The 72,089-nt window shown below is 34.6% G+C and overlaps 2 protein-coding genes and 1 long non-coding RNA gene across 3 annotated transcripts; 2 read left to right on the forward strand and 1 right to left on the reverse strand.

Annotated features, from left to right (window-relative positions):
- Nucleotides 1–3,265: 3,265 nt before the first annotated feature.
- On the reverse strand, nt 3,266–4,385 carry LOC141487310 (uncharacterized). The gene is made up of 2 exons (XR_012468323.1): nt 3,842–4,385; nt 3,266–3,779 (listed from the first exon to the last, which is right to left on the reverse strand). It is a non-coding gene; the product is annotated as an uncharacterized lncRNA (long non-coding RNA).
- A 41,328-nt stretch (nt 4,386–45,713) lies between these two features.
- Nucleotides 45,714–50,597, forward strand: LOC141487313 (uncharacterized). Its single transcript, XM_074186245.1, has 2 exons — nt 45,714–47,264; nt 47,323–50,597. The coding sequence occupies exons 1-2, from the start codon at nt 46,703–46,705 to the stop codon at nt 50,595–50,597; spliced, it is 3,837 nt and encodes a 1,278-aa protein (XP_074042346.1). The 5' UTR covers nt 45,714–46,702.
- Nucleotides 50,598–51,819: 1,222 nt separating this feature from the next.
- LOC141487314 (uncharacterized) lies at nt 51,820–52,743 on the forward strand. Its single transcript, XM_074186249.1, has 2 exons — nt 51,820–51,974; nt 52,038–52,743. Exons 1-2 carry the CDS (start codon nt 51,820–51,822, stop codon nt 52,741–52,743), a joined length of 861 nt encoding a protein of 286 aa, XP_074042350.1.
- Nucleotides 52,744–72,089: the final 19,346 nt, after the last annotated feature.

A 72,089-nucleotide genomic window follows, 5' to 3' on the forward strand; every position in this document is an offset into this window, starting at 1 on the left:
TTTAAGTGTAGTGATTTCGATAGCAATGGTGAACAATGTGCGGAAGAGATACTGGTGAATTAGATTCGGATGCATTTAAATATTGAAACACAGAGAGTATGTTTCAATGTATATAAGAATCTACATCTCAAGTTTGATTTCGAGGAAAACGCAAGGCGCGATGTGATACGGAATTACCAAAACCTTAAGATGTTGGGAAAGAAAGTTTTAGGCTTTCTACTACTCCATCTGATACAAAAAAAGGGATAAGAGAATCTTCCAAAGAAAGGAAGAAAGTAATCAATTTGAAAATAAGTAACTCTATACATGGATGTGTAGATCATGCAAAGAAGTAACTTTCAGACACAAACTGAAAGAAAGTCCTACTGAAACAGCTACTTTCATATAAACATTGAATTACACGAAAGAAAAAATTCTTTCGAAACAAATACTTCCATATGAACACTGAATTATACAGAAGAAACTTTTCTCTACTCAGTTTGTATTTCAAACATTCGTTGTGGAATAAAAATCATATATCATTCACACTTTGAATGAATAGTAATAAATTGCACTCACATGGAACACTGTCACCCTCACTGGTATACACCGATGTTTTGCCTTAAGACACTTGCCCTAAGGCTCTTCAGTACCAAATTGGATAACATTATAGAAAATACACATACTTCATTCATGAATTACGATTTTTCAATGTCACGGAATAAGCTTGATCTGCTTATGTCATCGATGACGTCGTAATGACATTCATTCACCTATTTGATTTAATCCCAGCCAAGAGGAATCTTATTTGAATTGGAGGGGTTATATTTTTAGGAGTGATTAATTTTTGGGAAAGAAAGAATCATTGAAAAAAACAATATAGGACTGTTACCTGTTACAAAAGCAATGAGATTTCTACAACTGAAATCATAAGGAAGAAATTGAATACTTCCGGCCATAATGTGAGCTGCTGTGATAAAACTCTTCAGAATTGGATAAAGAAACTAGGATTCAGATTTGAAATAATATACAAACGTCAAGCAGTTATGACATGCAGTTAAATAGTGGAATTGCGTAATAAATAATTAGAACAAAGTTTTTTAGTTGAAAAAGACTATATGGAGATTGGACACTTCCATATTATTGTGAGTAAGTAGTATAGTAGTAAGTAGTAGGCCAAAATTTATTCTTTAATAAAAATTCTAACACTTTCTCTCTTGTAATCGGTATTTTTTATAGTATCGGTTATGCTCGTTTGCCCGTGTTCAATAACTTTTAAACAATTGTTAAGTTGGGCCTCCTCATCATATTCACTTAGAATGTGCTTTTTCTTAAATTGATTTGCTACGGATCCTGTTTCTCTGGATTTCGACATTATCCTTGACACAGTAATATGTTGAACATTTTTTCCTGGATGCCGTTCATTAAAAATGTTAGCTACCTGCCGGTATGGTGTATTCTCACCACATATTAAAACTATTAATGTTAAAAATTTGACAAGTAAATCAACTACTTGACACTACCATAGCATGCATTTTGTTTGTCAAGACCTACTAAAAAATTTTATTCAATGTGATTAAGCATCCTTACCGCCCTAGTTAGTGTTTATAAATAATCTATAGATACTGAATATTGAAATTTTAATGTAATTTCAACTCTAGTAATTTTAATAATACTTATTGCAGTTTTTGAGTTGTGTCTGCTTTTTCAAAATTGAAGGTACTGACGTTTGTTTAAGAAAATAGCCAAGTGATTGAAACTTTGCACCAGTCATGTTAAAATTTTTATAGCACATTTTTAATTTATCTCTAAAAATGTCCGTATGAGTAAAAATTTATCATAAAAGTTAAACTTCACGATGAGTTTGTTATGTATACATGAATTGATGACAATTAATCGAACTTGTTTTTTAAAATAAAGGCGATATCTGTCAAAAATAAGCAAAACGTAAACTTCATCCTAGTTGCATAAAATTTGGCATATGGATATAAAATTGCCGTAGACACAACTTTTTCAAGTAACATTTTATTAAATTCGAACTAGAAATGCACTTTTCCAATTAAAAAAAAAGTTGGATTTGACAAACACTGAAGGTCAGTGGGTCGCAGTTGGCCGCATCATTATAAGTTAAATTTAAAGCACAAACAAGTGCCAAAGTTAAACTTCATTGAAACTTTTCGAAAAAATAGTTTCACATATGGTGCGCACTTTAATGGTGACACTGTGTATAGAAAGCTGAGGATAGTCTTGACTGACTAGTTGTGGAGAAATACGGAATATTGTTGGGGATGCAGTCAAAGTACTGGGCTGTTGTTCAAAGAATACTTCGAGAATAAAGCTACCACAAAGCTACCACGCCAGCTTTGGTTGCTCCCACGCCACTAGTAAGTGCCAAGCATGGCCAGTAAAATAATTTTAAAATTTAAAAATATTTTAAAATGTTCAAATTGAATGAGTTTATTGTACTTTTCCTCGGAAACTCTAAAAAATTTTAATGTGTGACACTTTTCCACATGGTGAAAAGTATTAACTTTGTTTTTCTCATTGCAACGTCTGACTTTTTACTATAACCTCAAGTTAATGTCTTGATAAAGGGAATAAACATTCTCGAAAGCTCGAGTTATTGTGATTCTTATAGAATCAGAAATGATTATTGAATAATGAAATTAGTTAGCTCCCTAACTATATTATCAAAGGGGAACTGTTGGAAGGTAGGATGCACTATATCGTTTACTTGAACTATACATCCCGGACACTCGAGCTTAAAAACTAATTGAAAATAAAATTAGATAACCTGGATGCAACATCCACATTGTTTTTTTTTTCAAACCCGCCATTGCCTCTGTTCTTTCACCAAAAGAGTTGAACATTTTTCATTTCTAATTGTTTGATCTGGGGTATATTGATTGCCACGTGCCAACAAAACAAAACGAAAATAACAAAAAAAAAAAAAGAACTTATGGTTCTTAGTTATTTCTTAACAGGTTAGCTAATTTCTGAAGGGCTCGGTAACAGACGCTCAAGAGGCACGCGCAAAAGATTGCACGGCAGCTCAGTCGGGTATAGGGTGGGTTGAACTCAAACACTCTCTATACCGGAAAGAGAAAAAAATTAAATATATATATAGGGCGCCACCAACTTCAAAAGAAAATGAGCGAGTCTAAGTTGGGAGACTTCCACTAGCTAGTTATGGTTCTGTTTCCCAGAGCCAACATAAGTTAAATAACTGCAAAGATCTCTTCTTATTATTTGTATCTCTAAATTTTACGAAATGAATATAGACCAATTTCGTGGAACAAACTGAACAAGATTATATTACTGGTCCCCAAACACTTTTCTTCAGAATCTTGTTTAGACAGAAATAACTCAAATTTTACCAACTGTTGTTACCTCTACGTGATCACGTTGAGTGTACACTTTTGATATTTTGAATATATACTAAATATTTGCTTTCCAACGGAAAGAGAAATCTAATAAAATCATGCAGCTTATCTGAATAATTTGATGTCGAGGATGGTTCCACTGTCCAACGGCACACGGAATAGCAGGCACAGCCCTCCAACTCGAAATCGTCGTTACGGAACTCGAACGTTCAAATAATTCGCACGTGGGTTGCAATTTCTCCAGGCGGTCTCAGATATGGAACGGCCGGTTATGGAATATTGAAGAAATAATCGTTTGGGAGCCCAATTGAAACCCAATAATCGGATGGTCACGGAATGGTCACGGTAAAACCTAGGGTCATGGATACTAGGACCAGGACCAGGACGAAGACTAAGACTAAGAATAGAACTAAAACCCTAAAAAAATATTCCCCGTTATAATTATCTTTAGCCTTACCGGCTTTCTAATTTTCCCTTACCTCTTTGGTTGGTTGAGGGTAGTATCGATTGATGACGTTGTTATCGGCTTACGTAAATCCTTCGTAACGAAGAGCAAACTATTCGCTGAGGTCACAATAAAGTGACGAAACGATAGGCAATTAGTTGCTTGAAAGCAGAAGTGCAGTAATCCACAATTTTGTGAGAATTTTCAATTTGAAACACGACAGAAAAATTCCTACACATCAGCACTGCTACTTCGCAAAATCCGACCTGTTTTAATTTTATCTCTTGTAGAAAAAAGAAAGCTTTTTTTTTTCTTCTCCATACCGAGAACTGATAAATAAATTGTACTGCGGCAACCCGTGATTCTTTATGAATATGGATCTGTCCACCAAGAATATGCAACCCATTTAACATCCGAGCTAAATGAACTGTGGCTACGATTCCAATGAATACCTAAAATAAAGTAAAACTGAAACCGAATAAAAAAATAATTAAATGTATTTTGAACCGTTACAAATTCTCCCCCCACTTTAAAAGATTTTCCCAAAATCTTTTGGGATCCTAAGAATTCGGAGGACTGTCCACTCGGTGACGACCGACTCATCTTTCAATTCGTAAGTCCAAGGGGACACCACTTTAGAGACTATAAATGGACCTACAAATTCTGGAGCTAACTTCGCAGCAAAATATTTACCTTTATCGGAAAGTACATGATTTCGACGCCAGACAGGTTGGTTAACAATAAATTGAATGTCTCGTCTACGTAAATCATACATCGATTTATTATGTTCGTAGGCCTTCAACATGCGTTTTTGAACATCGTCGAAAACTTTTGCAAAAGCCTGTTGTCGTTCAAGATTGATAGAGGAACGATCAAAATGGATCTCTTCAGTAGGTTTGATTTTTGCACCTTTTGTTTGAAGTTCCCTACCATAAACGATAAAGTTTGGCGAATACCCTGTAACTTCATGTCGAGATGCTCGGATAGCACACCCTACCTGAGGTAAATGCTTATCCCAGTCTCTATGATTATCTCCTACATAAGATCGAATCATAGTTTTGATGACCCTATTTATCCGTTCGCAGGGGTTGGCTTGCGGATGATACAAGGCAGTATACTTAATATTAACGCTATAGTTAGTCATGAGTTTCGTAAATTCTTTCGAACGAAATTGCACCCCATTATCGACAATAATTGAGTTGGGGCAACCGAAAACCATAAAGATTTGATTTCCCATAATTTTTGTAACTTCAGATGCAGTGGCTTTACGCAACGGAAAAAGAAGAGGAAATTTACTGAAGCAACAAGCAACTACAAAAATATATTGAAAACCTGATTTGGAACGTGGTAACGGACCAATTAAATCGGCACTGATTAGTTCAAAGGGACACGAAATACCTAACTGAGAGCTTAACATCAAACCAGCAGGCGCTTTTTGCTTTGGCTTGACTGCATAACAAGTGCGACAACGTCGTACATCGGCGCGCATTTTTGGCCAATAATAATTTTTTGATAACTTATTAAAAGTTTTGTAAACACCTACATGACAAAGTTCTTCATGAACTTTCGCTATTAAAGGACGACGTTGAGGTTTAGGTACGACCTCCCTCCAATAATCTTCTTCCTGAGCTAACGCGGGATGTAAGGGAGTAACGTGCTTATACAGATGGTTTTGCGTAACACGCCATGAAGGAAATTTGTGGGGTGACTTGATAACTTTACTTATGAGATTTTTATACCATTGATCCACGGTATCCGAAGACATTTCAGAATTCGAATTCACATTCGGGGCAGGGTCAGTGGAGAGAATATCCAGCACAGGAACAGCACGAGATAACGTATCTGGTACTATATTTTCCTTACCTTTTCTATGAATTATTTCATAGTCATATTGTTGCAACTTTATGGCCCATCGAGCAAGTCTACCTGAAGGAGTTTGAAGCTTGTTTAACCAAACCAAGCTACTGTGGTCCGTAATGACAGTGAATCTAGAACCTTCCACATATGGCCTTAACTTTTCGATGGCCCAAAGAACTGCCAAACATTCTCGTTCTGTGGTGGTATATGTTCTTTCAAGACGAGTTAATGATCGCGACAGGTAACAAATAGCCTTCTCACCATCCGGATGCATCTGACTTAAAACGGCTCCAAGACCAAATCCGGATGCATCTGTTTGAATAATGAATGGTAAACTGAAATCTGGGCATGATAGAATTGGAGCACTGATCAAATGTTCTTTGAGTTTTTGAAATGCACAATCGCATTCATCAGACCACACAAAAGATTTGTTCTTTTTCAATAAAGATGAGATAGGGGCGACTAAGGTAGAAAAATTGGGCACAAAACGCCTATACCAGGAGGCTAATCCCAGAACACGGCGGACTTCTGAAACACTTTTTGGGACTGGCAGATTAATGATAGCTTTAACTTTCTCGGCTTCTACCCGTAAACCCTTTGAATCGATAACGTAACCAAGATATAAAAGTTCAGGTCTACAGAAGTGACATTTTTCTTTAGCTACAGTCAAATTTGCTTTTTTCAAACGAACAAATACTTCTCTTAGAATTTCCATGTGTTTTTCGAAGGTTTGAGTAATAATGATAATATCGTCTAGATATACAAAACAATGTGGTTCGAGATCTGGACCTAAAACTCGGTCTATCAACCTTTGAAAAGTAGCGGGAGAATTGGCTAACCCCATGGGAAGTCTGCGGAATTGATACAAACCACGATTCGGAACAGTGAAAGCAGTCAATGGCTTAGAGGCTTCAGTAAGAGGAACTTGAAAATAGGCAGATTTGATATCTAATGAAGATAGATATCGAGCATCTCTTAATTTGTCCAAGGTAGCGGAAATGTACGGTAGTGGATATGCATCTTTTTCGGTAACTTGATTTAATTTTCGATAGTCCACACAAAAACGATAGCTGTTATCCTTCTTTTTGACGAGAAGGATCGGAGAAGCCCACGGACTAACAGATAGTTCGACAATATTTTCATCTAATAATTTTTTCAATTCCCGATCAATATGTGCTTGCATGTAAGGCGAAACGGGATAATATCGCTGTTTCAACGGAGAGGCATTAGTACGAATTTCATGTTGAATTAAACTAGTACACCCGAGCTTGTCACCCATTTCCAAGAACACTTTCTCGATGAATTCATTTAAAACTTTCGACTGCCTACTGGATAAATCACTGCGAGAATTTAGAGCAACCGAATTTACCTCAACCTCCATTTTATCGCTAAAAACCCACTCATCTCGACGTAAATTTGGAATTAACCCTATTTGTTTCCAAAAATCGACACCTAAAATCAATTTGTGAGGCAATGACGGTATAACTAAAGCTTTAATCAATTCAATTTTATTTTCTACCCTAATTGGTAAATATACGGTTCCTAAACTAAAACATTCATTACCATTCGCGACAGTACATGACACCACATTATTTACATCTAAAGACAAACTGAGTCTACTCAATATGTCCCATCCAGGACCCCCTATTATAGTATGGGATGCACCTGAATCTAAAAGACCTAATATGTCAACACCTAAGATAGACACATTGAGATATGGCCGCTCATCATTTCGAACGTGTGATAAAATATAATCTAAGATTGCGCGTTTTTCAAATTCTAAAGGAGTACTGTGAGATCTGGTGACCGTCTGTAAAGAGGAGATCGACTTACGGTCATTTACCGACCCCCTTGGCCGTTTCCCGAGATTTTACTACATTTAGGACAAGTACGAACAGTATGGTTAGGAGTACCACATCGAAAACAGTATTTACTTTTTTCAACCGATTCACAATCCCTAGCTCTATGTCCTGACAATTTACAATTCCAACAAACAAAGACAGCATGAACGGTACACTCGTCCCGAGAAGTAGACGGTATTTCCGAATTAGCATAAACGTAAGCAAGATCCGGTTCCATTAAATTTTTCCGATTGCTAGGTGGAGGCGCGAACGATTCAATAGATTCTTTACGCGCTTCTAATTGTCTACCAATTTCCAGTAATTGATTAACAGAGTCGACTCTCACAAGACCTAGTTGACTTTGATAAAAAGGCGAAATATTTTGTAGCAAAATCTTTAATCGAACGGACTCGCTAACTGTTACTGTGAGTCTATTAAACATATTCGTCATTACCGCAATGTACATCCCAATATTTTCTCGAGATCCTTGAGTTCTTTGTTTGATTTCTTCCAACAATTTCTCATTGAAATTTGCTGGCTGAAATTGCGATCTAAGTTCGGAAACTAAGTCTGACCACGACGAAACTCGATTACGAATTGATCTATGCCAAATCTGGGCTTTTCCAGTGAATAAGTCACTAGCTGAATTAAATAATTGAACTTTCGACACGTTTCGTGAAATATACATTTCTTCTATATTTTCTAAAAAAGCACTAAGGGATATTTTAGAATTATCCCCATCAAACTTTTAGAAACCGGTACAGAAGCTGAGGAGGCCACAACTGGCGGAATCTGTACAGTAGAATTCAGAGCTGGTAACCGAATTGGATTTTCATCATCACTGGATGTTTCGCTTTCCGAACTACCACTGGCAGACGACAACACGAGAGCGCTCAAACCTATTGGTGACCCACCCTGTTGAGAAATTTTTTTAAACTTACGAGCGCGAGCTTTCAGTTTAGATTGTAAAGTCACTAATTCTACTAAGAATTTTGATTTGTGGACCTTTTCTTCATTAGAGCTGACCGTCATACGTTCAGCCCGATTGAATGTATGCAAAAGTGTAGTATTAAGTTTCAAAAAAGAACTACTTGTTTGAAAATCTGCAAAATCATTCACCGTAGTATTAAATTCTATGAGTTTACGAGAAATATAGTCCGAATCCTCAACAAATGAATAGGGATATTCCGGTAAAACAAGATTTGGATTTGTTTTCTCTAGTTTAAGATACCCTCGTAAGCACTTTCTCATGGAATCTACCGTAGTTTTATCTGTAACACCTCTAATAGCAAGTTCGTAGAGTAATTCATCCTTATCAAGTCGATTAATTTCAACTTTTCCTTCCATTTTGAAGTCGAGATGGAAGAGAAAAAAAAATTGTTAAATCTTACTTAGTGATCAAGTCCGGTTTCAAAATATAGCAAACGGAGGGGAAAAACGCCGATGGAAATCGTGCGAAAATTCCCAAAATCAAAGTTGAAATTTGTTAACCTATCTAAAGTATATTATATCTAACAAAAAAAAATTATTGCAAAGCGCACCTCAATTATAGACCTCAGGGGACCGTTGGCAATCCAACTAAAAATAAAAAATGTGACCGTAACAGTTTTGAACCACTCATCAACATACAAAAAAAATTAAAAGGCGTTTATCGCTGGGCACATAAATGACTACTAAAAAAAACGTTGGGCGCCAAATTTGCCACGTGCCAACAAAACAAAACGAAAATAACAAAAAAAAAAAAAAAGAACTTATGGTTCTTAGTTATTTCTTAACAGGTTAGCTAATTTCTGAAGGGCTCGGTAACAGACGCTCAAGAGGCACGCGCAAAAGATTGCACGGCAGCTCAGTCGGGTATAGGGTGGGTTGAACTCAAACACTCTCTATACCGGATAGAGAAAAAAATTAAATATATATATAGGGCGCCACCAACTTCAAAAGAAAATGAGCGAGTCTAAGTTGGGAGACTTCCACTAGCTAGTTATGGTTCTGTTTCCCAGAGCCAACATAAGTTAAATAACTGCAAAGATCTCTTCTTATTATTTGTATCTCTAAATTTTACGAAATGAATATAGACCAATTTCGTGGAACAAACTGAACAAGATTATATTACTGGTCCCCAAACACTTTTCTTCAGAATCTTGTTTAGACAGAAATAACTCAAATTTTACCAACTGTTGTTACCTCTACGTGATCACGTTGAGTGTACACTTTTGATATTTTGAATATATACTAAATATTTGCTTTCCAACGGAAAGCAAATATTTAGTATATATTCAACCAAAAATTATTAAAGCCTGATCCAATAATCCTAATTGAGCTATGCCGCAAAACAATAATAGTGTTAATATCTGAAAAATATATATTTGAATAATTTAAATTGATATAATGAAACTCCACAAGTCCACAAATTTTATATAGTCATTTAGACTCTGTTCTGTGGACTCGGAGAATCACCTGCGGGTCTCACCCTTACTCTCTGAAGTGGCATACAGGCCCGCATCCAGAAGCGACCGCTGGTTCACCCTACACCTTCTGAAAGTATCATTAGAAACCAATGCAAGCAATATATTGAACTTTACCTGAAATTTCTGAACTGTTATATATTTAATGTTTGAAAAATTAGTAGTCGATTTGATTACTGATCATTTTTATACCTATGGGTTCAAATGTATTCACAGAGAATAATTTTTCATTATTAGATCAATGAGATAGATGAATACTTTTTCATAATGAAATTTATTGAGAAAATTTACCATTAATCTCCTCAGAGCCAGTCTTGGCAAACCCTGTTGAGATCCCATAAGAGAGCCTCTCATCTAAAATTCTCAATAACGCATGGAGATTACCAAAAACAATTATTTTTCTCTGGATTTCAATTTATATTTGTGAATATTTTCGAATAATATGTAATGAATATTTTTTTTTTAATTTTTTGGGGTAGAGTGGCCATATTTTTGAACAATTCGAAATGTCTGAAAATATTATTTTTATATTCAATAATATATCTACCTACTATGCATTTATTCCAGTTTTATATCAACGAGTTTTTTTTCTTGTTTGTTATTTATAATTCATTGTTCAAAATTCTTTACACTCTGAAATATCTGCTCTTCATTCGATATAGCTTTGGATTATTGGGAACTGGTCTGTATCCATTTTGTGAATTCGAATTCACCTATTGTTTCTCATTTCCAACTGAATTATGAGTTTTTAAAGTACAGAGTTTGAAGTACAGATAAAAATATTGATTCATAGTGATGTAAAATATATTTCTCATACTTATGTCATTCTGACAATAATTGAAAGTGATGTGAAATGACAATTTCAAATCTATACCGTATGATTTCAGATGATTACATATTAGTTTCTGCAATTCTTTTTACATTATCGTTCATGAACATAACCTTTCATGTAACCTCAATGAAAAAAATAAATGAAAATGATCTGTTTTTATATGTATTTATAAAAATCACATGAAAGCACATATTTTTGTTCAGTTTGAAGTTACTTCTTATAGCAAGACTGGAAGATTGGTTTTCAAAAATCGTAAGGACTATTCCCGTCTAATACTACAGCACATGAATTAAAACTAAACTGGGGCTGAGAGCTATTGTTCCTTTCTGTTCGTTGGTTTTCTAATATTCAATAGCGTGAATTATGTCACGCCTTGAGTTTGATTCTTCCATTCCTGAAAGTGAATTGAAAAATTCCGATCAGCTCTCATTCTTCTGAGCATTTCTTTACAAAATATTTCTTTTTTGTTTATAGTCTTGTTGCTGAAAAGCTTTTACACGCTGGATATGATGATGTTTGAATAGGACTCGTGGTTCTTGCCCTGAACTTTGTATTGGCCAAACGGGGAAGAGATTTTCCCAAAGAATACAAGAACAGAGTAATAGTGTTTTGAATGTGAAGACTACTTCCACATTCTCAATCTGTTTTCAAATGTGTTCATTTAAATTTTCAATTACATTTTACTCAAACTCAGGTCATCTAGTAGTCATATGACTCAAATTGTTATTATATTGAACATGTTCATTCGATGAGTTGGAATAATTATTTTATTTGATGTTTCAAAATTACAAATATTTTTCATTTCGAACTCGGGTGAAGTTATCAGTCATTACCTGGGTATAAAGTCAAATGAATCAAATTGTTAATTGTATGGAAACGCTTGATAAACCTATTGATAACGAAAACCTGCTGCGCTTGCGTACACTGTCTAGTGGAAATCTTACATTGAAGTGTTACTTGAATAAGTTACAAATTTACATCAGGTATTGGCCAACCCCATCATATCTCAGAAACTTAATTTATTAGACACCCTTCATAATAGAAAAACTCATATATGATTTACAAAAATTTTATTATGGCAGTGTCCTTGTATTATCCTTGTCGCGATAATGAGTGGCAGCGCCGTAGCAACCTCTTTCCTCCAGATACTCGTGGAACCCTGTGGACCAATTTGTATGAAAAAATCCGAACCCGAGTCTACGGAGGAGATGGAAATCGATTAAATGACCCCAGCTATCCTGTTTCGAAGGATGAAGTAACAAAGCTTTTCGGTTCTCCAGGTTTTCAGCTGAATTCATAGAGGAGGTGAAGGTACACCAAACAACCCCAACTGTCTTTTATGTAATATTGGATCAAGAGTAGGAGCTTCTCAGTTTTCTGAAACTGCATAGAGGTATGTTCACTATCCCCATATTATGGAGGTGTTTCCTTAGTTGACAGTGGCCAGTCAGAAATCCTACTGTTAAGCGTAGATTTCGACCTTCAACCAAATTCTTGAGTAGCAGAAATGGAAACTGCATTAGAAGAAGAAACTATCCCTTCTTGGGTAGGTCCTGCATATGCAAATTCTCAAACGATGATTCAACAAAATTAGATGCGAAAAAGCCCTGCATGAATCTGATGTATCGTTAGAAATAGCTGACATAGAGATTACTCTCAAATGAAAAGTTTGTTGTGAATATTAAAGTGAGAAACTTGCACTTCGAACACAAGACAAATAAAGTACGATTCTGGACTGCACCACACAGGAGAGCTTCACTTGGGTGGTGTAGTCGCATCATGACTGCCGATCACGTCCTCACTAGGTCCGTCAACCTTGTAGAGGATTATTTTCGACAAGAAGATTCAGGCCCTGGTAGGAGAGTACAATCTGTATACCTATCCAAGCAGAGTAACACTTCTGTCAGCTGATCTGACAAATCGTTCACCAAATAAAGTAATCGAATAAATTATATTTATTGGTCGAGTTGAATGGGTGAATAATAAATCCTTCTTATGTTGCAGTGGAACGTCGAATAGAAACCACTCACTTCAGATCCCCCAACTTAACATATGAATAATGTATCAGAAAAGCAAATCATTATTATAGTTATTATTATAGAATGTTTGAAATACGAACTGAGTAGAGAAAAGTATCTTCTGTATAATTCAATGTTCATATAGAAGTATTTGTTTCGAAATAATTTTTTCTTTCGTATAATTCAAAGTTTATATGAAAGTAGCTGTTTCAGGAGGACTTTCTTTCAGTTTGTCTGAAAGTTACTTCTTTGCATGGTCTACACATCCATGTATAGAGTTACTTCCTTCCTTTTTTTGGAAGACTCCCTCATCCTTCTTTTTTGTATCAAGATGGAGTAGTAGAAAACCAAAAACTTTCTTTCCCATTATTATAGTATTATTATATCATACTTTTGTTGATCACATTATTAGAATTCTTTCAGGAATCCCGCAAAAATCAACAAATAATTTCAGAAATGAGAATTATGAATATGGAATATAAAAACTCATCAAACCTTCGATTTTGACGATTCTACCATGATGAATTGTCACTGGTAAACAAAAAAGTCAAACATTGACATCTGTTACTGCCAAAACAACAGACAGTTCTGATTTGAGCATGAGCTTATGAAAATAAACCATATAAATTCAAATACATCAGAAAAATATGTTTGTTATGGAAATATGAATGAGATTCATTCTTCTCATACCATAACAGAAGGTATTAAATCAAATTATACTGTTAACAACTAACCACTACTTGGTATGCATACGAGTATTTGAATGGATGCATGTTTCGCACTAATGTTACCGGAAATTAGATTCCATGACTAGTAGCAATTATAACAATGATCGAAACATGAGTTAACTATGATAAGTATATGTGAAATATGATTTTGGTATTTTGTGTGACATTCAATAAATAAATGTTGAATACTGAATTCAAATTATTGGATAATTTTCATAGCATTTCCTGAGGATTTTTGTTCCACCAAAACAACATGAAAAAATTATGTAATATCAAACACGTTGAGATGAATGTTAATTCAATAGTGGTTGAGAGTACATGGCTTTAAGAGAAAAAAAATTGTTGAAAGAGCTTCTCACATCTAACGAGATATATATCAGTGAGAATGATTTTCATTTTCGAATTATCTTTCACGTCCGAAGTTTTGAAGGGGTGGTTTATATATATTCATTCATACAGAGATTTAATCAACTTTCATTATTCATTATTTCATTATTTATTATTTGCTATATTTGAAGGATACTCAGCTATATCCGTAATATTTTTTTTGTATATTTCGTTACTCAACGTAACAAGCTTATGGAAAAAAATTTAGGTACTGCCATTTTGTTTGCAGGCAATCTTGTGAGATATCAGGAGTATATCATAAATATTGATTTTCTTTATATAGCTATCATATTAGAACCTGGTTACTTCTAATGATCAAAACGTCCATGTATATTTTTTTAATTCTTTTCCATTTCATTTGTGAACTTAATATTCCAGGATCTGTTTTCATCTGAAACTGCCTCATTTTTTTTAATATGTTTGTAATCGCACATTGCAATAGATGTTCCATCTTTTGGCTTCTCTGGATACTTCATGGGGTCTTCTTCCGTTGTTTTACTTTTCGATCGAATAAGATTTTAGATTGGAGATTTTTTTAAGAAAATCAATGCACCCTAATAATTGTCTTTACATATCCAATAGTTTTTAACGTACAAACCGTGAATAAAATAAAATCTCTACCTATCTTCCAGTTGTGAAATTATGCGTGTATCCTCATTATGCATTCCCACATAGGAATACACTGCGAATCTTCATCAGTGAACCATATAAAGACGCGAAATATTGTTTTCAAGAAACCACATTTGGTGAACCTAAGTATGCATATATTGGTTGAACTCATTGCGGCTCTCAATTTGGTAAGTGTCGTTTAACACGTTCCTATTATGGAATTCTGTTGCAGCCATATGGTTAAATCACGGACGATATCAGTACTGAATTGAATAGGGTGTTGTATTTTCGAGTTGAAACTTAAACCAGAAAAGCGAAAAAATACCCACGACGTAAAATACTCTAGAAAATTAATTCATGATGGGTAGGTTTTCTACTTGATGTTACTGCAAAACGATTACATTAGAAAATATGCTGAAAAAGACTGATTCTGCAGGAAAAAACAATCGCAGCATTTTGTCATGTAATGATTTAGTATGATATATCCCCCTCAAGAAAAAAATTTTGAAGTAATTATTGAATATGGTTTATAATTTTTCGTGGACAGGATCAACTCGAAGCTGAACAATAATGAATCTTTGTAGTACTATATCCAGTATTATGAATATCCCGCAGTCATAATCATTATTTCAATGGTTATATTTCACATAATTCTTTACAAAATTTCCACTGTGCATTGGCTCATTCATCTTTTACTTCATTCAACTTCTGTGCATTCCTAACCTCCAGAGTACACTTTTCATTTCATAAGTCACTTCCATCGTCATTATATCTCTTCTTTTATTTTAATTGACGATCTCGATCTCCACGAAACTGTTAATTGCGATATTCCAGACTATACATAGCATATCAGTAGATGATTTGCATTCGTTAGAATCAAATGAAGTGAATTCATCTGATAATAATCTTATAATAATAATAATAAATGTTCTTTATTTTACGTGGCGTAGTTTAGCAAAGCGCTATTCTTCAACTAAACCACGTTTAAAAAAAAAGAAACATTACAAAAAATGAATGGCAATTTCAGGACAATAGTAAAATGAAACACAAATGTTTATGTTGGGATCACTGTTGACTGAGCAATTCAGTTTTGAGTTTACTTTTGAGTAGCAATAGTGATGAATTTTTCAAAGATTCACTGAATGAATTATACATTGTTACAGCATTATACATGAAGGATCGTTTATAGATAGTGCTGTTATGATTTGGAATGTCAAAATTATTCTTGAGTGTTTCTGATGTCTGGGAAGGAGTTTATTTACCAAATAAGTGGGTTGTTGTGTTTTTATCAGTTTGTGAATGAAACAGGCGAAATGCAATTCTTTTCTGTTTTGCATTTTCAACCAATTCAATTGATTGATTGAAGGGGTTACACGATCTCTGTAATCCAATCTGAATATTAGTCCTGCTTTAGTTGACAACGAAACTTGACATCACATTGGTACGCTCATGAGGGTCTAATACTTTTTGAAAACTATCTGAGATACATGTTTCGCTATATGATGGCTTTCTGAAGCAGAACTGGATAGATTTTGTTAGACGAATATGAAAATACTAGAATTCAATTGCAAAAATACTTGAAGGCGATGGCGACAATACAAGAATGTTCGAAAGCCAGGAAAGCGACTAGTAAACAGTGTAATTGTAGTGTTCACAGGGAATTCATGTTATGTAATGAGGTTTTCGAATTTGAATGAATTTATCACCCATTCATCAATTAGAGACACACGCGTAGACGTAGGTAACATTGCTAATAGCAATAGATGTTAAAAGATTCATGTAATTTAGTAGTTTTGAAAAAAGTCCAGATGATTTGTGCATTGCTGGCAAATTTTTCTGATATTACGTGAGAACAAACTTCCTAACATTTCGAAAGTATAAAGAAGCTCTTAAAATTTTTGACTTTTACAAAAATGAACTCAATTTTCTATCTTCTGATAATTATTGCTGTGTTAGTTGTGTAAGTACCATATTTGTGACTCATCATAAACTAATAAAGTGTTAATCATCGTACTGGAACTCAAACTCTAATATGTTGCATATACTGATTTACAGGCTGATTCAAATTAGGTGCACACAATTTGAAGCTTTGTTATTTTTGTAGATTCGATATCATTTTGATTTTGAACGAGTAACACTCTGTATGGTAATTAAGATGCAGACAAGAAAATACATTGAATAACGAATTTTCCATATTTTTGAAAAAGGATAAAGTTTTCAAGTTTAGGGTTGCAAATAGGAAGATAGCGAGATTTATGAATCAAAACAGTGCGTTTATAATGAACAAATAAATCACAAGTGAAACTGTTATAGAAAAACAATGATTTTATTCAGTTTCCAGTTGCTCTGAGCATAGTAGGGCTTAGATGAAATTCGACCAAAAGTATTTTCGTGCATTAGTAATTGTTAACAAAAAACAGTTCTTTAACGCAGAAAAATGTCATATGCTGGAGGTTAATCTTATAAATAGATAATGTTCGTCAATGGCGATAGAATATGTCAATTCATGTGGAATAAACAAGAACACAAGGTCACAAACATTGACTAACATAATAAATCTATATGACATCTTGCCAACCCAATGAACATTTTTCTAAATAAAGAAAATTAATATTCATTTTCGAAATCATAGAAAGCATGATAATGACTTCGTCCACAGAACTTTTTTTGAAGTGATGAGTCCAAATTTTTGTAGTTGTAGAAATATACCATTTTTGCGGTAAAACATACTGAGGGGAAAAATAGACACAACATTTCTTCAGATTCGTGATCTGGATGACCAACTTACTACAAATACACATTTTTTTTTGAAAAAATGTCAGTCCTGAAAAATCAGAATTTGTCTCACTCCTTATGGAAACACCTCCGTATCTTCCGTAATAATTGAGGTAGAATGATGAAACTCTCAGGACTGATGAAAATGCCCAAAATGTACCTACCACTTGAATGGGGTTGACCAAAATGATATGACATTACCCGCCACTCGCGATGGAACAAACCATTTTTACGGCAAAATATACTGGCGGCAAAGTAGGCTCAAAACTCCTACAGATTCGTGATCAGGATCAGCAACTCACTACAAATACGCTTTTCCCCTGAGAAAAAGTCAGTCATGAAAAATCCGAATTTGTCTCACTTATTATGGAAACACCTCCGTATCTTCCGTAATAATTGAGGTAGAGTGATGGAACTCTCAGGGCTCCCTGAAAAAATGTCAGTTCCGATAAATTCGAATTTGTCTCATTTCTCTTGAAAATACCTCCGTATCTTCCGTAGAATGATGAAACTCTTGGCGAGACACAATGTATATGAGCGTAAAATTGATAACTCAAACAACTGCATTTCTTCAATAATAATACAATTACCAATGGTAACGTACTTAATTTGTATCTCATCAAATTTTCATTCTTTGTTAAGTATCGCAAAAAAATGTTCAATTACTTTATGATTATTATTCATTGCAAGTCATGTCATGTATTTCCCTTCGTACTAATACGAAACTGGTTTAAAAACAAATGAAGAACAACAAATTAGCTCCTTTAAAGGATATTCAAATTCAAGTTACACCGCCTGCTGAAAATTGAAGCATTATTCCTCTGAAATATGTAACATCATAAAACGTCTGTATATTGACTATAATCCGGCTAATTTGAATTTATACACAGCAAATTATTTCTCCTTGTGTAGTCAGTCCTTTTTGGGCGGTTTGATTGAAAATGAAACAAAGTGAATTTTCCTTTTGTCGGTTCATTCATCAACCTCATCAAGGAGTGTAAATCTGAACTCGTACATGTTGATTACCCATACATAGGTATTCCGAAACACAAATTGCACGTTTAATTGAAATTGAAATATGCATTCATTTCTCAACACTTTTTTTCTGAAATAATGTTTTCGGAGAGAAACTGTTGTGCGATAATTTGAAATTGAAATTTCATTTTCAAAAAATATTCATGATTGGTAATTGATATTGGTGACTGGTATTTGACAACTGATAGTGAAATTGATCTCTATAAAAAACAATAAGCATGTCTTAGAGATAACTTGCCTTCATTATTTGCCAGTCCATCGAAAACAATTTATTCAAGATATTGTTCACGCTAATAGTGCATGGGTTTTTGAAAGTGTGAATGAGTGGAACAAGATATTGTATTCTTGATTACAGGTAACTCGTGTATTGGATTTTTATGTAATTATCTGGGATGATCCTCATCTTATTATATGTACGATATTTTCTTGGTAACTGAGTGGAGGCATTTTTATATCTTATGTATCTTGAAACCGATGTCTTTTTCTCTAAGGTTAGAACACACAGTCTAATAGCTTCAGTCGTTGTTTAGTAATTTTTCTAGTCGATCCATACTTTACTCAACGGACTTGCTATATGAGTATTGTGTATGCTTTCATTGAATGGCAAACCAAATGATATGCCTGAGAATAGTTTTATTTTCGTTTTACTTTATCGACGGAAAAAATCTGTCGTTTCGTGGACTGCGTTTTTATACACCAGCAGGAATATTGGTACCAGCTTGATACCTCAAATCTCGGTACTACTCAATTTCCAATATTTGCATCCATTTCTCTAACAGTACAGATTCAATTCCATCTTTCATCGTAATGTAGTCTTGAACACACTTCGTATCTAGTAACCAAAGATGACGCAAAAATATCTCTTTCTCACTCGTGTGAAGGTTTTTTAATGCCGCGATGTCCTTCTGCTCGATTGCTATGGAGTTGTTTCAAGACATTTTTGTTTCGAGCTCTCAGTTATTTCATTAGTTCGGACTTCCATTGTCTTATATAATATAAATTGATTCGAGATCCCTGAAACAACAATTAAAAAGATTAACCGAACACGATTGTGGATAGGGGAGAGTGGGTTACAGTCCATTTTTCCTAAACAGTTTGAGATTTTTGAGGTTTGACAACACCGTCAGTTAATAATTATATACCCAGTCACTTCGTTTTACTCCTGTTAGTTCATGTTCAGTCGGTATTGTGAGGTGATCAACTGGTATTTTTTTTTTTCATTGAAGATTACGTACTAGTTGACTAAGAAGACCTTCTGATGTGTCAGAAAATCTTTCCGAAAATTTATTGAGTAAGTACCTTTAAAGCTGATGTTTCAAACCAAAAGTATTTATAGTTCAAAGGTGTTTATAACGTGTTCAAATATTTGGTAGCCATTTTAGTTTTTATCTGCAAATGTACACACTGAGACACTACAAGGAAGTACACAGTGAGACATGTCTCATTGTGTACCATAGGGCGATAGAACGCCTCAGACGTTTTAATTTTTTTTTTAGTTTCCTTTGAAAATGGGAAGGCCAAAAGATACGCAACGAAAAATTGGGAAAACGTCATCAGAGCAAATGGCTGCAGCTATTAATTTAGTTATTGAACAAAAAATGTCTTTTCGAGAGGCAGCAAAAAAAAACAAATATTGCATTTCAAACGCTGCATAGGTACGTTAAGAAGTCAAAAATAGATCCAGAGGGTAATATAAGAACCACCCCACATTATTATGTTCGGAAAATATTTACTACACAACAAGAACAAGACCTTGCTGGGTATCTTGAAGAATGTAGTAAAATGGCTTATGGTTTGTCAACAAAAGAGTTGAGAACGTTGGCCTACGAAATAGCACTAATGAATAAGTTAAAAACACCTGATGGTTGGAAAAAGTATGAGAGTGCGGGTAAAGACTGACTAAGGGGATTTTTACATCGTAACAACAACTTGAGCATTAGAACACCTGAAGCTTGTAGTCTATCGAGAATAGTCTCATTTAATAAACACAATATTCACATGTTTTTTGATAATTTGAAAAAAGTCTACGAAAGGCTACCACAGATATCAGATGGTTCTCGAATATACAATTTTGACGAAACAGGACTGACAACGGTGCAGAAACCTAAAAAAGTTGTTGCCAAGAAAGGAGTTAAACAATTAAATAAATGTACTAGTGCTGAACGAGGGCAACTTATAACTGCTGTTGTATTTATTTCAGGAGTAGGTATGTTTATTCCTCCTGTGCTCGTATTCCCAAAAAAAAAATTTAACAACACATGCTCACAGGAGCTCCAGCAGGTCTTGGACTTGCTAGTCCATCTGGATGGATGACAACAGAGTTGTTTCCTGGAGTTTTAAATCACTTTATAAAATATACCAACAGCACCAAAAAAAATCCAACCTTGGTTATATGCGATAACCACGAATCGCACACGAAAGCACTCCACTAATGTTCCTACCACATCTACAGAAACAGTTGCAAATATGCCTTAGGAAGAAAATATTTTCATTTCTCCTAAAGCATTCAGAGGGTATCCTAAGGCATTACCGAGAAAACAAACAGCTCAAGGTCGTAAACGAGGAAAAAGTGCGATTATGACAGATACACCTGAAAAAATGCTTATTGCTGAATTGTCGTTACAAAGAGAATTAAAAAACAAAATGAAATTGAACGAAAAAAAAAAGAAAACTAGGGACTTGTTTTCAAAGAACAACAAGCAACTAAGAAGAAATGCTAAAAGTAAGGAGAGCTCTGATTCGTCAAACGAAGAATCAGATTCTGAGGTAAGATATATAAAGTTATTTAAAATTTTTTGATGTTTCTTCTTTAAAATATTTGTTTGTAGGGGCTTTTAAATGATTCAAATGACTTGGAATCGTTTTCAGAAATTGAGGAATTAGGTAGAGAACCTGCTGTAAATGATTATGTTGTTGTTCGGTTTTCCAATCAAATGCATTATGTAGCTCAAATATCTACAAACAAAGATTCAACTGGAGATTATAAAGTCTCTTTTCTACGAAAACGAGAAAAAACAAATGGGTTTAGTTTTCCAGATGTTGCAATGGTGAACTTGTCTGACATTATGATGCTGTTGCCCGCACCAATTACAATGTCGACAAAACGGTTAAGCCGATATCTCTGTTTCTCTGTTAATTTCAATAACATTAATATACGTTAACTATTATCATTTTCAAATATTACTTTATTAGTTACCATTCGATGTTTTACCATTATATTAAGTGTGTCTCACTGTACCCAACACAGTGGTACACAGTGAGACGAATTACAATAATTTTTTCATGATAATAATGAAATTTTCATGTTTATTTAATAAAATTACTAGATGATTTCTGATAGATAATTCATTACTTTATACACATCATCCTTATTTACATTTATTATTTACACATTACTTGTTCATTTTGCGTTAAGCAAAAAACGTCTCACTGTCTAACAAACGTCTCCCCTAATAACAATCGAAACGTCGTGACGTAACTTGTTTTGTAGTCCTTTGATTTTTATTTTTCATTGTTTGTTGAAAATATTTTTAATTTTCAGCTTTTAATGATATTTGTAGCTTGTATGTTATTTCTTTGTAATTCCAGTTTTTTGTTCAATAAAATAGTTATTTTCGGTTAATCTTTTTAATTTTTTTTTGTAGGTATTTCAAATCAATTTATATTTTATCAGACAATGGAAGTCCGAACTGATGAAATACACCACGAAACATTGTCAACCACCTTCAAACTCTCAGTTATGTTATGATTCTTCTATAACATTTTTCAATTGAGGAATACATACTTTATAGCACATTATAGTTAGTTACCGATGCAAGTGGCAAACAATTTTTTTTTAATTCAAATGATAAAATCATTTTGTCGAAACCGATAAACAATTATCTGAGCTATATGTTGCGGAAATTGTTAACAAGTTCTACTTGATCTTGTGTAATCATCAAAAAATGTTTGAGTGAGGCTATCTTATTCAAATTAACCGAAGAAATATACCTACAGTGTGTTGATTTAGGTGTGCAACATATGGGAATTTTTTTAATTATCTGCACAACTGAAATACAAATATTGCCAAAAGTTGGTTATATTAGGTTCACAATTGCTAGTCAACTAGCATACAAGGTAGGTCAAAATATATAAAAATTTTACGAGAGTAAAGCACTGTACTTATTTCAGAAAATTCAGCAAAATGTTATTGAGGCAAGTTGTTTACTATTGTAAGTTATGCCTACATACCAAAACATGGACGCCCAAATTATTTTTTCATTGTTTTCATTAATGATTTCCCAATTTGTATTTTTTTTATAATCATCCTCAGCACTTCAATAAAGTAATCACAACCAAATCAGTTGAGCATAGTTTTATTCAAATTCAAGAATATTTATGAAATCAACCCAGATTTTCAATTTTTTAGTGAATCACTAACTTCATGTTTGTTGCAACGATATTCAGGTGCTCTTTAAAATTTCGCAAACCATTTTTTTGACAATGTAAAACATCGTTAATGATAATATGCATATTTGAAAACTTTCCATTGATGTGAACATTTTGTATTTGAAATGTTAATGAAATAAATGTTAATGAATAAATCGACAAACCTGAAATCCTTTTAAAACTATTGCGGATAACCATGGCACAAAACAAACGAGGGTTGAAAGAAAACATGACAGTTTGGTGAAATTAATTTCTCATTCTTGAATTATTATTGTTCGATTAACAAGTTTATTTGATTTCGAATACCTCCAAGACAGTTAACGTTAGCCGAGAATTCAGAATTAATTTCAATATGTGAAGATCAACACAATAAATTTCTAGTTATACGGGTGTAAAACAAAGCTCTGTTGGAAAGATTTTTAAAGAAGAATAAATAGCATGCCTATAATTCTATGTTCATTTGTGAGTTTCAAGAACGAGACTATCACTTACGGTATGACTTCTGCATGTGAGTTCAAGGACAAATAGAAGATCAACATGATTTCCATAAACATATGTCGTCCATAAACATACATAGGTCGGTTGGTAGTCAGGCGGTTCGACGTGGGTGCTTTGTTCACTCACTCGAATTGACTGCCGTGTTGGTCGGTGGTTCAAGTCCTAGTCTGAACGATCGATTTTCAGTTGCTATCGCCCAAACCGTGTTAGAAATCGCGTTGTCGTTCGTAGAGGTGCGACAGCTGGTTAACGGAAAAACAGATTTTAAACAGATTTTTTTTAATATTCTTTTTTGAGACGAAGTCACGTTCACAACAAATGGCGTTGTCTCTTCCCAAAATTGTAGGCGGTGGTCGGACGAAAATCCAAATTTTTTCATTGAAAATAAAAACCAATATTATCAAAAAACAATAGTTTGGTGTGGTATTGTTAACAACACCCATTTTGTTTCGCCACAACCTAACTGGTGATATCTATTTACAGTTTTTGGAATACGAACTAACGAAATTATTGGATAATATGAGCTTTCAAGAACTACATAAATTATGGTTTGTACATGATGGATGTCCTGCTCATTCTACTGGAATTGTTTCTGAATGGTTGAATAGAAAATTTGGTGATAAAAGGTTGGGACAAAATACTGATCCACGGTGGCCTTCTCGTTCATCAGATCTCATCCCAGTAGATTTTTCATGGAAATATTCAAAGCAAAAGGTTTACAAAAATCGACCATTTTATAATGACGAGAAGTTTGAAAATTCGATTCGATTTCATTGCAGAAATATTCCAACAAGTGTGTTGCGATCTACTCTTTGTGAATTTTATGATCAGGCAATTAGATGTAGTGAACGGGAAAGTAGTCTGGTTCACATGTACTCGATTTAGCTCTTTTTGGTGACATTTTTTAACCTTGTCCAAAAATTACGACCAAGGTGTCATTCGAACGCACCGATAAAAATTACAAAAGTTATAAACAATCAAGTGAAAAAAAAATGGGGCTTTAGTTTTTTCTTAATATCCCGGAAAATTTTCAAAATTTTGAAAATTTGAAAAAAAGATTTGAAAAGATCAATGAATTTGCGTAGAAAAAGTCCCAACTCTCGAAACTGTATCTCGATTATTCATAATTTTTACAGAGCCCTGAAAAAAGAGCCAAAAGCGGGTAGTCTGGCTTCCGCGCGCCTTTCGTCACTCATAAAAACAAAAAAAATTATTTAAACATATTAAATGTAAATATTCAGGAATGAAAAAATTCATGTGATGTTAGGATACATCAATAAACAATAATCCGCAGTAAAAAAATTTTTATTCCAATTCTAACGTTAATTATAAATTTATTATTAATAATTTTTCTAAATTGAAAGTTAATATAAAATCCCTATAATAATTAAACTAAAACCCTGGCATTTTCTTCCTTTGGTGAAGTTATCCTTAATAGGCAAATAGATTACCGTTGCCAAAATGAAAAATTTGTTATTTTCTATTTTTTTAGTACCAATTGAAAATTACAATTTTTTTTTAATTTCTCATTGTTTCAATATCTCATGGCTAAAATACAATTGATAATTTTTTTTTAAATTTTTTACAGCTATTGTTAATAAATTTATTATAAACAAATACATTGTTTATAAGCCATTCGAAAATTTTTCTTTGCATTATGTTAATTGAAAAAAATCATGATTTTTAGGAAAAAATGGTTTCTTAAAAAAATTTCTTTGTTGCTAAAAAATGCGTTTGTTAATTAACAATCGTTTTTTGCAACTAAATATTAAAATTAAGGAACCGTTTCATTTTAAAAAATCATAAATTTTATTGTTCTTTAAGGTTTTGGAAAAATCTTTTTTTTATTCTTTTTTTAATTGTTTATTTAAAAAAAAATTGTTATGAACAAATAATTTTTCTTCATTTTTTTTTCAATACTTTGTTCTATAATAAAAGTAACTATGTGCATCAAGGTATCACAATATTAAAACTTTTATAAAAAATAGAATAAATTAAAAAAAAAACACATAGTTACTTCACTTAATTGTTTATAACTTTTGTAATTTCTAATGTTACAAAAAAAAGTACATGTGAACTAGACTAAGGTGGACAGACACAGACACGTCGATAACTTTTCCTTCACATATTTGATAATCGTTAAGTTATAATGAAAATAAGCCAATAAAAATTGTCAAAACTATCGGCACCGCTCTGAAATACAATTGAAAACATTGTATTATTTCTTTTTGATCATTTTGCTAATATTTATTGATAATAATAATAATATTCATGTAATGGGTATCCGCGATTATTTTAAAAGGATTTCATATCTGTCGATTAATTTGATTATCTTTTTCATAAACATTTCGAATACGAAATTTTCACTTCGAATGAGACTTTTCAATATACTCGTACATATTACCATTACTAATGATTCACATTGTTGAAACAATGGTTTGCGAAATTTCAAAGTTGTGTTGAATATTGTTGCAACAAACATGAAGTTTGTGATTCCCTAAAAAAAAATAAAATTCAAGTAAGTTGCACACGTATGCATGAATTTGAACAAAGTTTTGCTTAACCAATTTCTTCATGATTAACTTATGAGAGTGTTCAAGATAATTATATACAAAAAAATGGAGCAAAATCAACGGAAACAATTGTAAACCAAAAAAATTCTGTATGTGGCTATGTATGTTTCGAAATTTAGGCATAGCTTTCAACTGTTAACAACTTTCCTCAATAACATTTGGCTGAATTTTCTGAAATACGCATTCTTGAGTCTTGAACAATTTTTATAATTTTTGACCTAACCTGTATGTTGTTTGACTTGCAACCATTCTAAGGGCACCTAAAATGATTATCAAACATGCACCAATTTTCGGCACCATCTGTATTTTAGTTATGCTATTAAAAAAAATTTGCACATTCAAATGACCAAACTATATAATATATACTGAAATGTTCGCACTTTTTGGAGATGGACGCATTTCATCTCCAAAATCCAGTTCATATATTTACACAGTTCTGTTGAGCCTACTGAACAAAACGTTCCCAAATCGAAATTTGTTAGAATCAACCCATGAATATTACTGGAGGTTTTTCCCAACACCAAATCGTTATTTTCAAGACCTCAACACGTGTTTCGATCACCAAATGATCATCTTCAAGATGAAGATGATCACTTGAAGATGATTACTTGGTGATCGAAACACGTGTCGAGGAGTTAAAAATAACGATTTGGTGTTGGGAAAAAACTCCAGTAATATTCATTACTACACCAAAGGTTCCAAACAGTACATGATAAGAATCAACCCAATCGAGAATTCAAAAACGTCACACATTTGCAAAAATAGATGCTATCACAACTCTTAAAAAATGTGCAAATTCCAAGATTTATTTATTTATTTATTTGTATCCAAACAGACCAAAGGTCTAATTACATGGATGATGAATATAAAATAATCTTCACATTTCAATTATTTATAAATCATGAGAGTCAGTTGTGTACCTACTCAAAAACTTTGAGGTTGAATAGCAATGAACTATATATACTTTGTTATTGAATATAGTTGTGCAATAAAATCGATAATGGTAATATATGTGAATTAGCTTATCAATAGAAAATCATATTCGTGCACAAATGAAAATACGAAATATTAAAAATTTGTATGCGTATCAAACAGATGTAGTCAAGAAAAATCTAATATTGCTCTACGAAATACTCCCTGAGGTAGAGTCCAATCTAAATCTACTAGCACACTACATGTATTGGCCAGTCGTAGCATGGTCACGAGAGAGGATCTGTACGTTGTAACTACCAACGGAATATTGAATGGATAAGTTCTCCGAGTTCTGCGGGAAGGGACATTGAATCTCAGGATTCCTGGTGCATTTATCCTGTTGTTTATCACATTATACAAAAAATACATCATGGTGAGGGATCTCCTAGTTTCTAAAGAGAGAACTTTGAAGTCGTGTCTAAGTTGATTGGATCTGATAATTTCATAGTCAGCTCTAATACGGTACTGTTTATAATATAGATACCTGAGCAATTTATTTTGTATTTTCTCCTCTGCATTGATTGTTGACTGATATTCACCTGACCATATTATACCTGCAAATTCCAATTTAGGTCTTACAAGTGAGTAGTATAATAATTTTATAGTATTGTTATTCGTAAAGTCCCGAGTTTGTCTAATAATGAATCCTAACATTCGATTTGACGATTTAACAATATTTTGAATATGTTTGGCAAACGATAAAGTACTGTTGTAAGTTACCCCAATATTTCTAAACCTCAGAACATCTGTGGAGGACTTCCTCATCCATCATATAATCAAAATTAACACGATCCTTCAAACGAGTTATTGTGAGGATGCTACATTTGTTAATATTAAATTTCATTTTATTTGTGATGCTCCACTCATAAATACTGTCGATGTCCCTTTGCCGATTAACACAATCCCTAACTGTTTGAATCTGTTTATATATTATCAGATCATCGGCAAAAAGCAAACATTCAGAAAATTTTAAAATGGAAGGGATATTATTTATGAATAGAACAAACAATAGTGGTCCAAGGTTAGACCCTTGAGGAACACCAGAGCTAGCATGAAATTTACCTGATGTGTTACCGTTGTGTACACAGAAGTATCTATTTTGTAAATAACTTTTTAATAATTTCAATAAATTCTCAGAAAATCCGATTTTATTTAGTTTATTTAACAAAACATCGTGGTCTACTTTATCAAAAGCTTTTCTGAAATCCGTGATTATAGTATCGAGTTGACTCTTTAATTCTAGTGTATTATATGCATAATTAGTAAAAATAAATAGATTGGTATTGATTGATTTATTGTTAACAAACCCGTGCTGTTCTTCCGTGATATATATTTTTGCGTAGTTGAATATTCGTGTATAAATAATTTGCTCAAATAACTTGGTTGGAGCACACATTATGGAGATTGGCCGATAATTTTCAATGTCACATTTTTTACCACTCTTATAAATAGGTGTTGTTATAGCAGTTTTCCACAAATCTGGAAAAACATTCGACTTGATGATGAGGTTGAATATGTGCAGAAGTGGTATTTTTACCCAATCGCCACATGCTTTCAGAATGTATGGGGGAATTTCATCAACACCAGCCGCTTTCTTTGCGTTCAATTTCTTCATTGCATTTTCAAAATCTGACTCTCCTATTTCTCTAATGTCGCAAAAATTGTTAACTATATCAGCATCATTTATGAAATTGAGATTATATCCGGATTTACTTGTCTCATAAACAGATGAAAAGAAATTTGCAAATATCTCAGCTGTATCATTGTCATCTATTTGATTATTTTTGTAACAAAAGTTTCCTAAAGTCGACGACTTTTTACTATTATTAACATAATTCCAAAATTGATTCACATCGGTTTTTAATCCATCTTCTACTTTTGAAACGTATTCTTTAGATTTCAATCTAATCAAGTTCTTAAGTTTTTTTTCTCAATTCTTCATACCTTTCTCCATAATAGTCCGATACTAGTCGTAACTTTCTAAAGATATTCGGATATATTGAAATAATATTTCATGGTTGATTCAGGCAAATTGTAACTAGACAATTACAGATTGAAAAACTGAAACACTGAAGTCCTTGAATGGCCTACTCGAAGTCTTAATCTCACATCTTCCACCTGAACTTCTGAAGATAGGCTTTGATCCTACTCTGAAAAGTACCATAAGAGATAACTCAGTTCCCATTAACGATCAAAAGGAATATACTATTGATGAAGTTCATCTCAGAATAAAGTGACTGATTTTGTAAATTCACGATACAAGCTCCCACTAACATAGGTACGTCATCGAGGAAATAATTGAAATTTTTTTTTTGCAAATACATGTATATGTATCGAACAGAAGTGAATTCACAGATTACAAAAACATAATTTTGTAACACTTTCACTAATGTGCCTCAATATGAATGCAAAAAAAGTGATTTGTTCTGAGGATGAATTGATTTATACTTATAAAACAAAGCATCAAATATTACTATGGACCTAATTTTAAAGACCTCAAATTCATAGAGGTATCATAAAGTTTATTATGTCGAAAACATTTCTGAGAAACTCATTTCAGTGTTACAAAATGAAAAATTGGATTGTCATTAACTACAACTTACGATTTGATCTCCACAAAAACTTTATTTAACAAGTATCACATGTTTCGCTAACACAGTAGCTTTTTTGTAGTGTTAGCGTTAGTTAGTGATATATTTGTCAAATATAGTTTGTGGAGATCAAATCTCAAGTTGTAGTTTATTAAATCACAATGAATCTTCATCAAGTAACGGCCGAATCAATCGAAAAAAAAAAGATTATTGCCTGTCATTTGAGCCAAATATTACATTATCTCAAAATTAGAGTGATACAAAAATTAAGAGTGATACAAAAACCATATTATAACAACTTCCACTGATTTTATAGAATACTTGAGACGTGATCTGAGTGTGAAATCTCACTTTTCTAATTGAACGTCCAAATATCATTTCTCAATTTTTGTATAAGGCAAACGAAAGTGGAAGAGGGCAATGAATATTTGTTGACTAAACTACAAATTCATACATTCGATCGTATTAACCAATATTAGAATCTATTATGGGAGAATATAATTGATTCACATAGAACTGAAAACGAATCCAATATAATTCAAAACGTAGTCAGAAAATGAAAAAATTTCATTCGAGCCGGTTTATTCTCGTAAAACCAAATTGAATTATTTGTCTCTTTATGAACAATCGTACAGATTTATTTGTTTTCATCACATTTTCGGAACTTTATTGTATTCAACCCAGTCATTCGTAATATATTATACTAGCGAACCACCCAGCTCCGCATGGGTACAATGCTGATACTAAAAATAAATCTACCTATCGGAAATTTAAGAGCGTGGAAAAACAGTAATGAAAAGATAATTTTGTTTTATGGACGCGCCGTTTTCCTCGCGGCTAGCGCCCCGGTTGGAATATTTAAAAGTCCTTTCTTATGGTACATTCACAATATAAAAGAAAACAAACCTATAAACCAAATTTCAGCCTCCGAAAATATACCGGTTTGGAAAAACAGTGATGAAAAGGTAACTTTATTTTATAAACGTCCCTCTTTTCCCCGCGGCTGGCGCACCAGTTGGAAAATTGGAAATCCTTTTTTATTGCACATTTACAACATGAAAAAAACCTACATACAGAATTTCAGCCCCCGAAAATATAGCGGTACGGAGAAAAAGTTATGGAAAGGTAGTTTTCATATGTAAACGCATTACTTTAATCCCCAGTGAAGGGGCCTCAGTTGGAATATTCGAAAGTCTTTTTTTATTGCATATCTACAATACAAAGCAAACCTACTTACAAAATATCAGCCCCCGTTACTGAGCGGTACCGAAAAGACCATAAAAAGATTTTTATATGTAAAGGCACCCTTTTACCCACACGGGGGTGTCCGAGTTGGAATATTCATTTCTTAGTGCGCATCTAAGACCTGAGAAGCACCTATATACCAAGTACGGAGAAACAGATAAATAGATATGAATATTCAAACGGTTTGACAAATTTTGGAATTCTATTAGATCCTTACTATGAATCGTACTTTAATTTTTATACAAAAGTACGATATTCTCACAGTGTGAAATGCAGATGTTTATTGGCCTAGTGATTTTTGGTAAATGAGCATTTTATGCAATTTATAACAATTCGATTGTTTGATACATAAATGAGCAACGCCCAGCCATATGGAGGTAAATTGCATTCAAAGCAAAAAGTGTTTCAACCATGTGATTAGATTCATTGCTTCATTTAAAGTTTGAATTTATATCCTATCTGCCCTTCATACTCATCATCACAAAATTGGGAGCTCAATATATTTGTGAAAACTTCTTTCCAGTTTCCTTCACAAGATTAATATAATTCAATAGACCATTACCATAATTGTTAATTTTATTTTTCCGTCTTCTCCTGAATAAACATATAATGAGCAGGAATACTCAAATTTCGATGGCAACTTCTTCATATATTAAATTGCGTTCTTTAAAGGAAATTCTTGTATTTTTAAATGCCCGGCGTGAAATGATCATTCAATTCAGGTAGCCCAAAACCCTCGCCCACTTAGATCATTACAAGATAATAACGGCCCATCTGGTTGGATTTCTTATATCCACTCAAATTTATATGCTAAATACTTAAGCTATCAAGATCGCATCATTAATTAAAGACATATAACCAGTCTCGGCTGTTTGATTTGTTATCATGTGATCATCCACTTTTGCAAAAAATTTACGATCAATCGGTGAGATGGTGAGTAATTTTATCACCACTCTTTATCATGACGACTCGATATATTGTTATGGTTATGAAGGGGAGGAGCGGAACAACGTGATGAATGATTTTTTCAAAATGCTACTCGAGCCAGACATATCAAAAAATAAAATATTTGGATTAACACCATTCTCATAAAATAGTTTTAGACTAATATTTTCATATATAGCTTCAGATCATCTAATTGACTAGCGATTATAGTTTTTTGAATATGAAATTTCATTGATTTTGTATCTTGTAGCTTCTTTTATATAAAAAATGTTCACGTGCCTAAACCTATTTTGTAACTCAAAGGTGGGACAGAAAAATGAAAAACAAAAATGAAAAATATTGGAGAAGACAATATTCTGCTATTGAATTGAATATTACAAAATCTCATTATTGAAATGAAAGTCCCCGAATAATGGATCAAACATAAATCAATGGGAAAAATAACTTTCCCAAAGTAAATGAATCCTGCTGAAATTTAGAACTGAATTCAGAATCCAAAATGGCAATAGAAATGGCATTCAGACAATTTTTTGTTATATTTTTCACCCATTAACGTAGTTTGATCTGTTGTATAAAGACAAAGAGATTAATGATAAAATATTTTCTATAACATGCTTTCATTGAGGCGTACTACAAAGCAAAAAATAAGTTTTTCTCGGAACAGAAAATCCATTCCAATTGAAATGAATGATACTTGTCTACGTACAAAATATTATACTCAATGTATAATTCAATAGTGGAATTGTATTTAATTTATAACACTGCAAGAAACATGTGTAGATTAGTGTGCTTCTATATCAGTTTTCAGTTTGATATGAGTATCTCTCATTTGATACTCATATCAATGACGAATTGCAATTTTGTAACATTCACCATATTGGATTTGAATTATGAATACCATTTGATTGTGCACAAGAACCAAACATGTGTAAGAAATTTCACCCCGACTGGTTAGAAATAACTGGTTCAAAATTCAGTTTCAGGATTTGTCCCACACATACTAACCGGTCGAGTTGAATAAAAGTTGCAGAATCATACAATTGCCTCAAGAAAAATATTTTTTTTCAATGCATTAGCCACAGTAAAATATCACTTGTATAATCGACAACAAGTTTCGAAAATAATATCATGAAATCATCGAGGTGAAGTCATTATTTTCTTCATTTCCAGATGGTAATGTGTGTAAATGAATAAAAGCTGTTGTGATATTTTTAATTTGTAGTGTAGAAAACCACAAATGTTCGAAAAATCAAAGACCGCATGAAAATCATCCGTTAATATCTTTATCAGATTTTTATCTCCGCCAACTTATTTTGATGCCCGCGGGCAATGAAAACAAAACGAGATAAAATATAAAATAACCATCATCTTATATGCATATCATAAGTTAAGACACCCGCATAAACCTTACATGATGGTCTGTACGCCTTGTGTTGGCCGCGATTGAAAGAAATAATTATTGTTCTGCTTCGGACTGATCGCGTGATAGAAGACTTATTGGTCTCGGGATCTATCAACATAAACTACGTCCGATGTAACGAAGGAACCTAGTAACGAGTCTCAAGTTTCGACTTACATCACATAATTTCAACTGGTAATTAACAACGAAGATTATGATGAGGATAGATATCGCAAGCAGTTTTCATCATACACCACCAAGCAGGGGCGCACAAAATAAGATTTCCTTGAAGGATTATGAAAATCAAATATGTTTCAATACACTCCAACCAAAATAACGAACCATATCAAGCCGACAAGAATTGAAGTGATGATGGAGAAAAATTAAGAAACAATAATTTTGTTATATGTCGCCTCTAGTACTTGTGTTTCATTTTGGCTAAAATTGGCTACATTGCAAAAAGCAAATTTTATGGTTATCAACGCAAAACGCAGTGGCTATTCACCAAACTTGCCCAAACATCAGTCCGACTGCAGAAAAGGGAGGACTTCAAAAACTGCCGTGTCGATGTTACATATACAATATTGCATGTCAATCGATTTTAAGGAACTCTTTGGATTACAAGATTATTTGTTGACTTGTATGATAGTGATCGTGCAACACATCAACCGGTAATCTTTCCTATATAGAAGTAGATCAAGAAGTACTGGGATATTTCACAGTAAGTCTCTGTTGCATGTTCATTTATTCTTGCACAAGAACGCAATGGACAAATCAAATTTTTTATGTATTCCATTTCAATTTTCACTTCGATATATTGGCTATTTTCCAGTTGGAAACGCGCAACTTTAAAGAATTTTCAAATTAATATGTATTTGTGAGTTTTCTGTATTTTTCATATTACCTTATATTTCTTTATTATCAAATTACCATCGTGGAGATAATCTTCAATAAAGCACACAAACACGCTTTCCCACGCTTTCAGCAAAAAATTTTTTGGGAGGCCCATCATGATCAACCTCCTAGGGAGTCTCTGGACATTTGAGCCCGACGAAAGCAATTCGGTGAACGTAATATGTTTGAATTCCTTCAAAATATTCTATGAGGTTCCGAAATATCTACTTCACAAACTTGAGCCTCTACGTCTTCAACCAAGATTTACAAGTCAAAATCAACAACTGTAAAGTCGCAGTAAACGATATTGGGAACATTTCAAATTGGCAGCACTCTCAAACGCCAAAAACACCAGTTCATAGAAATGAACCAGCTGCGAAATAGTCCATGTGAAAGAAAAAAATGGAAAAAAATTGAAGTCCTCCATTTTGATGATGATATTCAATTTACGCATTTTGCTGATTTATTCTGGAAATTTCGTTCGAAAACACCAGATTATTGATAAGTTTGGTAATCTTTACCATCTTCACTCATTTGTGTATATATTTTCTGGAGTACTGAACATTCCAACCTTCGTCGACGTAAGTTCTACGTAATCACTTTCGAGGCCACACAACATCCAGGGTATATTACCTTCCTCATTTGAACATTCACTACAATAGAATGTTATTAGTACTGAATGTATTTATTGTTTCCAGGCCTGCTTCCTTGATTTGTTCTGCTTTATATATCAAGAAGTAGAGTAGTGGAGTATAGGTCTAAACCTGGCTTCTCATTTCTTCCTGCCCAATAATAGGGACTTGGGAGCTGTCATAAAGCTTCACTGGTTGAGGGATTTGCTTCTGCTTTGATTGACCCAATGCACGAGTGATATTTGAACACCCCCAACTCTTAGGAGACTCTCATGAAGTGGATCAGGACTTGAAGGAGACACCGACGAAATAGATAAGCCCTTTTCAACTGTGCTTTATTTTTATCATTTTATTGCTCAGCATGGTCGCTTTCACTGATTGTGCATATTGTTTTGTTTTCTTTATCTATAGTTGTACAGTTGTGCTAGACCATTAGCTCAGTCACATCCTCATTTCCTGTACAGAAAAATCATATAAATAACAACTTTAAAAGAACCTAATAAAGGGTCAAAATTAAACAATTCACCTCTAGCATTAACAGTGTACACTTTCAGTATATATACTAAAAGGTTAAGGAATTTAGCGCATGTAACTAGTACATTTATGACGAATAATTTTCTGAAGAACATAATATCACCATACAATTTACAAGATTGCATTTTTGCATCTATTGCAATATTTACATGAAGATCGACCTTTGACCCCTGTGTACCACAGCCCCTTTTTTCCTGTCACTTCTCTCACTCTTTTTCTTACTCAAATCAGGTTAGCCATCATTTATAATTGCGATTTCCCCAACTGTCAAACGTCTTTCATCGACGGACTCTTGTTTTGAGATATTTATCCAGCTCCGGTTCCACAACATTGTCATTGTTTATTTGATTTTATTGAGGATTATCAAATTTTATGGTTGTTTAACTCAATAATATAGTTGGTATAACGATTCGGGTGTATACCGCAGCTGTATACAGCTGTATACCGGTGGCTCTCAAATTGAAATCATTATGGGAATGATCAAAAAATACTTATCTATTTATTTTTTTATTTCCATGGAATTATTTTCCAGCAGCTTGACTGCATTAACCCTTCTAGATTTCATATCATTTCGTTTTCCGTTGGCATTTCAGGTTAGCATTTCCGTTGGCATTTCTGCTACCGCAGTTGTCGGTTGATAGGTCAAACCACCAACACTGACATGAAAACTTGGCAAGTTGACTTGGGTGTCACATCAATAGGTGGTTCCACTTTTGTTTCATTTGCGTTTACGCAGCTATTTTTATCAAGTGCTCTCCTGGTTTTTTCTCATTTTGTCTTCAATCGAGGACCGCCTGCCCGGTACTGACGATGCCCAATAGGCTGAAACAGCTGTATACCGGTGGCTCTTAAATTGAAATCAAAATGGGAATGATCAAAAAGTACTTATCTATTTATTTTTTTATTTTCATGGAATTATTTTCCAGCAGCTTGACTGCATTAACCTTCCTAGATTCCATATCATTTCTAGAAACATGTGGATTCGTGGTATCTTGATAAAAGAGGAAAATATACTTTCCGAAAGCTTGAATAACAAAAAATAGTGTTTCCATAGCCCGCCGATATTGACTGAAATACCCAAAAGAAAATATTCATTCCGGGTATTCGATCCGTGTATGTGATATTATCTCTAATTTCACCGACGTTTCGACAAAATCTCATTTGTCATTATCTAGGTGTGCTGTTACGTGTTCAGAAGTTTGTTGACCCTGCTCAACTCACTTCTTACTATACTGGTAAAATGGTATTCGTTACGTGTTCAGGGATAGAGTGTCCATAAACTCTCTACTACCTACTACTCAAATGTTGTTGAGTTTTACCTGAGTTCTTCTTCTTCTTAGTTGACCTCAACTCCCCGTTGAGGTATCAAATATGAAATCTGAAGTTTTCACGGATAGGAATATGCTGAACTGGTTTTTCCGGGTATTTGATCCGTGTATGTGATATTATCTCTAATTTCACCGACGTTTCGACAAAATCTCATTTGTCATTATCTAGGTGTGCTGTTACGTGTTGAGCAGGGTCAACAAACTTCCTAGGCTACATCTAACATGACCACGTAGGCAGCTATTACCTGCGTGACATTCGGGTCCAGGATATAAATACAGAGAGAGATTGTATCGAGTGTGTATGATATACAAATCAAAAATGGAACAATTCGTGTACACAACACTCCAAAAAAGGAGTGCAAACCGCGGACATGTGTTTCTGGCTATTGGCCTCATCAGCGCGGTGCAGCCAAGTGTAAAAAGCAGAAAGCAGAAAACAACACAAGTGTTGCCAAGTGTAAAAAGAAGGGGAACACTTGTGTTGTTCTCTGCTTTCTGCTTTTTACAGCTATAATAGATATTCCTGTTAAACCAACCATCATTGGTTGATTTTGGTTCGTCCGTCTATATAATTACAAATATTTCCAACTCCCCTATTTCTATAAATTGATGGATGTAGCCGTTACTTCGTGGTAGGAAATCATAATGAAAAAAAAGAGAAATGAATCTTTCTATGTTTTTCACCACTTTTTCTGTAACTAACGTTATTGCAGTTTCGTCCTATACGAACATTTTCAAACTAAAAAACTAGTTTATTGTATTAGTTTGAAAATGTTTTTTAGTTTATGATATAAGTTTGAAAATGTCCCTATAGGACGAAACTGCAGTAACGTTGGTTACAATTAAAATTGGTAAAAAACATAGAAAATTTCATTTCTTTTTTTTTTTTCATTCCCTATTTCTACGTCTTAACCACTTCGCAAATCATACTTTCCTTCCGTAATACCTTTCATTGAGGTGATGAACTTTACGTATCCTGTAGCATTTATATTTGTTCTTTTTCAAAATAATTCTGGTGGATTTTACAGAAATCCCCATTTAGTGGGCAATTTCTCGTAAAGAACAATTTTGATTAGCACAATTTTTGTAACTGGCCTATCCTAAATTAAAAAAACGATGTTTTCACTGTGTGAATTTTTATGTGGTAATATTTGCTTACCCATAATATTTATTTTATTCCTCACACTTGCAATAACCACACATTTTCTTATTTTCTTTCTGTCAAATGTACCATAAGTCCTTCAAATTTCTTTCTAATCGTCTAAACATTTGGATTTTCGGATAACGACGATTCAGGTATAGCTCAACATACATATTCCTTGACAAAAAAAAAATTTCTATTTGATTTTGCATAACTTAATAGCATATCAGTCCTTTCATCATTTGAATACATATTTGGTATTTCAAAGACACATTCAGTTTTCCTGATGTCATAAAAATCAAGCAAAGCATACGCGTTTAGGATGGTAAATGAATTGAGATGTTATTTGATCATACCAAATTATACAACAAGCAAATTTTCCCCAAAAACTGATATTTTTGTTACTTCCCAGATTGAAAATCATAAAAATATTACGAATTATAATTGATTAGGAAAAATAAGCCTTGAAAGAAGGATTACGGCAATACAAAAATTAACAAAATGAATAAGTAGGAATTTTCACTGTGTTAGGGTACCTACCTGTCGAATTTTTTTTTGTTGAATTATATTTTGTAGAAATCTAAATAATTTACAAAAGAAGTAACGACAGGACCGTAATTTAAAATTGTTGTCACTGGTCGTTATTTCAAATGAAACGCTATAAAATTATTAAATGTGATATACCCTTAGATTGTGAATGTATTGCTTTATCAATATATGTGATAAAAAGGACAGGTTCGTATTTAAAAAAAAAAAATTATGGTGCCCATGTTGACACGAAACTTTTTATCGAATAATTATTATCACATCGTCATAGTACACTACGAATACAATAACATTTTTTTGTCTCCATTCGAAAAAAACAAATAACAGCAACTGAAGCAACATACTATTACTCGTGTCGAAATGATATGGATATGAAAGCAGCAGTTCTCCGTATCCACTAGCCGTAACGTAACATTTGTTACGCCTCTAGGTTTAAGCTGGAAAAACTTCAGAAAAAGTTAGATTCATAGATAGAAATCATCCCCTTACGGAGTAACGACATAGGAAACCTGGAAAAATGTTTATTAGAATTGTCAACTCTTATCGGATGAAAGTTTCTTAGTTATTTGTTTCGAAATACATTCTTCATTTACATTTCTACCTTATATCCTACTCTTGAAAGGATAGTATTCCTTAAGTTGTACTGTAATTGCCGCAATATTTTTTAATGAATGATATTGATTTGGAACACAAATTTATCCATGTAACCAGCGATGATTTCCTTTTTATTAATTTCATAATTCGAACAAATTCATATCAATCTTCAATTATATCGTCCTTGGACACTTGTAATATATTACATCGGTCCGAGAGACAAATTCTATGCGGGCATGAAAAATTTGAATTATAGGTTTCTTGTGATTCAAAACATGTTTTAATATAATATGCACGACACATGAGAAGTTGTAGGTATACAATTTCTGATGGAACTGAAAAAAATTGACATGTTAGGTTATAAAAATTGATATTTCAACTTGGATACACATATATAAAAATAATTTTCAGTTATCAGTTACCTTGCTACGTCGCGTCGCTTACGTTACGAGATAATCTAATTGATGTCATAACATGAATTAACAAAGAAAAAACGTTTTCTTTACTACTCTGATCAGGGAGGAATGCTGAGTTGAAGATTTGGGCCAGTTGAAGGAAAAATGTCATGCTTATGATATGGGATAAAATTTGTTTGATCATTTTCTTGTGAATACTGCAATTCAAATCGAAATATGCTTTGAGTAAAATTCAAGTTCATACTTTCATACAGTGTACCAATTTGAAAACTTCCCACCCTCAATATCTTCCTTCCAGTAAACAAAAAGGGGAATCGAAAAAACAGGTCAAATTCATTGTTAAGGGGAACACTTTCAGAGACTGTTTGTCAGACCTCGTGGTTCAACTCCCTAGGAGAGTAGATGTTATCCTTAGAACTTTGAATGGGAAGGGGGTCAAGTGGCACATCATTTTAATTGACGTTCAATTCTGTTTCCAATGGTACCCTGACTTATTATTTTTTGATGAGCATTTTCCAAAAAATAGCGATCTAAACTAACAGAAGTAATTATTAGTAGGTACGTCTATACTGAGATGCATGGTTTGACCAGAACTGGTAAGAATATTGGGTGGTTCCGTTTCAACCCTATATTAGAGGTAACATCAGTCATCAGCTTCTAATAATTTACATCAAAAAGTAATCTGATAGTAAAACGTATATGATAGTAAAGTTGTGTTCAGTAAATGTTGAATTTTTAATTCTCATCACAGAAAGTGTACAGTTTTCAGGCAGAAAATTGGTTCGCAAGTTTGAGCGATGTGGTAGTATTGTGCATACGTTGTATTTGTTGAGCTGTTTAGAAATAGCTTTATAAGTGTATGAAAGTGTAAATGGTTTACATTCTTCAAGACAGAATTGAAATGATTATAATTTATGGAGAACTTGGAAAGTGCGTACGAAGGACGACATGTTTCTTTAACGAAAGACATCCAAATTCAGTTCAGTGACAAATAAAAAAGAAATAACCCCAGAGTACTAAATAAAGCAGCTCAAATGGAAGTTTCGGTAACATTTGCTCCAGAACCCACGAGCTCCTTGTGATCAGTATCAGAACAGACGGGAATGTACACAAAATTATGAGAAATGTATTGAAATTGCATCAATTCCATACTTAAAAAATGCCAATTCTCCAAGAGCTCCACGAGGATGATTATGATAGAAGAAATGAGTTTTGTGAATTCATGAGTTATCGAGTTGATACCATCCCTAATTTTCTATTAAACATTTGTTTGAGCGATGAGTGTTGCCATTTTTTGTGAATGGCAATGTTAATAGACAAAATTGTCGCAGGAGGGTATATCACATTCCGTGCAAGACGGTGCTCCACCTCATTATTATCTTCCTGTCCGACAGTGGTTAAACGAGAGATTTCTGGATAGATGGATTGGCAAAAGGGGAGCAGTTGAATGGCCTTCGAGATCACCGGATTCAGCACCCTTAGATTTTTTATTTGGGGGCATCTCAAATCCATTGTTTATAAAATACAACCTTCTAATATTGAAGAACTTAAAAGACAAATTACAGCAGTATACCAGTTAAGAGAAAACATACTTCATAGCTATTTAGAGCAAAATGGACGAAATCTCGAACAGCTTATAAGTTGATTTTAAAATGACTTTCTCACAAATTAAATTTTATTTTGTTAAAGGACAATAACCAACAAATGAAAAATCCCACGCGTAATACATTTATTCCTGTCATTCAAGGTTTGGAACGGTGCTACCTACTATTCTAACAATTTTTATTATTTATTAAAAGGAGTCAATACAGTAATGCATCACAGGAAAGGCACATTATAATTACACGTATAAGTTTAGAACGCTATTTTTTGGAAATTGCTCATTAAAAATTCACGCTATCATCAGAAGCAGAATTAAACGACAGTCGAGATGATGTGCCACTTGACCCCCCTTTCCATTCAAAATTCTAAGGGTAACATCTACCCCTCCAAGGGGGTTGAACCACACGGGCTACAATTAGTCCTTGAAAGTGTCCCCATTCACAGTAAAATCGACCTGTTTTTTCGATTCCTCATATCGTCTACTGAAATAGAGATATTAAGGGTGTAAAATTTTCCAATTGACACTCTGATATCATTGAAGGAGTGAATTGAAAGGCAGTTGCGAAGTAGGTAGCTAATAGCCGGAACTAGATAAGTAAAATTTGGAATCTCTGACGTGAAATAAATATGTTGATAACCCCATACCACGATAATTACCTTACATAAGGAAGGTCATTGAATTAATTGCTAATATCACAACGCTAGTGTTAGGCTGAATGTGATACACAGGAAATAGTTCAATCACTGAGTGTGGAGTGAGTGGGAAAAATATGTGTTTGACAACATAAGCTTTTCACGAAATCCTGATCCACGAGAAGAAACCAGAAAATTGGAAACCAATGTCTTTTTTTCTGAAAATTCAACATTCTCCATGTCACGTCCAAGGTTATAAGACAAATATAAAGAAATTCATGAACCTAATTAAAGTTGTTGGAAATATTAGGAAGTAGAAAACTTTTTTTTGGAAGGCAAGTTACTATCCTGACCACTTCCATATTGATTTCAATTCTAGAGCCATTGGTAGACAGCTATTTCAGCCTATTGGGCATCGTCAGTACCGCGGTCCTCGATTTGAAGGCAAAATGTGAATAACCATGGATTTATGTTCCAGCAGCTTGACTGCATTAATGATCAAAGTGTTTCTTGAAATATATTTTCACGTCCATTTATATTGAAGCTCTAAAGATGGCAAAACAAGTCACAGAAACGGTGATAATTGAATTGTGAAAAAAAATCTAGTTATAGGTTTCATATCCAATTTCTAATAAATACCATGCAATCAAGAACATATATGCATGTGAAAAAATCAGTAAAAATGATTCACACACGATATTTTTCAATAATAACTTCTCTCAACATTTCTGAAATATCAACTCGAAATCATCATAAGCGTTGAATTCAATAAAAAATTTCATCTATTTTCTATATAGTGCATGAACCCCAGTACTTTGGAATGGCGGCTTTTTTCTTTGATTGATAATTCAGCTTGTAACAAACGTAAAAATACCGACATAACATGTATATACCACCATGAAAAACTTTCTGTCATAATTTCGAACGTATACATACATAACTAAAAGTGTCAGACTATAATAACAGTCTAGCGGGCATTAGTATGTCATTAATAAACGGGGCGTTTAGTTCCTCCGATCCATAAGTCAGTTGTAATTTATTAAACGCATGAAATATGTGGACGTCAGGTCGTTCTTCACGAGACGTACGCCCCTGATTTCGAAGCATGTAGATCCATTATGTGCAAGAATTGGATGGCTCCGAGCGAAAAGAGTACATCCGTTCTCGTGCTGGCTTTACCGTGCACGAGAGTTCGTTCGTCAATTATGTGCAAAAAAGTGTGGTATTCATCGGACGATACTGTGTGAGTGTTTTTGTGGAAGGTGCTGTGTCGAAACGTTCTCATGAATAGCATCCCCAAAATGTTTAACAATCACAAAGATTAATAAATGATGATCATGACAAAATATTATCATCCAGAGATCTATATGAGTTCAAAAATCAATGAATGAAAGACAATACTTACTGATACTTACTATCTGAAAATATCTAAAATATTTTTGAGAAATAAGTGTGGACATATATTTTTACTAGTTGTCGATCCTCAAATGAAAAAAAGGAAATCATACACTGACAGCAGTACTTGAATTACGAATTCAATCACCACAAACAAAAAAAACTGCTGAGCACTCATTCAATTATGCATTCAGTCTATATAAAGAATGATTTTTACTCCAAAGATCTAATGCACCAGTCCAACTGAAGAAGATATCATGTAGTGAAACGCGTCTCAAATTAAATTCATTATTGAAATTCTATTATTATAATTATGGATAACATCTTCAATGGTCATCATTTGTTATGAAGCTGATATGGATGATCTGCGTTTAGCACATTCATGAGTATGTACTCATTTAGTTGAGAAATCAAATTGATATAAAAAGATTTCAGAATAAAATAAGCGGTATACAGTCCACTTCACATCACTCGCTACAATACATACTAAGCTACTTTTGTATTCGAAAGTATAAATAAAAGTATTGCTACCACTATTATGTTTTACCAATTGTTACTGTAACTTATTTCACCCTGACGGGTGAGGTGTCCTGTGTGGAGGTAATAGTCCTTCTAAATGACGCACTTATTCTAAGGTTTGTGTATGAGTGACGAAAGATTGTATGACCCTGAGCCAATTATCACTAACTAAACCTTCTCGTCGTAGAAACTTTTTTCCTGGTGATGCAGGGTTCTACTGTGACTCTTCTGAGTCACCATGAAGTAACCAAATAATCGGTCATTGTGTCTGCAAAGAAGGAGGACGTTTACTAAACTATCTCAATTATTGTTCCTGTAACATCGAACTAGGAACGAAAGATTCTCAGTTCTCCAACTCTTGATTCTGTCAAAAATCAAGGAGGTCAAGTGGTGCAACCAAGAAGCGACTATTCTGTCTTGCATCAAATTTTTGAAGTAACAGAAGCAAAACCTACACCATTCCCTCGGGAACGATTCCAGAGCTTCACACACTGGCCTGTATAGCTACAAGTTACCTAAGAGGATTGGAAGGGGTTGAATGGATGATGGTACCTGCAACATATTTGTGTTGCCTACCTATCTGATGAAAGTATTTAGAGAATGACAGTCGATCAGGTTTTCATTAAATTGAAAAAATCGGACTATGGTTTGAAAACTTCGGAGAAGACTTTTCTTCACAAAGAAATTCAAGCTATAGAAGCAGTGCACCACTTACTCTGTTCCGGCATTGCCGCAACCAAATCCGAATTTCAGAATTTGCGAGAGTTCTTCTTTTGCCAACTGACCTGAAAGATTAAAGGACAATGGACTCTAGTGCAGTGCATCTTTCTTGTATGGAATGTTTTAAAATTTCGAAAGAAGATAGCTCATTAGCAGCTATAGCATTTTCAAGTTCAAAACTTGTAATAGTATCCTGTTCGAGATGTATAGCGCACATATAAAATGAAATTGAACCCCAGTGTTCAACTAGGATACCCATACTTTTTGAAGCACCAAGCAACTGCTTGGACTTTATTCAATCTCTTGTGAATGAGTAAAGGCAATGAGCCATTTATCATTATAACGTTCGAGAAGTGCACTATATATTTCTATCGTAATAATTCATTCTTTTTCATATCTTCATCTGTCAAGGCAATTGAAGATATGATATTTTGATGATTCTGTTCAGATTTTTCTTGGTACTGATCAACTCGTGGATACGAAATTTTTACTGAAGTCTCATATTTTCATCGCTTTTAGACTCGTTGGCAATATCGTAAATTTCTGACATTACCCATATTACCCTCTCGAAGAGATCTATATTGTTTTATATTGACCGTAGAGGTAGACATATCGATAATCTGTGAAAACAAAAATATTTCGTTGTTAAATAACCTCCGGTCAGCTGTCGAATGTAAAGAGCAAATGTTGTTTGCGAAGGGCCAAATATCAACAGAAAATGATTTCTACGAAACGGTATCGAGTGACCTTGGAAAGCGGAAGCGTTGAGCAGTGAACACTAGCCAAAAGCGTAAGCGGTCAGTGAGCTGGGTTTGGCACCAGAATAATACTGAGAACTCTGAACGATAACATACCTACATGTAAAATTGAATTTGGCTTTGGATGAATTCACTTCGCGAATAATTTCTCCTGGGAAATGTTCAGTGACACGCTTGAATGGATTTACCATATCGCGTGGACAGCATCAATATCTTTTTAATTTTACAGCCTCTATCGATAGTCAAATATATTATAGGTCCTGCTTCATAGCCTCAGTTTTCTTTAATATTGCAGAATTGATCTTTTTGATATCGAATTCCAAATGATCCATTCCGAATAAAGTAAAATTATGGTATGGAAATATAAAATATATCCACCTGGATTGCTGAGTATATTCCTGGCTGAGTACTTTCTGTTGCAACAGTACTTCCCTCATCTATTCAAATACGTTTGGTTATTCAAACTGAATGTGAAATTGTGAACCTCCGAACATTCACAGAACTCGGTTATAGAAGAGGGAGTGCTCCTCTTTACCACAGGCTAGGTGTTCATGGTCAATCAATGACATATTCAGCACTCAATGTAATGTTGCTGATGGTCATTAAAAGTCGAAGCAGAAAGTCTAGAACCCACCTCGTCCACACAGTTGAAGGTCGTTCGGAGATGAATCCTTGAAAGTACAAGATAGTCACGTCATATGGAGTCTGAATCAGAATCACGGTTGTTCAAAGTCAATTCAAAACACCACCCTAAAATCACTTTGTCTGCGTTATATGACGATCAAATTCAAACACTAAACACTTCTCCACAGCCACCTGTGTGGCGTAAGTTCAAGACTTCAAAATAGCCATGTGACTGGTTCGAGCCCATTCGAGGTCGAAGTTACCTTTTCGAAAATATGTAACGTGAATGAAGGTCATTCAAGGTCAAAGCCAAAACAATACCTCTAAGTTACCTTGTCTGTGTCGTGTGACGTTGGTGAAGGTCGATTCAAGGTTAGTAGGAGATTTGAGCCGGTTCTAAGCCTCCCCCCACCACTATGACGTATTAATTGCTTTTTTATTGGTTGTTGTTTGGTGAAGTCAAGGTGATGTGACCTTGAAGGGTGTGGTGTATGGATCGTTCAGAAATTTTTTCCCGGTTCTAATACTCCCCCCACCAATATGACGTGTTATTTGCTTTTTTTTTGTTGTGCAGTGAAGTCAAGGCGTTGTGACCTTGAAGTGTCTGGTGCATGGATCGTTCAGATTTTTTTTTTCATATGAGATTTTGTGTGTGTATGTGTGTGTGTGTGTTAGAGAATGCACGGTACAGGGTTTCATCATGTGCTTGTTTGTCTATGTACAAACATACGTCTGCATACTTCGAAGATCCTCCAAGTAATGAATGCTCCATCGGTGTGAGGGCACCAAGTTAGTAGTGGAGTGACGTCACAGCAATAACCGTTCAACGGCTAGAGAGCGACATGTTCACTCCACGACGTGTGGCAGAGTAATGCGTATTCATCGGTCTGCTCTCACCTCCCTCGATGTAGTGAAGGATGTGACGTAACGCCCCAGACTCGCCATCAATGGTGACACGCAGGCGGGCGAGGACTGTGCTAACGTCTGTCTTCTCCGAGAACGCAACGACAATTGCTTGTTCGGCTATCGCTCTCGAAGCAGTGAATGATGTGACGTAACGTATCACCCTACCCTCGCTATTGATGGTGACACGCAGGCGGGCGAGGACTGTGCAAACGTCTGCCCTCTCCGAGAGCGCAACGATCACTGCTTGCTCGTGCCGGCAACTGTTATCGAATCAAATTGGGAGATGGGCTTGGCTGTGACGTCAGGCATCTCTAGCGGATGCATCGATGTGTCCTTACCTACCCTCACTCTCTACGGTGATGCGCAGGCGACGTGGATTATGGTATTTAAGAAGCGGGCGAGTGTTGGTTATGTCAGTTTCCATCGAGTGAGTTAGTGAGAACATATCATAGAAAATGTATTCTTGTGAATGTGGTAAATCTTTTACCCGTAGTGACAACCTTCGTCGTCATCAGCTCCAGAGTTGCCAAGGAGGGCCATCAGTGAAACGAGTGAGATTAGATGACGCTGCAGCACCTATGTACACATGTAATTGTTGTAATGTGATGATTCCATTGACTCAAGTGAATTCTCACAATAGAACTCTACAACATAAGAATAATACATGTGTTCAATTCAGTGATGGTGTTCAAATTATAAAGAGCGCCTTCAAACGTCGGATTGCGACATACAGGGTGCAGAGTTCCATTGTTTCCACCGATTACATGTTATTCTTTAATGAAATCAGGCAGAAAGTTATAGAATTATTGGAATCGGCCATCAGGGTTCACAAAATCATCAAAGTGAATATGGAAGTATTTGGGAGTTATATTCTACAAACACAAGACCTGAAGGAAACGAAATCATTTAATTCACAGAATAGAACAGTTGATCAATCTACTGATTTGAATTCCTTATTTGATGGATTTCGAAATGGGATTATCGCTCAAACTACAGAATTCCAGGAACGTGATTCAGGTAAACATTTCTACCAAGTTTTAATTGGATGGATTAGTAATATTGTTCTGTATTTAAGGTTGGACTTGTGAAAAAATCATGTTTCTGGAGTTGAACATTAATAAATACAGCCCGCTCAGTGGATGTTCATATGTGAAGCTGCCTGAATGTATTGAGCGTAGGAAGGCCGTGGTTAATGTCCGTAATGAAGATCAGCATTGTTTTGCATGGGCTATCACTTCAGCACTACATCCTGCAATCGATAGAACATCAGAAGTTTCATCGTATCCACATTTCAGTACAGTCATAGATGTAACAGGTATGAATTTTCCGGTAAAGTTGAAAGATATTGTGAAATTTGAAGACAAGAATGATATTTCAGTTAATGTGTACGGTTTAGAAAGTAAATTCGAGAAGGGTAAAATAATGTATGAAATAATTGGACCATTACGTTACTCTCAGAGAAGACTTAGAAGACATGTCAATTTGTTACTTATCACAGATGATTTCGGTAATAATCATTATTGTTGGATCAAAGATCTTTCAAGATTAGTTTCAAGCCAATTATCGGCTCATGAACATAAGAAATATTTTTGTGATGGCTGTTTATTATATTTTTCTAATGAACAATTACTATTACGTCATAAGATAAATGATTGTAATCACTTGAGTACTACAACACCATCAACCAATTTCAAAGTCAATAAATATGGGAAAACGGTACCTGAAAATATACTAACTTTTGAAAACTTTGAGAAACAAATGAAGGTACCATTTGTAGTGTATGCAGATTTTGAATCAGTACTGAAGCCGATTCAAACCACTAAACCAAATCCTGAATACTCGTATTCGATCAAGACATTCAAACATGAGCCTTATTCATTTGCTTATTTGATTAAATGTTCATACAATGATGATTTATCAAAATTTGTTTCGTATAGGGGTGTGGATGCAGCCCAAAAATTCGTTAGCAAAATCGAAGATGATTTGAAAAATATTTATGAAAATCAACTCAGGTTTCCTATTCCTATGGATGTACAAACTCCTGAGGAAGAGGAACAGTTTGCTTCTGCCACAAATTGTGGCATTTGTTCCAAACAATTTAATGATGGCGAAGTCAAAGTGAGGGATCATTGTCACCTCACAGGAAAAAAAAGGTCCCCTGCTGCTCATTCATCTTGTAATTTGAATTTTAAATTGCCAAATTTCATTCCTATAATTTTTCACAATCTCAGTGGATATGATTGTCATTTATTCATAAAGGAATTGTATAAAAACAAAGATAAAGTGGATGTCATCCCACAAACTAATGAAAAATATTTATCTTTCACAAAACATCTCTTTACACACTCCTATACGGATAAAGATGGTAGGGTGAAGAAGAATTATTTGAAAATGAGATTCATTGATAGTTTCAGATTCATGCCTAGTTCTTTGGAGAATTTAGGTGCAAATTTAACATCTGATCAGTGTATCGAGATGCGCAAACATTTCCCACAAATTGAAAATTTCAATTTGATGAGAAAGAAAGGTGTATTTCCCTATAGTTTTGTTGATGACATCGAAAAACTGAATCATCCAAGACTTCCAACCAAAAATCAATTTTATGATAAACTCAATTGTGAACATATATCAGATAATGATTATGGGAGAGCTCAACTTGTTTGGAATTTATTCGAATGTCAGGATTTGGGTGAATACTCTGATTTATATTTAAAGTCAGATGTGTTACTATTATGTGACATTTTTGAAAACTTTAGAAATATATCTGTTGATAAATATAAATTGGATCCGGCACAATACTTCACTGCACCCGGATTATCGTGGGATGCCATGTTGAAATATACTAATATTGAATTGGAATTACTAACTGATATTGATATGGTTCACTTCTTTCAAAAAGGTATTCGTGGTGGAATAAGTCAATGTAGTGAAAGGAAACATAAAGCAAACAATACATTTTTACCGGATTATAATCCAAATGAACCATCTTCATTCATTTCATATTTGGATGCAACAAATCTATATGGTCACAGCATGTCGCAACCATTACCAACAGGTGAATTTTCATGGTTAGCACCTCATGAAATTCTCAATCTTGATATAATGAATGTGGATATCGATAGTCCTTATGGATATGTATTGGAAGTGGATATACATTATCCCCAAGAACTTCATGATAAACATTCCGATTTACCATTCTTAGTTGAACGTTTGATACCTCCATATGCAAAATCGAAAGTTCCCAAATTAATTCCAAATTTAAACGACAAAAGAAAATATATTGTTCACTATAGAAACTTACAGCAAGCTGTCAATCATGGTTTGATAGTGATGAACACACATAGAGTATTGAGGTTTAAGCAATCATGTTGGATGAAGCCTTATATAGATTTGAATACTGAAATGCGTAATAGGTCTAATAACAAATCTGAAAAAGATTTCTACAAACTAATGAATAATGCAGTCTATGGAAAAACAATGGAAAACGCAGACAATAGAATTGATGTTAGACTCATTACACATTGGGAAAATATAAAAAGAACTATAGGTGCTAGTTGTCTCATATCTCGACCAAATTTTAAAAAATGCTCTATTTTTACAGAAAATTTTGTTGCCATTCAATTGGCTAGAGTAAAAGTTCATTATGATAAACCACTATATTTAGGATTTTCCATTCTAGAATTATCTAAAACAGTTATGTATGATTTTTTCTATGGATGTATCAAACAACAGTTTGGAGAAGATGCGTCCTTACTCTACACTGATACCGACTCCCTTATTCTCAAAGTAAATACAGACAATTTCTATGAATTTATCAAAAATAATATAAATAAGTTCGATACATCTAATTATAAAATAGGAAACCAATTCAATATTCCAGTGACAAAGTCAGTTCTGGGTAATTTCAAAGATGAATTCCCAAATGATCCAATAATCAGCTTTTACGGTACAGGTGCTAAAGCGTATTACGTGAAATCTGTTGATGGTGAACTGAAGAAGGCCAAAGGTGTGAAACGATCTGTTATAAAGAATGAATTGACATGTGAAGACTATGAAAAAATCATTGAAGAGGGAGGTATGATATTCAGGAAGATGAACTCGTTCAGAAGCGTATTGCATGATATTTACACTGAATTGAAAAATAAAGTCGCTTTATCGTATCATGACGACAAGAGATTCATCATTCCGAATACCACTCGAACTCTTCCATGGGGTCATAGCGATATAGAATTTTATCGAAATGATCCTAATGATAACATTCGTTGGGTGTCTGAAATCGTTCATTCTTTTTCTCAAGAGAGCGCCTTAGACCAACTAATCAATTTGTTGACTGTAGAGATGAATAATTGAATTATAATTCGAAGTATTATTGCTTATTCCTTCAAACCGGAACATTCTTATTTGTGATTATTTGTGATTATTGTATTATGTATTGTATATGTATCACTTTTACCAAGTTACTTAGATGAATAAAAAATGATAAAAATATTATTTGTTTCATTTCTATTTTCCTAACCAATTACTGTAAAGTATATAGCATAATGTAAATGAAAGAAATATCAGTTTGAAAAGAATCATCGTAGAGTGCACAATGTCTAAAACAATCGATAAGTTTGGTAGAAAAAGAAAATTGGGTGGTAATGTCATTCGAGGTCCTCCCGGGATTGGTTTTAAATTAACAAAAGATGGTCATTATGACATGCAAAGAAAAATATTGAAAAATATAAGCGAACCAATTGACAAGAGTGATTGTGTAACTGTATCATATCTTGAGGGGGAAATTAACGGAACAAAGGAGGTTATACTTCTAGCCCTACAAGCTGCAATACAATCCACAATAGGTAATATTGCTCGCGATGCCCGTCAAGCATTTGACGATAAAATTGCAGAGGCTCGGATAACTTTCACTCGTAAATTTGACAAACTTACAAATGATGTGGACATAAAAATGTCTGACATAACAGCGTCTACAAATAAAAAATTTGATGCTATGTCAAACATAACAGGGACTACAATGAAAAAGTATGATGTACTAGAAGAGAGAGTTGAAGTTTTGGAGAAAAGCCATAAAGTCAGGCCATCAGGTGGACTGGGATATCCAGGACTGGACATTGATCCAAATGTTAGAATAATAGAACCAAAACCAAAACCAACAGATGACGTATTAATTGAACCAACATGGTGAATTTACTCCCGCGTTAGGTTAGATTAGATTAATACATACTGTAGGTTAGGGTCATAGGTGTTAGGTTAGGTTAGGTTTCACGGCGCGCGAAGCGCGCGGGTGGGGGTGGGGGGCGGCGGGGCCGCGCGTAGCGCGGCCCCGCCGCCCTCCACCCCCCACCCCCCCCCTCCTCCCCCCGGGGTGGTGGGTGGGGGGCCACCGCGCCGGCGCGCGAAGCGCGCCGGCGCGGTGGCCCCATTACGCTCGCGCCGGCGCGCGAAGCGCGCCGGCGCGAGCGTAGCGAATTGGGACGTAAGCCGCGCGGAGCGCGGCCCGCTTTCTTCCCACCATTGCTCACCCCGCCCACTTCCTACCATTTCTCGCCCCACCATATTCCAACCATTGCGCATGCACGCCCCCACCTCATTCCCTCCACTCCCAATGATGTTGATACCCCGAGGAGCACGTTCTTCTACATTCAGTACGACAACTCCAGTCATCCAGAGCAGTCCAGCCATACTCAACCAGAAGCAGTGTACTATACGACGAGGAGCTAAGTTTGAGTAAGTTAACAATGTACTTTAATTTTTTACATCTACTAACTTTGTATTATTTTACATTTTCAGAATGGCATCCAACACTCAGGAATTAAATAACGCTGTGGCATCCATCATGCCTATGACAGAGCAGGAGAAGGCATCCACTTCGCGAGTTAGGTGCAGATCCACCAGCCCTGACTTATTCGAGGAGGAGGAGGAAGTCAGGCCTGTAAAGAAGGTTTGCCAACGACCTGCAGCGAAGGTTGGTCCTATTTCTAAGTACCGAGCTACTTGCAATAGGACTAATCCTTATGCAGGTAGTTGGTCGACCGCTCCAAACAGCTTAAGGCCCTCCACACCACCCGCAGCAGTAGTGGAACAACCTAGGGCGCCTTCTCCGGAGGAGCCACCAGTTGTATTGTCCCCATCGGAGGAGGCTCCCATCGTATTCACTCCGTCGGTGGTGCCGCTTTCGCCGATGCTGGCAACACCGGTGACGAATCCTGAAGTGTTAGTGCCACAAGTGCGACAGCCTATCGGAGAGGTTAGTGAAATGTTGGACAGTTTTCTACAGAGATGTAAGGAAGCAGAACATGCTTCTCGAGCTAGTGAGGCCGCGTTGGTTAAAAGGAAGCGCGAAATGGCTGAAATTGTTAACCGACGGAGGGAAGCAGAAAAAGTAATAGCCGAACTAGATCGGAAGTATGCATCTCTGGAGAAAAAGTGTGAAGCAGATACCTCTTCGATAGAGACTTATAAAAAGTTAGTGACTTTTATAAAAACTTTCCCATAGATTAAGTGTAAGTGTAGTAAGATTAGTTTTAGGTTAGTTAGGAATATTTAATTAAGATAGTTTTAAGTTTATGTTTGTAATTTTAGGAAATAAAAATAAAATAAAAAAAAAAGAAGTGAAATTAAGGGTGTACATTGTTTTGGTTTGGTACACATTGAACAATGCGATGGTTGGAGCATTTTTCTTCACTTCGTCTCATTATTATTTCCTTTTTTTATTTCAATTACAAGTTCTTCTATGCAAATACCTCACATCAATTTTTGTGTTCTCTAATCTATTGTAAATAATCTCTTGGGAAGAAAATATGTTTCATAATGAAATCAATAAGTATATTTCATATAATTCATATAGTATTTTCAATTTTCTCTTTCATGGAATATAGCTCATGTCATTTTTGAAATTCATTCCCACTTAATCCCCTCTCCTCCCCACTCCTCCCCCACTCCCTTTCAAAAGTATAAAAGTAGGAATTATCTGTTGGAATATTCAGTTGATCAGCCACCTTCAACATGGAACCTGATTCAACTACTGAGCCGTACAGTGACCCAGCGCATCAACATCCTTACTGGGCTTCTATCCATGAAGGTTTCGTTACCTCCACGACGGCACCTCACTCGATGAATTATGATGACATAATTTATGATGATCGGATACAAGTGCTTCACGTTACTGGAACCGATCAAGCGGACCTGTCTGATGGGGATTATCCAGATCCCTATGATTGGCGGAATGATTACGAATGGGATACACAGTCCGGAAACACAGACGACGACGACAGCGATGACGATGATGACGGTGACGCTGACAATGAGTCCGATGATAGTCCTCCACCATCCCCTATCCTGATTGATGAAGTCCTGAATTCAGACGATGATATGTAATCGTTTCCTCATTTCTCCCATCCTTTCTATTCCTTTCCTTTCCTTCCACGGAGTACACACTTTTTGGTTGGTGTACACGAGGCACTGCGAGGTTGGGGCAGTGTCTTTTTCCCTCTCCCTTATTAGTTTTTTTTATAATAATCACTCAGAGTTTCTCATAATAATAATTACTTAGAATTTCAAGAAAATTGTCATTCTTATTGCTTTCGAATTTCAAACACTGAATTGTTCTACATTTACACTTCACCCCCTCCTTTTTTTTTCCAATATAAATAAAGCATCAATCCCAGTTCTATATCATTCTTCCACAATGTCGAGTGCTGATTCCACCACCGAACCGATGAGTGTACCAGAGTGTTCTATGACGAGTACAGGCCCCATCCAGGTACATGGAATAGATTCAACGTTCGATCATTTCAGTACAAATTTTGCACAAATGCTGCAACGTATCTATGATCTACCTGATGATTTCCCGACACGTATGGAAGAAGGTATGCAAGAGGAAGTAGAGGCAGAGTTAGAGATGGATGTCAATGAGTTAGACGATCTAGAGGATAACGAGCTAGATAATTATGCTAATGATGATGCCATTAGTATATCGTCTGATTCAGATGATTATGAGGATGACATCATCAGTATATCATCAGATACAGATGATGATACAATCATCATTGTTTCTGATGATGATGAGGAGCGTTAGTCCATACCATTGCATGGATTAATAAAAAAAACAGTCCTTTTCAGGGCTACAATTGAAGACTGAAACAATAAAAAAAATAGCTCTTTTCAGAGCTATCATTATACTTTCAAACAGAAACAGGTTCATACCATTGTTAACATTATAGTCTCAAACAAAATGTATGTATGTAAAAGTATTCATCATTATATGCATACAATGATTGACAAAATGCCAACTTCAACTTTCATTTAAAGTAGTACTCATCATATGCATAGATATTCAATGACTATCAAATTCCAAATATCGACTTTTCAGTCAAAGTAGTAATTTATTTGTCATATAATGTATAGATATTCAAAGACTAACAAATTACTTAGACTTTTATTAGTCAAAGTATTCATTTGTCATATAATCTATGAATACTAATACAACTAACTACTGTTTGTGTGAATAATGTAGCCCTGAAAAGGGCTGTTGTTTTTTTTTGACCAGTAGGTCCACGGTTATTGTGCCACAGGTTGGACATTATTACATATAATACATGTAGATACTCGGGTGAAGTTTGTTAGTGGCCTCTCGCAAGCTTCACACCAATTCTGCCCCATTTCCATAATTGAGACAGTGTTGTGGGTGTTGACATGGGCATACCACCCTCCATTATTGTTTCTATGCGAATAAAACCGAAAGCAGCACCAACATAGTTTTTTGTTCTCTCCATCTATTGTGCTGATCAATACGTATGCATCCATTGCACAATACAAATCCAAGGGATCTTCCAGTGTCTCACTGACATTGAGCGTTCGCATACCGATCCTCAAAGCACCATCGCCTTCAGTTGTGTCAGCTTCTATCCCTTCATCATCTCCTTCTTCATCCATGACCCTCTCAAACTCCATCACGTCATCATCTTCGTCGCTTTGGTTGGCCTCGTTTTCAACTTCGTCTATCTCATCTTCATCGACTCCAACATCTTCTGCTTCAACTATCACTTCCTCTAGCGGAACATTGACATCCTCATCATCTGATTCGTCTATCCAATTGTTTTCATCAACAGCAGATATTCTATTTAATGCAGCATTTATTTTTGCAGAATTCATCTTGTTGTTGTTTGATCACAGTTGTAGAGAGTGAATGAATGAACTCTAGGTTTGCAAGTCGACTTATATAGGAGGTGATGCGACTCCCACTTGACTCGTTTAGAGTGGAATAGTAGGAGAAGTTATCCCACTATACTTTCACATGATGTTGATTTGTATAAATAGAGATCGTAGGTGTAGGAGAGAGCATTCAGAGTTTCTGTAAGTCATCTCTTAATATTTCTAATCGAATTAGTAAAATGCCGTTTCCAAAAGAGTGGAATGAAAAACCAAAAGTGTGTGTCTACCCAATGATGATTGCAGGGGCTATTGTGTGCTACTTTTGTCAAATAAGTAGACCTAAGGATTCAATCAATCCATGTACTGGTATGTGTAGTGATTGCGTGTTGCGGATTCAACTATCGCCTCCTTCTCATCCACCGAAGCGAACAAAATCGGATTATCGTCAACAACAGTTACAGTGTCTGAAGTGTTCCGAACCTATAATATTTAACAATATAGGTATCTGTAGAAATATTTGCGGTACCTGTGCTGCCGTTCCAACTCCACTGCAACGTTGTTTGCGTTGTGATACATATTCCATGAATTGTTGGAATCATGTATGCAATGCATGTAGAAGTACTTGGGATCTGTGTGAGAAGGTTGGTCAACTCTACCCCAATAGGAGAATCCATTTTTTTCAATGTTGGTGTTTGACGCACGAGCAACAACTATTGAGGAATAGAGTCAAAGAACGTTCCACATCCACAGAGACATATTAACATTTTTCATTTTATATTTTTTATTATCGTTATTGTCCTCTATTATTAATAAATATATATATATATATATATATTTTGAATTTATTTGTATTATTTTCTAACATTTAAAAATACATGCATGCAACACACAGTTTTCCTCTTAAATGACAAAGATTGTTACATGCGTGAATAGTTTAGTGAGAGAGCGCATGTGCCAGTTGATGAAAGAGCGCATGCGCTAGTTGATTTTCTTCTATAAATGGTGAGGTCTCAGTAACATCATCACCTTTCCTATCCACATTCTATTGCTATCACATATCATTCCTCAGACCTTAATAATCATGAGCTCTATGCCGCTATTGATTGCTGAAGATGGTTCACCACTTGTTGATATCGATCAGACTGATTTTGAAAATATTCCAGTATTACATTTATCCAGTCAAGATTCGATAAATGATTTTGATATTAACGACTTCGTTAACTTTGCAGATGTGCCAGAACCAAATGAGCAAATTATTATTGAAAATCCGATCGTTTCGCAATTATCATCACTCAAACACTCTTCATCTACCCTTCCTCTTGGTGTTGATAGGAAATCTAGAACAATCAAGAGGAAGGTTACTAAGGCATCTTCATCGATTGTCACTGACTTTAAAGAAAAGAAAGAATCCAAAAGTGTTGTGCGACAGAAAAAACCCGCAACGAAAAGTGACAGATCGAAGAGGAAGCCAAAAGGTACTCCTAAAGAAATGAAGAGTGATTTGAAAGCTGAACCGCTATCTTCTTTCAGTCCCCTCCATCGGTTTGGGGAAATGAAAAGGAAAGCAAAATACCGTCTTGTAAAGGCACAGATGACTATTGCTGAACTCGAAAAGAGTGAGCGAGCTATTAATGCTAATAATGAAACTCTTGAAGCATTAGATGCCAAGATTGCATTAGCGAAGGTTGAATTGGCTAGAATGTCTAAAGATGCTGATGAACTCCGTTCAAAAATAGGTAAAGATAAGCAATTCCATCAACGTTCGAGAATGCAAGCTCAGGCTGAGCTTGAGCAGTCGACTAAGCTTTATGAGACGGCATTATCAGTGAGAGATAATTGGCAAAAAGAGTTGGATACTGCATTTCAAAGTGACGGCGATTAGTTTTGGGAATGATAATGTGTTTTCAATATCGTGAGTTGAAAAATATAAGCGGGAATGGAGTATACAATTAATTTGGTTTGGTATACACAGAACATTGCGAATGGCTGGGGCAATGTTTACCGCTGCAATATTTTTCAATTCACATACTTATCATTGAAATGAAAACAATAATGAACTTTAATATTACTTTATTCATAAAAGTCACTATTAGATACATTTAAACCATATTTGATTCATCAATCCAAGAATTTTGTTCGCTAGGAAGACCTAACCACTTTACATATACTTTATTTTTTCTTCTCTTCAACACCTTCTCAATCAGATATACGTCAGGATTCTCGGTTCGTAATAACTCTTCTTCGTAAAAACATCCTCTAATCGGCTGTTCATTCATATCTTCAAGATTATAAGTCGTTGGGATGGTTTTATTAATTTTAACAATCTTGAATAGCTCCGTGGTAAAATTCGCAGTGTAAGACTTTTCAAAAATATTTTTGTATTTACTTATACGTACAATATCATTCAATTGGAATTTGGGTTTACTTTGTCTTCCTCCAATTCCATTGATACCCTTGAATTTCAATTTTGTTGTTGAATCAACATTGATGGGTGCCATACCTATTGTACGATGAACTTTATTATTATATCTACTAGTTATAATTGGAAGAATATCAAGCCATTTGTGGTGACCTCTCATCGAAAATTCCTTGTAGAGCCATGCCTTTATTGTACGAATCACTCTTTCTGCTATAGCTGCCTTCTTTGTGCTGAATGTTGAATAATGATTGATATTATATTCTCGCATGAGAGATGAGAAGCTTCTATTAAAAAATTCTTTCCCTTGATCGCTTTGTATATGTTTAGGGGAAAATTTGGCTTTCTTCAGTACATATTTCATTGCATTAGTTATTGTACTACCTGTTTTATCTTTAACTGGCACAGTCCATAGATATTTTGAGTAACAATCAATTACTACAAGTATATATCGGTATCCTTCATTACTTTTTGCATAAGGTTGTAGTTCAGCTAGATCTATTTGCCATAGATCTGCAAAACCTTTGATGGTAGTTATTCTTCTACGAAAATTACGTCTTGCAGGTCTATGTAATTCATTAACAACTTGTCGTTTGATATCACTTACTTCATTAGTCATTCTATTTCAATATGATTAAAGAGAAAAAAAGTGATAATGTTACTGCATTGAATGATGATGTGACAGTGATCATTACTTATGGATATATATTAATATATTATACCTTCTTCACGTAATTCTTCAATTATTGAAATTATTTCATTATCATGTCCGGTATGTCCAGCTGACTTTGATGCTACCAATAGTCGTAGGCGAGCAACTAACTCTTTCGGTGAATTCCAGTACACATAATTCGCAGGTTTAGAATTATATGTTTTCTCCATTTTCACTCGTTTGAGTGCTCCACCAATTTTACTTCTACTCCTAATTGGATATTGTCGTGAGTCTAATAGTGGTTTGATGACTTCACGAAATTTTTTAGAATTTGTATTTTTAAAACCATTCTTCAGATGATATTGTTTATATGGAGCATTCGTTATTTTCAATATTTTGGAATATACTTGACGAGTTTCTTCATTATCAACATCTTGTGGATTCTTCAAAAAGATCATATCATATAATTCTGGACTACCTGCGCATTCATATTTTTTCACTTTATTAGCATCCCAAAATGAAATGTTTCCATCTTTGAAATGTACCACTAGACTTCCCATTTTCAGCTTTTGTGTAATTGGATCCATACGTACGCCAAATGTTCCATCATATGCTGGATTTCTAGATTTTACATTATTCAAATGTTTCATCAAAACATCTTCACCACTTTCATTCATAACAGGTGAGATGTCAGGATCCGAGGAATCGATGTGGGACGATGATGGTGTTTCGAATAGAGTTGTTCTCATATCGTCTTGAAGTGTGCTCGTGTCACTATTCACAGATGATACACCATCAAAAGATTGTTTTCTTCCTATTGGAGTACTCATGGGATAATTTGAAGTAGATTGAACAGATCCACGATTTGGTGATAACACTGCTGATTTAGAAGTAGCGTTTGATGATAAAACATTCAATGGTTTCATTATGGGCTCATACAATCTTTCAAGTGTCGAACGATTTTCAATATTATCATTCTTGATAGAGTTGAATTTCTGTCTGACAGCTTCTGTTGTCTCTACTAGTTGACGTTTCAAATTCATTTCATTGTTTTTATGTTCAGAATCGTTTTTTGTATCCATAATGCCCTTTTTAAATTATAGCTCAATTCGTTGATGAAGTGACCTCTACAATATTCAGTGATCGAATAAGTTTCAAAAACAAGATCATGGGTATATAAAACTATCGAATCCTTTGCGATATCTACCTTCATCTATTTTTCTATCCTTATCAATTACTAGAAATCCATATTGATCCTCCCAGCATTTAACACACATCAATTGGAATTGTTTGAATGTTACATCGGGTGAAACATGATCTGAATAAATGTGATGTAAATTCGTCTCATCTTGTTTGAACATTATAATGAAATTGGTATTGTCACGCACTAACTGTTTGGGTACCCGTGAATATGTCTGTGCTAGATAAAAGCAATCAACATCCTTATGACGTCCCATACAGAAATATGATCTAATAATATCTTGCTTTTCACATATCACATCATCGAAAATGAAAACAGAATTAGGCTTAGCGTCGGAGGGTTCCACTATTTCTGCATTATTGCTGAATGTATAAAAACCTAATCCTTTTATAGGTTCCAAAACACTTCGCAAGTACTGATATTTAGGTTGATTGAGTGACTTCGAATAGAGATACACATTTCTAAATCTCAATCCTTGTGGATGTGTTAATAGTGATATCATTGCATTCGTCTTTCCACAATTTGAAGGTCCTATAATGAGTCCTCGAACTGATGATGGAAGTAGTGGACCATGTCTGAATACTCTTTGTCCATTCAATCCACACCCAAATTTCTCATCTAGATTATCTACAGCAAACTTTTCTTTCTGTTTTACAATGCGCATCGTGCCGTGGTTGGAGACTATATAAATGTTATTAGCTTATTCATTTCAATGTGTACCATCAAACGATACGGACGTATTGAAAGTGATCGTAAAATTAAAAGAGGTTGTGGTTTTGTTAATGATTTAATAAACAAACTTCCTTTCGAATTACATCTACCTGGAGGATATCAATACTGTGGACCGGGTACAAAATTGAAACAACGTTTAGCTCGTAACGATCCTGGAATCAATAAATTAGATATTGAATGCAAAAAACACGATATTCAATATTCTAAGCATCCATCTGATTTTGCAGCAAGACATTTAGCCGACAAAGAACTTGAATACAGCGCTTGGGATAGGGTTAAATCAAAGGACGCGAGTATTGGGGAAAGAGCAGCTGCATTACTTGTCACCAACATTATGAAAGCGTAAAGACATATGGGCATGGGTTGTAGTACCAATAAGAAAAAATGTAAGAGGAAACAATCGAAGAAAAATAATATTAAAAAAGTTGCATTTGGTGCTGGGATAGTCCATAAAGTGCGAAATGTATTGAAGAAAGCTGGTGGGAATCAATTTGTGACGAATAATAGCAAAAAAGCTATCACTGTGGCATTGCAGGCGGCACGTAAATACCTTAAAGCTGCCGGTGGAAAGAAGAAAATCCGCACACCACGCATAATTCCTGTTCCCAAGATCGGTGGACTTTTACCATTGATACCAATTTTTGCTGGACTATCCGCACTAGGAAGTTTGGCGGGAGCCGCTGCTGGTATTACCAAGGCCGTGAATTCGGCAAAAGCCAGCAGAGCGGCTTTAATGGAAGCCAATCGTCACAATAAAACCATGGAGGCTGTAGCATTAGGCAAACGCGGAAGTGGAATATATCTCAAACCATACCGTAAAGGTTTAGGACTATATTTAAAACCATACAAAGCCACAAACAAAACAAAAAACTGATTGAACCCCTACCTCAGAGGCCTCGTACTGATCTCGATCTCAGTTATTATGCACAAAAAATGAAAATTCCACATTTTCGTGGTGTTTTTATGCGTGATAGATTACCATCTTCAGGTCCAAAACAAAACGAGACAGCTATTGTTAATTTAGATGGAATAAGTGGACCAGGAACACATTGGGTGGCATATAAAAAATGTGGGAAAGAAGTCACATATTTCGATAGTTTTGGAGATCTACCCCCACCATTGGAATTGACTCGATTCTTTCGAAAATGTTCGAATGTAAAAATCAAATATAACTATGATCGACAACAGAAATTTAATACAGTTCTCTGTGGTCACTTGTGCTTGCAGTTTCTCTCTAAATAATTTTCCAAATAAAAATGGATTCAACACCAAAACTGGATCGGGAGGCTATCAAGGGAATGGGGTTTTCACTTAGAATGTTTTCAAAATATGGTACCTTGAAAAAAATGGATAAAGTGATGCTTGCAAATATGCCTAAGGAAGTGATACTTGCATGTGTTGCACATGAGATTGCATATGTTTGGGAAAAGTTGCCTAAGCATCTGCAAGATGACATCGATATAATGAAACATAGATATTGTTATGAGCACCACCACGATCAAAATTCAGATTCGGATGTTAATGATGGTCCTATACCTCGAAAATCTATGTGTTGTATTTGTAATATAGAGGATGTGAATATTGGTATCAATAAAAATGATACTTATTACAATACAACACCTTCCAAAAAGTGTAAATTGTCTCAAACGTGCTGTTGCTGTGTACAATAATAAATTGAAATGTGTTTCAAAATATTCATCAGTCATGTCACGAAAGTTCGAGCTACAAGCTGTCGGGACAAGTGTCTTGAGTGCGGATTTTTTTCCACCAATTGAATTGGATAGGAACAGTCGTTATGGATTAGGACTTTTGGGATTCTATGGATGCAATACAATCAATAATATAACTGAAGCTAATAACTTAGTTAGTTTTAGAATCAGTAATGACAACTCATCGATACCCCAAAAGTTGACAATTGAAATTCCATGTGGTGCTTACGAAATAGAAGAGATCAATGCCGTCATACAGAAACATATCATGTTCAGATTGTTTCATGATAAAAAACCAAATGATGTCGTTGCAGATGATATTTTCTATCTACACGCCAATAATAATACATTCAAATGTGAAATGCGATCCAAATATGAAATTGATCTGACACATCCAAATTCTATAGCAGAAATGATGGGGTTCGCTCATGGAATATTTCCACCAAATCAGATACATGAATCATCATTACCAATAAACATTACAACTGTGAGACTTATCCGCTTAGATTGCAATATAATATCAGGTTCATATATAAATGGTGAAGAATCTCACATTCTTTTCTCATTCGATATTGATGTTGAACCTGGCTACAATCTTACTAAAGAACCACACAGTATTATATATATGCCTGTCAGTCCAGAAGGTCGTCAATTGATTCACAACATTACAGTGCGTATTTTGGATGAAAAAAATAACCTTATCGATTTTGGAAGTGAAGAAGAGATTTTCATTATTTTGGAATTGAAGAAAATCGAATAACTGTTGTTATGGGTTTCATTTACAATAGACAAAATCGCATTGAACAATCCCAAACGAGTTGCACTATCAAAAAGAAAGGTGTGCATAAAAAGAAAAGTGTGCATAAAAAGAAGCTCATTCCACAAGTGTATGCTAAACAGTTAGCATATAACGCTCTGTCTGTGAGTGATCTTAAATTTTTGAAATCGATTGGATTGAAAGTGAGAAAATAACAATGGTGCTCGAAACAAACAGTGAAAAGTTGAATATATTCAATGAACCAGTGCTCGATCATTCTCTCATAAGTTTACATGAGCACACATATAAGCCCTATGGATCACCGCTATTCAGGAATTCGGATGAAATCAGAATTGCAATCAATAATCAAGATGTTATACTAGATATTGCCGACAGCTTCATTTACATAGAAGGTAAATTCACCCCCAAAGATGTAGCGAAAACATGCTATCTCTCGAATAATGCAATTGCATTTCTCTTTGACGAAATTCGTTATGAAATGGGTGGTGAACAAGTGGCTGTTGTTAGAAAACCTGGGATAACATCTACAATGAAAACCATGATATCATTTGGACAATCTCATGCTAACACATTATTGACATCTGGTTGGGGACTTTCACAATTGAAGCAAGATATCTTGGATACAAACAGTCATGTTTTTAGTGGAAAACTACCACTGAAATATTTGATGGGTTTTGCTGAAGATTACAACAAAAGTATCTTGAATGCCAAACAGGAATTGATTTTGATTATCGCTCGATCATTCAAAAACTCGTATATAGGTGAGGTTGATGCTGATTTGGAAATAAATAAAATCGAATGGAAAATAAGACATATTGTACCAGATGATAAACACAAGCTAAAACTTTTGAGTAGAATAAACAAAAGCGGTCTGAATGCCAAAATCAAGTTGGCGTATCGTATGTGGGACCTCTATGAACTACCATCATTACGTGGGACTTCTTCAGACATATGGGCCATCAAAACAACTAATGCATTGGAAACTCCTCGTTTTGTCATCATCGCATTCCAAAGTACTACCACATCTGAAGATAGAACACAGGATATTACAAAATTCACAACTGCTGATATCAATAGTATTCGAGTATACTTGAATTCTGAAGTTTATCCATATGAGCGTTGGAATTTGAATTTCGATAAAAAACTTGATGCTCCTGCTTATTATGCTTTTGAGAGTTTCCAGCGAAGTTATTATGATAAAGATATGAGTGAACCTCTGATGGACATTGGGCAATTTAGAGAGAATCCACTATTCGTCATCGATTGTTCCCATCAACCGAATGCAACAAAATCATCAACTATTGATATAAAGATTGAGTTTGAGACGAGGAAGACCAAGTTTCCAGACAACACTAAAGTATATGCATTAATTTTGCATGATACAGTTTTAACATACAATGCATTGGATGGTTCAGTTCATAGCAGATATTGACACTTTTTTTCACTCTATCATATACTGTTTTATGATCTTTTTTTTATTTGTAACTGACTTATATCATGTATTGTATTTTATATCATATTTATTGTTTTGTAATCATTTTCTATTGTATTTCATGAGATTTAAATAAATAAAACATGAAAATAATTCAAAGTTTTTTATTTGACATTATTTATGATTTACAGGAACATACAGACTATCTAAAATAACTTCTTCCTCATAATCATCATTTTCGCGACCATCTTCAATTTCCTCTCGATTTTCATCATTCAATTCAAAGTGATGAATAATCCATTCTGGCAAGTATGGTTGGAGGCTATACAGGAATCTTCTTAGGTTCAGTTCAATCATAACCTCACAAAGTTGCCACAATTCCAATTCATTATCCAAAAATTTGTTACAAACTTCTGCACCACTCCAATACTTCTCAGCATCACGAAGGCATAATTCGATTTGTTTTTCATCATAGCATACACTCATATCATAATTGCTTGCATGTTCGGCTCCATCACCCAACACCTTCAATTTAGACGACAAATGTTGAACCGATGATTTGAGATCTACAACATCGACCCAATCTTGACTTGCGTACTGCATCCACATCTTTAAATGGTGGAACTGAAATCGAATAAAAAAAAACAATAAGCAACCTCCAATTTTTCAGTGATATAATACTCACATTCCCATTTTACTTGTAGTTACAAAGTGGGTGTATTCAACTAAGTTAGTAATGTTTATATTTCCATATAATTATCATCTAATATATGAATATTAATAAAACAATAAGAAATTCATTATAATTACTATTATTATTCAATCATATTGAATTTGACTAGAGTTAGCGTTTTCACACCAAAAAACTTTGTAAGCTATGACCTAAAGAAATTCGCTATAAATTATTACAATTATTATTCAATCATATTGAATTTAACTAGAGATCGCGTTTTCATGCCAGCAAAACTTTGTTGGCTCTGTCCTAAATACACCATCGTATATTTACCACCTGATGAGTTGATACAAGATATATCGTCATCACTGAATTGCAACGAAATACGTTTTGGTAGCCATGTTTTAAATAATTTATCATTGCTCACATCTTGCAAAGTTAATAAAATTGATTTACCAAATCGTGTAGAATAAGTTGACATATTTTTAATTATGTACACTTCATCAATTGGCAATGATGATAAGGCCTTTTGCTCTAGTATTTCAACCTCCTGTACAATCAAATTATTAATTTTATTCAAGTCTACTTTTGAAACGGACATGATGATAATATATATGAAAATATAAACAATTTCCAACAGACAAATACACTCACCGTCTTCCTTCTATTACGAACTGAATAACACTCTACCAATTGCTAACTGCTGCAGATATATTCGTCTACTGATTTCATAGTGTGCCAGGCATTTCTTTTATATTAAACAGTGCGAGTCACCCCCACCATGAAACCGTGAAAGGTTCACATTGCTAGTTGCTATCCACTAGAGATGCCTGACGTCACAGCCAAGCCCATCTCCCAATTTGATGCGATAACAGTTGCCGGCACGAGCAAGCAGTGATCGTTGCGCTCTCGGAGAGGGCAGACGTTTGCACAGTCCTCGCCCGCCTGCGTGTCACCATCAATAGCGAGGGTAGGGTGATGCGTTACGTCACATCATTCACTGCTTCGAGAGCGATAGCCGAACAAGCAATTGTCGTTGCGCTCTCGGAGAAGACAGACGTTAGCACAGTCCTCGCCCGCCTGCGTGTCACCATTGATGGCGAGTCTGGGGCGTTACGTCACATCCTTCACTACATCGAGGGAGGTGAGAGCAGACCGATGAATACGCATTACTCTGCCACACGTCGTGGAGTGAACATGTCGCTCTCTAGCCGTTGAACGGTTATTGCTGTGACGTCACTCCACTACTAACTTGGTGCCCTCACACCGATGGAGCATTCATTACTTGGAGGATCTTCGAAGTATGCAGACGTATGTTTGTACATAGACAAACAAGCACATGATGAAACCCTGTACCGTGCATTCTCTAACACACACACACATACACACACAAAATCTCATATGAAAAAAAAAAATCTGAACGATCCATGCACCAGACACTTCAAGGTCACAACGCCTTGACTTCACTGCACAACAAAAAAAAAAGCAAATAACACGTCATATTGGTGGGGGGAGTATTAGAACCGGGAAAAAATTTCTGAACGATCCATACACCACACCCTTCAAGGTCACATCACCTTGACTTCACCAAACAACAACCAATAAAAAAGCAATTAATACGTCATAGTGGTGGGGGGAGGCTTAGAACCGGCTCAAATCTCCTACTAAGGTTAAATGTGATGTTTTTTAGTTTTTTAAACAATATTAATTTTTAATTTTCTACTTTCATATGCTTTTTAAACTATATTTCATTTATCAAACTTTGGGATCAATCAGCCGTATGTTGTTTAGAAAAATGACCATTGATATTTTCCGATTCTGGAAAGGGAGCCTGAAAATCAGCTACCAAACCCGAGGCAGCAGGCGCGCAAAAGAGGGTTACAAATAAGGAAGCAGGCGCGAGTGTTAATAAAAAAAATACCTTTTTCAAATGATGAAATACATGTAAAGTGAGTTCGAATTATATTATGGAGGTTACGTACAGTATCATCTGCCCGCGAATAGATCAAGCAATAATGTCGATATGTTGTGGAATTGGCTGCGGTGGTAGTGCGCCCGACTCACGATCGAAAGGCAGTGGGTTCGATTGCCGCCTTGAACAGATATTTTTCTCGAGAGACATTTATTTGGTTGAAGCTGGGATGAGTCTGCAACCGTGTTAGGAATCACACGTTAAAAGGTAAGACCTCGTTAGTCCTTAGCTCGCACAAGTTTCTCAACTCTCAAACAGATTTTAAACAGATTTTTTTATACAGATCAAGGATATTACGTACAGCGCCATCTGCCCGCGAATAGATCAAGCAATAATGTCGATAATTCTGTCAAATACAGATCCCGAGCTTGAGGGTTACAAACAAACAAACATACATACATACAGGTGAAGCTAATAAAAGCGTGTTGAAAAGAGTATTATATTTGATTTATTGATCACGTATAAAATCCTAAGAAACCCCTACAAATCATTCATTTCAGTATCAATAATTTTTCATCATGTAGGTATCCCAATGATGTGCCAGTAATATTTTTCTAAAACCTGATCAATAATAACGTCATAACTGAAGATTGAGAAGGAGTTACCAAAATACAAATTTTCAAAAGTATTGATTTTGTTCGCCGTTCAAAGCATGGTCGAGAGAGGACTCATATCAGATATTTTTTGCTCGTTCTGAAGTCCAGTATCAATTGATTTTGAATATGGTACTCTGAAAATTACTGGTAGCATCTGATATGAAGAGATAATATTTTTAAATTTTGTCATAAATATTTTGATCTCATTGTCGTGCAGTCCGACTATCAGTGTATTTCTTCGCAGAATAAATATCTGAGTAACTCATTTTGAAATTTCTCGATTCTTTTCAATGCATTTGTGGTTGATATTTCCGAATGAGCAAACAGAATTCCAAAATGGTCCTTATATGAAGTAAAGAGATTTCATTGTGGATATATTCACGAAAGATTTCTATTAGCCGTCTTATAAATTTCATCAAAGTGCTTCAAAACTGACAGACAATAGTCATAAAAAATCCTCAGATCTTCGACTTCATTTTTTGTGTTGAGGGCAATATTTCTAATTCTCTAACTAAATCCAATAGGGTTTTTCTGTTGAGAGGAGCTTATAATATTACATATATGAATATTAAATTCAGTTTCACTGGAAATTTTTTCTCAACACCGAAACGTTATTTCAACATTTCGATATCATAGATACATCTTCCAGGTACCTGCGTCTCAAATTAATTTCACAATATCGCCTTATCTACCAGTCTCGAATTAATTTTACAATGTGTCTTTATGTAATAGTCAGGTGAATCTAATAATTGGAATATTCATTCAACAAGCTATATAGTATACTATTAGGTATTGGTCCACCATCGTTACTCATAATATTGTTATGTTTACTTATTTCTACACTCTCATAGGCATCTGCATGCCTGTTGTTGTTAACTTGTTTAACTAATCTCAATAATAAACTAAAGTCTATGGAATGGTTTTGCTGCAAAATATGATGGGCGACTGCTGATTTTTCTGGTCTTACATATTTTAGGTGTGCTAAGTGTGCTAAAATTCCTTATCATGTGTATGATGAAATTGGCCGATACTTGATGAAAATCCATGACTAACGTATTCAAAAAACACACTTTATTGTAAGATTTCTTCTAAATAGTTTCACAACACGTGTTTCGCCATATAATGACTTCTTCGGGCGTGTCTTTACGCCCGAAGAAGCCGTTGTATGGCGAAACACGTATTGAGTTTTTGGAAAACTATTTAGTGAAAATCATACAATGAAGTGTATTTCTTGAATACGTTCCTTATCATATATTGTGTTCAACTTTCTGTTTGAATGTTCACTTATGAAAAACTGGAATGACAAAATTCCGTATCCAAAAATTTGTGAAAATTGTCTTTTCTTATCATGCCAAAAGTATGCCTATGTGTTAAAGGTCGAACATAAATCTCGATTGAAATCAACTTTTAGTGTTTGAGTTAACACTCTTGTATAATTTTTTTCTTAGGCTCATCATTTTCAGTCCTCGGACAGATTGTCGAATGCCGATCTACAATTCACTTTTATTTCAGCATAAATAAGGTTTTTTAATGCATTATTTTACGGCATGCTGTCCATTTCAGAACCGGTTAACTGAACTAATAAATAGTCGTTCGAACACTTCGACGTATATTAAGACCCAAGTGTCCCAATTTGGTTAGACGAGATATTGAAATGGCATTTTATTCTCATAATAGTCGGCTCTGACACTAAATTGCTCACGAGTTATTTTAATTCCGCGAATACTAATGAAAATCAATTCACATTCAAATGACAAATAGTCATGATTGCTATAAATATAAAGGAAAATACTGAGGTGATTTAAGAAAATGATAAAAAACACAGAATCTACCGCATCAACAACTTTACTGAGTTTGTAGATCGTCTGATTGTAGCAGCAATATAATTGAAATTTATTGGTACTGCTGTAATAGTTATGCAGTTGTTACATTCTAGCGCTTACAACTATCTGCAAGCTGCCAATTAAAAATTCCAGATTAACATGCCATGGATGAAAAAGGAAAGGAAGTGTTCAAATCATTTTAAATAATGTCAGCAGAGTATCTATACTTTTATTTCTTTCTGCCATAATGCCGCATCATCTTGTAACCAATAATAACAACTTTTGTTAAAAGTTTGATCACAACTACACTCTTATTGTTAGAATTTGTACCTATCTAACCATAAACAATAAAAAACCAAAAATGTCCTAAATCTTCAAAGTGATTCAGTAGATACATAAATGTTTCAATTTTTCGATAACTCTCAAGATATTAATTTGAATTTCACGATGCAAAGGGCAATCATGATATGCATTAAATACTAAGTAACATATTCATCGTGTCCGCCTGAATAATAATCGTCACATTATATGTGACCAATTTTTCAATTTTATCATAATCATTTGGAAATATCCTTGTAGGACGAAACTGCAGTATTATCAGTTACAAATAAAAGAGGTAAAAATATAAAAAGTTTTATTTCACATTTTTCAATTTTTCAAACAGTAAAATATGTTTGATAAGCCATCCCTTAAAGATAGAAATATGCAATCGCTGATATTTCTGTAGACCCATGAGAAAAGAACAATATTCAATAAATTGTTATATCTCAATTGGATTAGGAAATGTTCTTGATGAAGAGTTCCATGCTTGGTAGGTTAGCACCGCTGAATCACTTCGTCAATACCAAAAATCACTTCGTCAATGTCAAAAATCATTTTGGTTTTGATTTCATCGCATTCAGACCGACAGACAGGCGCGGCTGGAGGACTGATTTTATATATCAGTTGTATTCAGAACTGATCCTTGAGAAGAAAACAGTTGAAAAAATGGACAAGAATGAACAATAAATATGAAAATCCAAAAATATGTAATTTGTGAACAAAATTGTTGTTACTCGAAATAAAAAAGGATTACTTAGTGGGTTGAACAATGATAATAAGCAAGCAGTGAAAATGAAATAATGAATATTAAAATGCAAAACAATTCAATGAAAAATGAATATTTCAAACCTAGCTACTTCACGACCGACGTTTCAATTGTTGATATGCACAATCGTCTACTGAACTGGCTCATTCCTGATACTCCGAGACTATAATAGGTACAGGGTGTTTCACCTATGGGATCTCAGAAACCATAAGAGATACGGAGATGGTTAAATCGGGGCAAATTTGCGCATATACCTGAATAATAATATGCCGTTGAGAAAGTTCTGAAATTTCGAGTATATACGGAGATATCCGGAAAAATACTGAAATTTCGAAAAATGGTTTCTATTTTTCCCTGGCTACATTTTTCGAATTATTCGAAAATTAATTGCACTTCCACATTGTCACTTTTTCCCTGCTACATAACGGTGTTTTCAGATTTGCTTTCAGACGTTTCGTCTTCCGGCCACCATGGTAAAATTTTCTTTAGTTTCCTGACCCATTCTCTCTCCGTATTTTTTTCTCGGCTTTTTAAATGAACCAAATTCGGTGAGATTTTGATCCAATAGCTTGAACATAGTTCGATGTAGTTGTCGTCTTTCGGAAGAGAAGTTTAAATACATTTCCGATGTCCTAACACTGTTTCTATCGTATTTGTAATAAATTTGTATTATATCTCTATTTTCTTCATTCGCGAAAGCCATTTTTTTCCAAAAATTCAATTACATGTACAATAACACAATGTTATTGGGTGTGAAAAATTGAAAGTCAAATTTAGAAACATCAAAGTCAAAGCCTATTATGATAAGAATACATTTTTTTCAATATCTCCAATTTCTCGAAAAAAAATGAAAACTTATGATATATCATTGAAAATATTAAATCTAGTTCTATTCAAAATAGCGCCCATAAGAAAAAATAAAGTTGATGATGGTGGCCGGTAGATGAAACGTCGGATAGCAAATCTGAAAACACCATTGTGTGGCAATGTGAAAGTGCAATTCATTTTCGAATCTTTCGAAAAATGCAGCAAGAAAAAATTAAAACCATTTTCTGTTTTTTGCATTTCTGTTTTTTCCGGATATCTTCGGATATACTCCGAATTTTAGAACTTTCCCAACGGCATGTTATTAGTCAGGTGAATGCGCAAATTTACCTCAATTTAACCATCTTCGTATCTCTCATAGTTTCCGAGATCCCAATGGTGAGGATCAAATTTGAAACACCCTGTATAAAGATGATAAGTTATTTCTTCTACTTACAGTTTTTTGGCTCAGTGAAAAATAGACCATTTTCCTGTTCATACGTTGCACCCACACTAATATGGCTGAATGCGTCTTTATAAAGGTATACGGCCTCTATGATATTTCCTGTGATTGATTTCAGCATCGGATCACTTGATGTTACTGTTTTATTTTCCCTAAGTGTATTTATCGTGCTCACCAATACGGATTTTGAACGACCTTTAAGTTTCACAGGATTTGTCTCTCACGGTATCTTTTTAGGGCATGAGATACTATGTACCAATATGTTTTGGCATAATCACGATAGTGGAATAGAAAAGTCAGCTCTTCCGAAATTGGAAACAATAATTCGAACGAAAAACCTTCCCAAGTTTA

Source organism: Leptinotarsa decemlineata, unplaced genomic scaffold (assembly GCF_025532065.1).
Source record: "Leptinotarsa decemlineata unplaced genomic scaffold, Ldec_3_MD MMD2_P_RNA_scaffold_2, whole genome shotgun sequence".
NCBI classification, from domain to species: domain Eukaryota; kingdom Metazoa; phylum Arthropoda; class Insecta; order Coleoptera; family Chrysomelidae; genus Leptinotarsa; species Leptinotarsa decemlineata.

Excerpts from the sequence above, each read along its gene's own strand:
- LOC141487314 (XM_074186249.1), top strand. The coding sequence starts at position 51,820 with ATGCACGCCCCCACCTCATTCCCTCCACTCCCAATGATGTTGATACCC. Across the intron at positions 51,975-52,037 it reads CGACGAGGAGCTAAGTTTGA|AATGGCATCCAACACTCAGG; the intron begins GTAAGTTAACAA and ends TTACATTTTCAG.
- LOC141487313 (XM_074186245.1), top strand. The coding sequence starts at position 46,703 with ATGTATTCTTGTGAATGTGGTAAATCTTTTACCCGTAGTGACAACCTT. Across the intron at positions 47,265-47,322 it reads ATTCCAGGAACGTGATTCAG|GTTGGACTTGTGAAAAAATC; the intron begins GTAAACATTTCT and ends TCTGTATTTAAG.